General features: G+C 39.9%; 2 protein-coding genes and 1 long non-coding RNA gene across 6 annotated transcripts in view; 2 read left to right on the top strand and 1 right to left on the bottom strand.

Moving 5' to 3' along the window:
* The window catches only part of ADAMTS8 (ADAM metallopeptidase with thrombospondin type 1 motif 8), a 41,779-nt gene extending 20,935 nt beyond the window's left edge, over positions 1-20,844 (top strand). The window contains exons 2-9 of the mRNA XM_034421978.3: positions 6,382-6,621; positions 7,525-7,657; positions 11,549-11,716; positions 12,807-13,105; positions 15,144-15,327; positions 16,087-16,259; positions 17,881-18,056; positions 19,455-20,844. Coding sequence (XP_034277869.2) covers positions 6,382-6,621; positions 7,525-7,657; positions 11,549-11,716; positions 12,807-13,105; positions 15,144-15,327; positions 16,087-16,259; positions 17,881-18,056; positions 19,455-20,205 — 2,124 coding nt within the window. The 3' untranslated portion in view covers positions 20,206-20,844. The remainder of the gene's footprint in view (positions 1-6,381; positions 6,622-7,524; positions 7,658-11,548; positions 11,717-12,806; positions 13,106-15,143; positions 15,328-16,086; positions 16,260-17,880; positions 18,057-19,454) is intronic.
* Positions 20,845-31,267: 10,423 nt separating this feature from the next.
* Positions 31,268-43,513, bottom strand: LOC117668217 (uncharacterized). Its single transcript, XR_004592216.3, has 3 exons — positions 43,398-43,513; positions 41,049-41,290; positions 31,268-32,239 (listed from the first exon to the last, which is right to left on the bottom strand). It is a non-coding gene; the product is annotated as an uncharacterized LOC117668217 (long non-coding RNA).
* On the top strand, positions 40,141-70,589 carry ZBTB44 (zinc finger and BTB domain containing 44). Of its 4 annotated transcripts, XM_087875675.1 has the most exons (8): positions 40,166-40,340; positions 40,973-41,028; positions 45,832-45,958; positions 53,578-54,635; positions 60,257-60,341; positions 61,966-62,129; positions 63,186-63,486; positions 65,375-67,166. In XM_087875675.1, coding segments are annotated over exons 3-8 (1,893 nt in total). In that variant the 5' UTR covers positions 40,166-40,340; positions 40,973-41,028; positions 45,832-45,956; the 3' UTR covers positions 65,658-67,166. The 4 variants fall into 4 exon arrangements, with proteins under 4 accessions (XP_034277866.1, XP_087731801.1, XP_034277867.1 ...); XM_034421975.3 differs by lacking the exon at positions 45,832-45,958 and having other exon boundaries at positions 40,141-40,340; XM_034421976.3 differs by lacking the exons at positions 40,166-40,340; positions 40,973-41,028; positions 45,832-45,958 and adding an exon at positions 42,866-43,468 and having other exon boundaries at positions 65,375-70,589.
* The last annotated feature ends 1,500 nt before the right edge of the window (positions 70,590-72,089 follow it).

Here is a 72,089-nt window from a genome sequence, read left to right as displayed (position 1 = left end):
ATCAACTTTATTTTCCAGAAAGACTGACCATGATTTCACAGGGATTCATAGAAAATGATGGGAAGAATTCTCCACCTGTCTTTTTGGTTTTGTTTTTAAGGCAACTGAACTTGGTGGTGGGAAAAGCATTCTGGGCAAGCCAAAACATGACATGGGAAGTAGCTTTATGAGTTTGTCATCTAATAATTGGACTTTTTTTCTTTTTACTTTTACGACTGATGGTGCTCATCGTTTTAATGAGAACCACAATTGTTCTCAAAATTGGTCCCCAAAGAGTCTTTATTTGGGTACAGGTGCTAAATTTAGCTGTTGGTGTGAAACACCATCTGGTTTGGATCTATATTTTTCTTTCCTCAAATACACCAGGGATGCATGCTTTCTTCTCTCTTTCTCTCTCTCTCTCTCTCTAAAACATCTCATGTGGTTTGGGTAACGGCTGCCATAAACCAAGAATGATTAGAACGCAATGTTACATTCTAATAACATTACTGATGAGCTGTGGTGGAGCAATGGTTAGAGTACAGTACCGCAAGATACTTCTGCTGCCTGCCAGCTGCCTGCAATTTGGCAGTTCGAATCTCACCAGGCTCAAGGTTGACTCATCCTTCCATCCTTCTGAGGTCGATAAAATGAGGACCCAGATTGTTGGGGGCCAGAGGCTGACTATGTAAACCGCTTAGATAGAGCTGTGAAGCGATATATAAGTCTAAGTGCTATTGGTATTGCTACAATGACATTGATAAAGGTAACTTATGACCATTCCTTGCTCTTATAAGAGCTGTGGTGGCGCAGTGGTTAGAATGCAGTATTGCAGGCTAATTCTGCTGACTGCCAGCAGTTCAATTCTCAGCAGCTCAAGATGGACTCAGCCTTCCATCCTTCCAAGGTCAGTAAAATGAGGACTCAGATTGTTGGGGGCAATATGCTGACTCTGTAAACAGCTTAGAGAGGGCTGTAAAGCACTGTGAAGCAGTATATAGTCTAAGTGCTACTGCTATTACGAGCAGGCCTTGTACAAATCTAGACTTGAATCGAAGCCTTACTTGGTGAGAACATCTTTCAATTCTCTAGAAGCCTATGGCTCAACCTTTAAGTCCATTGTGCATCTCTATAATCATAAGTTTATTTGTCAAGCATATATAAGATAACAGGTAAAAGTATAAACATAATTTGAATACATGAAAAGAGTAAGTAAAAAGGAATAGTAGGACAGGGATGGAAGGCACGCTGGTGCACTTATGCACATCCCTTATAGACCTCTTAGGAATGGGGCGAGGTCAACAGTAGATAATTTAAGGTTAAAGTTTTGGGGGTTTGGGGAAGAAACTACAGAGTCAGGTAGTGCATTCCAGGCATTGACCACTCGGTTGCTGAAGTCGTATTTTCTGCAATCAAGTTTGGAACGGTTTACCTTGAGTTTGTATCTATTATTTGCTCGTGTATTGTTGTGGTTGAAGCTGAAGTAGTCATTGACAGGAAGGACATTGTGGCAGATGATTTTATGTACTATGCTTAGGTCAGACTCTATAGCTGTTGAGTACAGAAGGAAGGGAGACAGTGAGAGGAGAGGAGTGGCTTTTGTGGGGCCAGCCTAAGGGAGAGAAGGGGAGAGGAGAGGACAGGAGAGGTTTCTGTGGGGCCAGCCTGAGGAAGAGAAGGGGAGAGGAGAGGCTGATTGTAACTACTCATTAATTTTCAAACTCGTGTCAATTTATCAAGCCCAATCACATAGTTTCATAGCAGAGCATGGGTATTCAGCTAGTTATATATATAATTACAACTCACTTTCAGCAAACAAAGGAATATTAGTTCATCTAAAAGAAGAAAAGCATTGTTTGGTTAATCTACCAGATGGGCTATTTGGCTTTGATAGGGTAAAGGTTGAACAATTAGCAGGGAGATTTTTTTTTTCTAGTTGCCCTTAAATCTCACTTGTGCAGCTTAATTTAAGAAATGATGACGTGTCCGAGGCACCCAAAATTGCAATTGTGCCAGAGAATAAAGTGGCTGCTTGCTGTTTTCTCAATATTTTTATCTGTTGTGTAACCGACTGCATTTTTGTCTCATGAGTTAGTGCCAAGCCAAGCTGGAATTCTGACTCACTGATAAGATGTTAACATCAGCCTTATACATAGCTGAAGTGTCTGACCTATGAAGTCATCTCACTTCCATCTTCTTCACCCAAACAGAAGGTTCAGTGATGTAAAACCCTTGAGAGCTCACGCAAATATCCTGGGCAAAAATGTGTTCCATTCACAAGTACATCAGGTCATGTGACTCCTACACACTGTGCTCGATTCAGTGCTTTTTTTATAGTGTCCTCTGTAAGAGGCTTTGCTGCAGTTCTCACAAATAAGCCGTCCGAAGTCCGTTGCTGATTTGATTTGGTAGATCGGTCCTCTGGAGGCCTACAATATCCAGGATTTGCTCAACTCTAAGCAAGGATACATGGGACTGTATCCTGTATCCTGCTGTGGCTCAGTGGCTAAGACGCTGAGCTTGTCGATCGAAAGGTCAGCAGTTCGGCGGTTCGAATCCCTAGTGCTGTTTAACAGGGTGAGCTCCCGTTACTTGTCCCAGCTTCTGCCAACCTAGCAGTTCGAAAGCATGTAAAAAATGCAAGTAGAAAAATGGGGACCATCTTTGGTGGGAAGGTATCAGCGCTCCGTGTGCCTTTGGCGTTTAGTCATGTCGGCCACATGACCATGGAGACGTCTTCGGACAGCATTGGTTTTTTGGCTTTGAAGCAGAGATGAGCACCGCCCCCTAGAGTCTAGCATATATGTGCTTAGGGCAGGGGTCTGCAATCTTAAACACTCAAAGAGCCATTTGGACCCATTTCCCACAGAAAAAAAACACCTGGAACCACAAAACCCTTCCTGTGCCTGACTATTTCTTGAGCAGCCACAAAACTTGCATATGTAGTTGAATTAAACATTGTGTTTTCTTCTGAAATTTTTCTTTTCTTGGATTTATCTATGGTTGGCCTACCGGGGGTTGAAAAGCTCATTAAATCGCGTGCCGGCAGGTGTTGCACATTGGCAGTTGTGACACATATTTTGAGTGTCAGGGAGCCGCAGCAGTGGGGTGAAAGAGCCACATGCAGCTCCAGAGCCGCAGGTTGCTGACCCCTGTGCTAGGGGAACCTTTACCTTTTACCTTAAGCAAGGATACAGATTAACAGAGTTGGAAGGGACCTTGGAGTTCAACACACACACACCCGCCCAAGCAGGAGACCCTACACCATTTCTGACAGATAGCAGTCCAGTCTCTTCTTGAAAGCTTGCAGTAATGAAGCTCCCACAACTTCTGAAGGCAACTTCCATCAGTTGATTGCTCTCACTGTCAGAAAATGTCTCCTTATTTCCAGGTTGAATCTCTCCTTGTTCAGTTTCCATCCATTGTTCCTTGTCTGGCCTTCAGGTGCCTTGGAAAATAGCTTGATCCCTTCTTCTCTGTGGCAGCCCCTCAAATATTGGAACATGTATCATGTCTCCCCTGGTCCTTCCTCTTCACTAGACCAGCCACGCCCAGTTCCTGCAACCTTCTTCATATGTTTTAGCCTTCAGTCCCCTAATCATCCTGGTTGCTCTTCTCTGCACTCTTTCTAGAGTCTCAACAACTTTTTTATAGCGTGGTGGCCAAAACTGGATGCAGGATTCTAAGTGTGATCTTATTATTGTAGTACAGTGGACTAAAGCACTGTTATTAACATCTGCTGCTTGCAATTACTGCAAGTTCAAATCTCTCCAGGCTCAGGGTTGACTCAGCCTTCCATCCTTTCAAAGATAGGTAAAATGAGGACCCAGATTGTGGGGGCAATAAGCTGACTTTGTATAAATATACAAAAGTATGAAGGCTATTGCTTAACGCATTGTAAGCCGCCCTGAGTCTCCGGAGAAGGGCGGCATATAAATTAAAGCAAAAAAATAAATAAATTATTGGGTTATTATTGGATTATTATTGGTGCTCTGCAGTACAACTATAAAACCTGCAGTGGCTGGAATTAGCATGGGTTAATCCAATTTACTGATAAGGGGGCCACTTTCTGTAACAGTATGTGTGCATGAGTAAGAATGTTCAATTGCTATCAGCAAGAATTGTTGGAACTCTTTAGAAAGAAGATTATATTTCATAATTATACTCTGGCTGCAAAGGGATTGTTAAAACAAAACAAAATATGAACATGGGTCAACATCAGAGGTGAAATGCTCCCGGTTCAGACCGGATCGCCTGATCCAGTAGCAATGGAGGCGGGTGGTTCGGAGAACCAGTAGCAAAAATCCCTGCCCCGCCCTCCCCCATGCCCAGCTGAGCCGCGCAATCATCAGAGGCTTTTTATTTTTATTTTTAAAAGCATTTTTTCTACAACCTCTTTGGCCAAAAAAATGCTTTTAAAAGTTTTAAAAAAAAAGCCTCTGATGATCGCGCGGCTCAGCTGGGATCATCAGAGGCTTTTAAAAGCATTTTTTCTACAATCTCTTTGGCCGAAGAGGTTATAGAAAAGATGTTTTTAAAGGGAAAAAAAAGCCTCTGCCGATCAGGCAAGTCATCTGGGATCGTCAGAGGCTTTTAAAAAGAAAAAGAAAAGCCTCTGCCGATCAGGCAAGTCAGCTGGGATCATCAGAGACTTTAAAAAAAAAAGAAAAGCCTCTGCCGATCAGGCAAGTCAGCTGGGATCGTCAGAGGCTTTTAAAAAGAAAAAGAAAAGCCTCTGCCAATCAGGCAAGTCATCTGGGATCGCCAGAGGCTTTAAAAGCATTTTTGTTACAACCTCTTCAGCCGAAGAGGTTGCAGAAAAAATGGTTTAAAAAGTAAAAAAAAAAAAAATTGGCCACGCCCACTCAGTCATATTACACACACCCCACCAAGCCACGCCCACAGAACCGGTAGTAACAAATTTTACATTTCACCACTGGTCAACCTGGGTATTATAACTCAACAGTGTGACATTTGCTTCACTCGTAGTTCACCGGAGTCCAATTTCCTAACATTATTTGTTTGGCTTGTTGTTAATGATCGTTCTTTCTATCACTTCTGCTTGAGCTTGGTGCTATGTAATAGGTTTCTAAGCTGCAATACAAACAGCTTTGTTTGTGAGATGTCGAGGGCATGGCAGGGTTTTGTGTGTGTGTACTACCAACATTGCCTGGGAAATGAAGCTAGGGAGATTTTTTTTTTTTCTCAGTGTAGTGAAACTGATTTAGGGATTATAGCCTTAATTAAATGAGATTTCATCCTGATTGCCTTATGAAATTAATTAGAGAGCAGGCAACTGGCCAAGTCGTCAACCCAGCGATATCAGTTTCTCCTCTGTTTTGTTTTGCAGCCTTGGTGGTTATGAAAGGATAGATTGGTTCTCTATCCAAAGAAACACTTAAATGTTGTTGTGTTGGCAGCAAATTGTGCTGAAAACGAGCCCTGAGGCAACCAGAATTTAGCAAGAAAAATGTATATGCTTTTATCGCCTCCTAGTATTCCCACAGCCTGGCTACGTGGCTCAAGTGGCTAAGACACTGAGCTTGTCGATCAGAAAGGTCGGCAGTTCGGAGGTTCGAATCCCTAGTACAGGTCTCCTTCATGAGCAGGGCAGTGGTGGGTTCCTCCCGGTTCGGCCCGATTCGGCCGAGCCGGTAGCAGTGACGATATGACATCACCAAACCGGTTCTCTTTGTTCGGGAGCTGGCCCACCCGCCCACCCCACCCCCGTGTTATTCTTACCTTTTATTTGGCCCCACCCACAATCTATTGCTCCCTCCCGAGTCCCAGTTGATTGGCTAGAAGGAAAAAAACTGTTTAAACTCTTGCCACGGGGCTTCAAAGGGCCGCCCTACAGCTGATCAGTGTTAAAAGGTAGTGTGGTGGTAGACCAGTGCCTCCCAAAACAAATGGGTAGACCGGTGCCTCCCAAAACAAATGAGTAGACCGGTATAGCTCTGCAAGCAATTAAAAGCCTGGTAGACCAGTACCTCTGCTAAATCCTAAAGAATTGTCACGTGACCATAAAGCCACACCCACAGAACCGGTAGTAAAAAATTTAGAACCCACCCCTGGAGCAGGGGGTTGGACTAGATGACCTCCAAGGTCCCTTCCACCTCTGTTACTGTTACTGTTAATTAGGAGATGTTTGTCACGAGATCTGCACCGAGCAGTTACTCTACTGCAGTGATTCTCAATCTTGGCCACTGGAAGATAGGTGGACTTCATCTCCCAGAATTCCCCAGCCAGCAGGTCTGGTGATTTCTAAGCACTGCAATGTGTCACGTAGAGTGCAAAAGGAATTCCAGTGTAAAAGTTCTTGAAGGAAATAATAACCTTATAGGTGTGTTTTTTTTAGAAATACCACTTGTTTTATTCCCATGTCTTTGGTGGGTTTTTCAGAATCATATCCTCACCTTGATGTCTGTGGCTGCTCAAATCTACAAGCACCCCAGCCTGAAGAATTCTATCAACCTGGTGGTGGTGAAGGTGTTGGTAGTGGAAGATGAAAACGCTGGACCAGAAGTATCTGACAATGGCGGTCTGATGCTGAGGAACTTCTGTAATTGGCAACAGTTCTTCAACCCTCTAAGTGACCGTCATCCAGAACACTATGACACTGCAATCCTGCTGACAAGACAGGTATTTAAGTGAAGGTTGGCTGATTTCTTCTGAGGGATATCTTGAAGATGATCTAATAGAAGAATGGAGGACCGAGGAAGGAAGGGAAGGGAAATTAGAGGAGGAGAGAAGGTAAGATGGGGGGGTGGGGGGAGAGAGGAGGAGAAGGAGAAGGGAAGGGGAAGATCTAGCTATTCCAACGAATGGGCTGATTCTGATTCTTGGGTTTTATTATTTTTTATTATTGATTATTATTGATTTTAATCAGGTTTTAGCGGGATTTTATTATGGCATGTTTTGTTTTTTTTTAAAATCTGTGTTCGCCGCCCTGAGTCCCTCGGGAGAAGGGCAGCATATAAATACTTGTTAAATAAAGTAATTAATTAATTAAAATAAAATAAAATAAGTAGAGAAGAGAAGAAGAGGATGGGGAAAGAAAGTAGGAAGGGATAGGGAAGAGGGAGAGGGTAGGGTTGAGGAGAAAGATTGCTGTACAATTAAAAAAAAAGATGAACTGGAAGAAAGGCAACTCTGAACAAACAAATATAAATATATTAAGATAAAGAATGAATTGTTTAAGAATAAAAGAGAATAAATATGAATAAACAGTAAAGTTAGAATCTAGGGGCAAATGAAGATGGTGTTTATGTATGCAAGAATAGAAATATTGAGATATGTTTTAAAAAAAAAGAAAAGGGGGAAGATGATTTTGGCAAGAATTGTATTTGAATCTGATTAATTGTATAAGATAAGAAATGGCCAACACTCTGTTCAAAAAAAAAAAGATGTGGGTGAATGTGGGAGAGGAGGAAAAAAAACCAATAAAACTTGTTTTAAAAAAAGAAGAAGAAGAAGAAGAATGGAGGACCATTCCTTTGTAACTCAACATTCATATCATTTCCATCTTACCTTTTTCAATCGCAGGATTTCTGCGGACGTCAAACCTGCAGAACCCTTGGAGTCGCTGAGACCGGAACCATGTGTGATCCAAACAAAAGCTGCTCTGTGATAGAAGATGAGGGTCTCCAAGCAGCTTACACCTTGGCCCATGAACTAGGTAGCTACTATGCCTAGCTTGATGGGTAGTCCGTCATCGTAGCAAAATCGGCATCTGCCTTGTAGAAAGGCTACCCCTACATATTGTAGGATGCCTTCTCAAGATTTATTTATTTATTTATTTATTTATTTATTTATTTATTTATTTATTTATTTATTTATTGAATTTCTATACTGCCCTTCTCCCGAAGGACTCAGGGCGGTGAACAGATTAAGATTTCATATACATATAATATTTTATATATATATATAAACAATAAATAATAGATTGAGCCAACTTGGTGTATCTGCTAAGATCTTGGCATAGAATTTAGGTGTTTATGCTAGCCCTGCTTGTTGAAACAGAAAGGTCTTCAGGGCACGTTAGAAAGTGCGAAGATCTGGGATTATTTGTATTCCAGGGGGTATTTTGTTCCAAAGAGTAGGTGCCCCCACAGAGAAGGCTCTCTCCCTTGGAACTACTAGACAAAATTGTTTTAATGATGATACTATGAGTAGGCCTACTCTGTGAGAGCGTATTGGTTGGTGGGAGGTTATCGGTTGCAGCAGGTGGTCTCGTAAGTACTCAGGTCCTAAGCCATGGAGCACTTTAAAGGTAAGAACCAACACCTTGAAGCGCACTCGGAAGGCCACCGGAAGCCAGTGCAGCTCGTGTAAAAGAGGTGTTACATGTGAGCGCCATGTTGCTCCCATAATTACTCGCAGGCCGCATTCTGGACCCAGTTGGAGCTTCTGGGTGCACTTCAAGGGGAGCCCCATGTAGGGAGCATTGCAGTAGTCAAGTCGGGAAATGACGAGGGCTTGAGTGACTGTGCGTAATGAGTCCAGTCTAGAAAGGGACGCAATTAGCGAATCAGGCGAACCTGATAGAAAGTTCCTCTGGCCACGGCTGTTATATGATCTTCTAAAGACAGTCGTGCATCCAGATTGGCCGTTAAAGAAAGGATGATAGGTGGGCTTGTTGATAGTCTCTGAGCTAGCTGGTTTTCTTGCAGACATTTCATTACTCAACTAGGTAGCATCATCAATTGTGAGAGAAAAGTTATTTCTCAATTGCTGTGCCTATTAACGGCCTTTGGCATGGACAGGTAAATAAGCCAATCAGAAAGCAGCTAATAGGTTTGAATCTCCCGGGTTTTTATATTCCCTCCCCTAACTGGCACAGTTGACAGTATAAAAGGAGATTCTTGACAGAAAACCGATCTCTTCTGTTAGAAAACTGTGGGTAGTTTGGAAGTCAGTTAGAAGGGTAGTTCTGATGGTTTACAAGATTAATTCTTCTGAGGAAGAATAGCTAGAACTAACATCGCTTAGAACGATTATATATATATGTATGTATGTATGTATGTATGTATGTATGTATGTATGTATGTATGTATTACTGTTTTAGCCAGGGTTTTTCCTACGTAAAACAAGATGTTTGTATAGCCATAGTTAAGTGACATCCCAAATCACTATTTTCTAGGCTTTATCAGACATTTAAACAGTATTATGTTGTCTGCTGCAAGACTTAAGGGAGACTAGAATAGATCTATTTCTGCCTTATTTGGCTTCATCGGCTAGCCACACCCTCATTTTATGACTCCTCCCTGTAACGGTCAAATATTTATTTTGTTCATTTTTTGACCATTACAGGGAGGAGTCATAAAATGAGGGTGTGGCTAGCCGATGAAGCCAAATAAGGCAGAAATTGATCTATTCTAGTCTCCCTTAAGTCTTGCAGTAGACAACATAATGCTGCTTAAATGCCTGATAAAGCCTAGAAAATAGTGATTTGGGATGTCACTTAACTATGACTATACAAACATTTTGATTTACGTAAGAAAAACCCTGGCTAAAACAGTAATACACATATAGACCTACGAAAAAATGAACAATATATATATATATATATATCTCTGACAGGATATTTAAGTATTTGAATAGATATTGTTTTATTTTTATGTAAATAAAAACATTTATTGTTAACTGCTTCAGAGGCTCATTTGTTAAAGTAGATCTTAATAGAAATAAAGGTTGACGGTACATTGATTTATTTCCTCCATCGACATCAATGCATTGATCAATGCATCTATCATCATTTAGAAGAGAATATTTGTAGCTCAGGGCTGAACTGTGAAGTCCTTGGTGCTCTCTGAGCATGGTGGTTTTCTTGCAGACATTTCATTATCCAACTAGGTAACATCAATGCAGCTACATTCCTGAGCTACAAATATTCTCTTCTAAAAGAGGATAGGTTAAATGGCTTTCTATGATGAAAGGTAGAGAAGAACCCATCAGCACCAACATGACATAATATTCCAAGAAGGAATACCTGAGAATATATAAATAGAGTTAAGATTTGTGTACTGTTGGAACGACGTTGAAGTGTACAACTATCATGGACGTATTTTTGTTACAGATGTATTTGTATTAGTATTTTAATATTTTAAATTTTAATGAAGGGTTTTTTTGAAAATTATATCTTTTATTATAATGGCAGTTTGATGCCAGAAAGATATGAATGCCTGTTTCAGGTGCCCATTCTTGCTAATTTAGAGAAGTACCTTATTAGTATTTGAATCCTGCAACAGAAATAGATGTTGAGTGAGACCTTAGAAAGAGTGCAGAGAAGAGCAACAAAGATGATAAGGGGTCTGGAGGTTAAACTGTATGAGGAATGATTGAGGGAACTATATATGTCTAGTCTAATGAAGAGAAGGGCTAAGGGCAGGGGTGGTATTCAAAAATTTTAGCAACTGGTTCTCTGCCGGTTGCTGGGTGGGCATGGCCATGGTGGGCGTGGCCTACTCAGCCTCCTACACCATGGCAGGGGGGCGTTTTCGCCCTCCCCAAACTCTGGAGGCTTCCCTCGAGCCTCTGGGAGGGCGAAAATGGCCTCCCCCAGGCTCCGGATGTCCTCCAGAGACCGGAAACGGGCCCATTTTTGGACTTCCAAAACTTCTCGAAGTCCTGTTTTTCGGCCTCCGGAGGCCTCCGGAGGCCCTCTGGAGGCTGGAAATGGGCCTGTTTCCAGACTTTGGGAACTTCTGGGATGCCTGTTTTTCACCCTCCCAGAGCTTCCGTGCGGGCGCTGCATTTACTTGGCATCCAAAATGGGTCGAATGAAGACTCCTGGGAGGGGCAGGGTAGCCGGGGCCAGCCAGTCCTTGCAACTACCGGTTTGGTGAATCAGATGTAAAATTAGCATCCAATTCGCCCGAACTGGTCCGAACCGGCTGAATCCCACCCCTGGCTAAGGGTGATAAAATAGCAGACTTACAGTATTTGAAGGGTTATCACAGAAAAGAGGGAGTCAACCTATTATCAAGAGATCCAACCTAGAACTAAGGAGAAATGTCCTAACAGTGAGAACAATTAATCAGTGGAATGGTGTGCCTTCAGAAGTTATGTGTGCTCCTTCTCTTTCAAGAAGAGATTGGACAGCCATTTGTCTGGAATGGTACAGGGTCTCCTGCTTGAGCAAGGGGTTGGACTAGAAGACCTCCAAGGTCCTTTCCAACCCTATTATTCTATACTCTAAAAGTTCAGGTTCCCCTGGCACATATGTGCTAGTCGTTCCCGACTCTAGGGGACGATGCTCATCTCCGTTTCAAAGCTGAACATCCAGCGCTGTCCAAAGACCTCTCCGTGGTCATGTGGCCGGCATGACGAAACGCCAAAGGCGCACAGAACGCTGTTACCTTCCCACTAAAGGTGGTCCCTATTTTTCTACTTGCATTTTTTACGTGCTTTCGAACTGCTTGGTTGGCAGAAGCTGGGAGGAGTAACGGGAGCTCACCCCATTACACGGCACTAGGGATTCGAACCGATGAACTGCCGACTTTTCGCTCGACAAGCTCAGCGTCTTAGCCACCGAGCCACCTAACCATCCATTTTTCTTTCTTTGCAGGGCACGTGCTCAGCATGCCTCATGATGACTCCAACAGCTGCAAAAGGCTCTTTGGGACATTAGGAAAACATCACATGATGGCTCCATTGTTTATTCATCTAAACAAGACCCTGCCTTGGTCCCCCTGCAGTGCCATGTATATCACAGAATTCCTGGATGGAGGACACGGTACATATCCTCATATATGTATATAATCATGCTGAGCTTGTTTGACAATATTTGTTGAATAAGTTTCAACCCTTGCAAACAGGATCAGGTTCATGTTTCAAAACGCCGTTTTGGGACCCAAATCTGATGCATGCCAAGCTGGACTGAATTTTTGTAAGTCAGTTTTGTATGAGCAAAGGGGAGCATCGCTTTAATAAATGAAACGAAATGAAATATGTTTTTGGAGAAATAGCACTGATCAAAAACTTAGTCATGTGTTACCTTCGTTTCAAAGAACACTTTACAGATTTCACCGTATTTAATGCAAATTGATGCCAATTCAATGTTCATTTCATTAGAACAATTCAATGTTTATTTCAAAGAACACTTTACAGATAAAAGTCTATCTTTTAAACATTCTAAGCTTCAATGCAACTTACTTGTCAAAACATGGGTACTCAAACAAGGGTACCGATGTGCAGAACGTTTGCAAACTTAATTCATAAAGTCTTAAAAATAAAAATAAAAAGGTCTGGATCTTTATTATGGTTTTGCTCACCTGATAAGATATATCTACCTCAGATTGAAGACTCCTTGAGATAAATGAGTGGATGGGTGGATGGATGCAGGGGTGAAATCCAGTAGGTTCTGACAGGTTCTGGAGAACCGGTAGCGGAAATTTTCAGTAGTTTGGAGAACTGGCAAATACCACCTCTGGCTGGCCCCAAAGTGGGGTGGGAATGGAGATTTTGCAATATCATTCCCCCAGGAGTGGGGAGGGAATGGGGATTTTGCAGTATCCTTCCCCTGGAGTGGGGTGGGAACGGAGATTTTGCAGTTCCTTCCCCTGCCACGTCCACCAGGCCATGCCCACCAAGCCATGCCCACAGAACCGTAAAAAAAAATGAATTTCACCAATGGATGGATGGATGGATGGATGGATGGATGGATTTATCTGCTTATTTGTTTGTTTGTTTTAGAGTAGAAAGATTAAGACAATAGCTACGGCCAATTTCTGCTTTATGGACTTCTTTAAGAGCCTCGTGGAAATTTGGCTGTAAGGATGATACATTCTTTGAGACAGTCTTTGTACTTTTTCCTCTTTCACCAGGTAACTGTCTGCTTGATGAACCAGCCCAACCTATTGCCCTCCCGACTGACCTTCCAGGCCAAATACCATTGTATAACCTAGACCAGCAGTGTCAGCAAATATTTGGCAAAGAGTTCCAACACTGTCCAAATGCCACACAGGAAGACGTCTGCTCCCAGCTTTGGTGCAAGTTGGAAACTGGAGAGCAACTTTGCCACACCAAAAATGGCAGCTTGCCCTGGGCTGATGGGACACCCTGTGGTCCAGGGAAAATATGTTTGGAGAGCCACTGCGTGGCACAAGATACGGTGATGCCCAAGGTAATCTTGGAGTGAGATATAATGTAGACCACCTATCTCTAATAAGGTAGAAATAGCACATGAAGAACATCGATAGTATTTATTTGGTTGGGACTGGGTTGAATAGAAGCATCTATAATGGAGTCAAATCAGACATGAAGAACCAGCAAAGAGAAGATGTTCAAAACTTTCAAAGCTCTGTGTGATAAATGAGAGAATGTAAACATGAGAGGACAGAGAAAAAACATACCTACCTTTTTCCCCGAAAATAAGACACCCCCTGATAATAAGCCCAACTGGGCTTTTGAATGCATGAGCTAAAATAAGCCTCCCCCAAAAAATAAGACCTCCCTGAAAATATTTAAACGCAGAGCTAGAAATCAGGTAAGATGGCAAGAGGAGCCCCGTCTTGCTCCACACGCCCCAAAATAATGTTGAGCGGTCTGAGAAAGACCTCCTCGAAAATAAGGCCAAGCACTTATTTTGGGGTTCAAAAAATATAAGACAGGGTCTTATTTTCGAGGAAACACAGTATTACTCTCTGGCTGACTGATTAGGATTAGAATGGTCTTCCAGTTGCTACAAAGATCTTTTTCTTTCTTTCCTTTGTTTATATCTGACCTTTATTATTTTTGTTATAACTCAAGACTGCGAACATACCTAATAATCCTTCCTCCTCCTATTTTCCCCACAACAGTAACCAAGTGAGGTGACTTGGGCTGAGAGAGAAGGACTGGCCCCAAAGTCATCCAGTTGGCTTTCATGCCTAAGGCAGGACTAGAACTCACAATGTCCTAGCGATTGGCCCAAAGTCATCCGGTTGGCTTTCATACCTAAGGCGGGACTAGAACTCACAATGTCCTAGTGATTGGTTCAAAGTCATCTGGTTGGCTTTCATGACTAAGGCAGGACTAGAACTCACAGTCTCTTGGTTTCTAGCCAAGTACCTTCAACCCTAGACCAAACTGGCTCTTCATCCAAAGCAGAGAATAGATGTTGAGACTCTAGAAAGAGTGCAGAGAAGAGCAACAAAGATGATTAGTAGACTGGAGGCTAAAACATACGAAGAATGGTTGCAGGAACTGGGTCAGTAGTGGGATTCAGCCAGTTTGCACCACTTCGGGAGAACTGGTTGTTAACTTTCTGAGCATTTTGGTGACCTGGATGTTCGAAAAAATCATTAGGGCAGGGAACCGGTTGTTAAATTATTTGAATCCCACCACTGGGTATATCTAATTTCATGAAAAGAAGGACTAGGGGAGACATGATAGCAGTGTTCCGATATCTCAGGGGCTGCCCCAAAGAAGAGGGAGTCAAGCTATTCTCCAAAGCACCTGAGGGCAGAACAAGAAGCAATGGGTGGAAACTAATCAAGGAGAGAAGCAACCTAGAACTTTCCTGACAGTTAGAATAATTAATCAGTGGAACAACTTTTTTTTTTTTTAATTTGATTTATATGCCGCCCTTCTCTGGAGACTCAGGGCGGCTTACAATGCGTTAAGCAATAGCCTTCATACTTTTGTATATTTATACAAAGTCAGCTTATTGTCCCCACAAACTGGGTCCTCATTTCACCTACCTTAGAAAGGATGGAAGGCTGAGTCAACCTTGAGCCTTGGAGAGATTCGAACCAGCAGAAATTGCAGGCAGCTGTGTTAATGACAGGGTGCACTAAACCACTGTACTATCAAGGCTCTTGCCTCCAGAAGTTGTGAGTGCTCCAACACTGGAAGTTTTTAAGAAGATGTTGGACAACCATTTGTCTGAAGTGGTGCAGGGTTTCCTGCCTAAGCAGGGGGTTGGACTAGAAGACCTTCAAGGTGCCTTCCAACTCTGTTATTCTATTCTATCTCTTGGGGACCTTTCATCTCCTTCTAGGTACCAGAGATGTGTCCTTCTCTCTCTTTTTCTAAGACAACCACTACAATAGTTGGAGCAAAGCAGAGCATCTTACCGCTCCTTCACCAGAGGGCAGAGGGGATCAGGGTGTTTTCCCGGTTGCTTTAATATTTTCCTGGGAGAGTCTCTAAGCCATAATCCAACCATTTGTGTCTTGCAGCTTGCTGTGGATGGAAACTGGGGTCCCTGGAGCATGTGGGGGCCGTGTTCCAGGACATGCGGTGGAGGGGTGCATTTCTCTTACAGAGACTGTGACAACCCCGTGCCCAAAAATGGGGGCAAATACTGTGAGGGGCAAAGAGTGCAATATGAGTCTTGCAACATTGAGGAATGCTCCCCAACAGGTAATTGACTCTTTTATAGCAACGTTTGCTATCAAGTGTTATTAGACATTTGTACTGAAATGGCTTGTGCAGAAATTAATCAATAACCCGGTAGCTGGATATATGCTAGGGTAGTCTTCATTTTTAATCCCCTCAGTTTGGCACCCAGGGTGACGATGCCTCCCTTAAGGTTCTACAGGTTTCACAGCAATTTACAGCATCCCACAGTCGGTTTTGCCGAAAATCTGAATTTATTGCCAGTTTTCTATAATTCTGTTAGAAACTCGGTGGCGCAATGGTTAGAGTGCAGTACTGCAGGCTGCCTGCAATTTAGCAGTTCAAACCCCACCAGGCTCAAGGTTGACTCAGCCTTCCATCCTTCTGAGGTGGGTAAAATGAGAACCCAGATTGTTGGGGGGCAATAGGCTGACTCTGTAAACCGCTATGCAGTATGGCATAGCTGCTCACTCAACAGAGCTCAGGTAGGATATGAGTTAAGGCAGGCTGCATATCTACACAATAGAATTAGTTGCTTTGGAGCTGAAATATCAGATAGCTGTATTCCCAGGTAAATGCAAATTACGTTTGGTGAAAGTGAAGTTAGGATAGACCCAACAGATGTTGTAGGCTGTCAGTCAGGTTCCTGCACCACTTTCAGGTCAGAGAAGGTAGAGATGAAAAGTTTTGCAAATTACTGGCCTGAAAACGAAACGTTGAAAATGAGATTTTATGTTGTGCGTGTATCTGCGTTCACGTGAGCTCCTTTCATTTCCATTGTAGACAAAAGCTTTCGAGAGCACCAATGTGAGAAATATGACAGATACAACTTAACCGACTTGAATGGGAATTTGCTAGAATGGGTTCCCATGTATGCCGGAGTGTCTCCTCGAGATCGTTGCAAGTTAGTCTGCCGGGCTAAAAGAGGGAACGAGTTCAAAGTCTTTGAAACCAAAGTAAGAATTCTTTTTATGTGTCCACTATTTATACAGATTTCAAAACCTCTTGCCTTGGGAGAAAAATCTATATACCGTATTTTCCGAAGTATAAGACGCACCTTTTTCCCCCCTAAAAGGGGGTGAAAATTTAGGTGCGCCTTATACACCGAATGTAGCCCCACCCACCCACTGGCCCCACCCTTTGGCCTCTGCCTCCCAGCAATTTACCTCCTTGCAGCAAGCAGCAAGAAGAAACAGCCCATTTCAGCTTCAGCACATCCTAACTAGCACAAGTTGATTGTTCTTTGGATTGGCCTCCCGACGCTCAGCTGTTTCAGGCTGCAGGAATTGCCATTGCCTATTGCTGCATGGCAGGGGTGGGTTCTACTTACCTTTACTACCGGTTCGCAAAAGGATTGAGCATGCACAGATTGCTTCTGATGACGTCAGGGTAAGTGGGCGGAGCCTCCCACCAGTTTTACTACCAGTTCTATAGAACCGGTCCAAACCGGGGGCAACCCACCAACTGCTGCACAGGCCTCTGCTGCTTGCTGCAAAGAGGTATATTGCTGGGAGCAGATTTTTTTTTCTTGTGCTAATCAAGCTATGCTGAAAGCGAAAATGAAAGTAAAGCAGGCTGTTTGCCGTTTGCTGCAATGAGGCAAAATTGCTGGGAGGCAGAGGCAGATTTCTTTTTCTTGTTTTCCTCACCAAAAAAGGTAGGTGCATCTTATATTCCGGAGCGTCTTATACTCCAAAAAATACGGTATATAGCTGGAGGCATAGATGAAAACTCTCATCCATCAGAATTATTACATCCGTCTGCCACATTTGCAAATGTGCAGAAGAATCTGAACGTATCCACACATGCCTAAACCCACATGTTTGAGAATTCTGTAGCACAAGATGTACGAAGTTATTTATAGGATCATTCAAGCCTATAATGCACTATTGTTGATACAATATTTAAAAAAAACGCTTTTCAAAAGCATGCAGTTTATGAGCAGCAATAACCAAAAGAATGAATATGTTTGAAATGTAAATGAAAATATACATCAATTGATGGAAAAGTGGAAGCATAAAGAAACTGTTATTAGCAAAACAAGAACTGACCACAATTGAAACCAATAGCTTTGCAATATTCTCCATGTTTCTAAAGAGATATCCGTAAGAAATATATTTAAAGGAAAGGAATGTCTTTCCAGCCATTAGAAATGCACTAAAGAGTGATAAGGGACGCTGTGGCTCAGTGGCTAAGACGCTGAGCTTGTCGATTGAAAGGTTGGCAGTTCAGCAGTTCGAATCCCTAGTGCCGCGTAACGGGGTGAGCTCCCGTTACTTGTCCCAGCTTCTGCCAACCTAGCAGTTCAAAAAGAAATGCAAGTAGAAAAATAGGGACCACCTTTGGTGGGAAGGGAACAGCGTTCTGTGCGCCTTTGGTGTTTAGTCATACCGGCCACATGACCACGGAGATGTCTTCGGACAGCGCTGGATCTTCGGCTTTGAAACGGAGATGAGCACCGCCCCCTAGAGTCAGGAACGACTAGCACATATGTGCGAGGGGAACCTTTACCTTTACGTTAAAGAGTGATAATGGATAGATCGACTTCATTTTATTCTTCCTTTCTTTTTATATCAGGTGGTTGACGGGACGACCTGCGCACCTGAAACACTCTCTGTCTGTGTGCATGGACAATGCATCAAGGCTGGTTGTGATCATATTATTGGGTCTTCGAAGAAACTAGACAAATGTGGAGTTTGTGGTGGGGACTGCTCAACTTGTAGAAAAATATCTGGCTCACTCAACAAATCCAAGTAAGGAAACCCCACAAACGTTTTGCAAAGCTTGGTGCCCTGTTAGAGCTGAGTTATAGTTTTATGAACACACACGCAAAAATCCAAAAATCTTCCAGTGACTATTGGGATTAGAATCCAGAAATCCTTCCCACAGCAGAAAGTGAGCTTCTCCAAATTGTGTTTGCACTTTCAATGCTAATATGAAAAAGGTGGGGGGAAAATAAATAACCAGGATTAATCATCCATATTTAGAGTGGCCTAGAGGTTCAGACGCTCGCCTCATACTCAGGAGGTTGAGAGTTCAATCCTAGGCAGCGGCAGATGTTTCTGTATCAGGGCGCAAGGAAAAAAATATCTGCTGTGAAGTCCACATAGGCATCAGGAAGGGCATCCGGCCAGTAAATGCTCAGCTTCATTCAGTCGCCCCGACTCCACCCCAATAAAAGGGATTACAGGGTCGTAAAAAGAAAAGAAAAATCAGAGTATCCATGTTTAATTAACTGTATTTTATATGTAATTGATGTCCATTTTGCATTTTGTTTTGGCCCCACCATTTGTATTTCCTGAATATTTTAGGACCAGTCACCCTCAATGCAAAAAAAAAAAAAAAGCACTTGAATAACACAGCAGAATATGATGAATAAGAATGGTTTCATTTTACCCCATTGAGACCTCTGGTATTTAATGGTGTAGTGCATTTTCGTTACTGTTCCTTAATTCCTGCACATGATTAGAGTCTTTGGAGATCCAAAGGTCAGTTACAAGCCTTTTAGCTTCTTGCAATAGCCAAGAGAAAATACAGGAGCAGGATGCTTCTAGTTATGGAGTGATACATGTTGTTCTTCAGCAGACTTTTGTTCACACTGTTGTTTAACTGAAGATAACCAGGGGTGGGCTGCTGGGGGTTCTCAGGGGTTCGGGAGAACCTCTAGCTAAGATTCTGTGCAGTTCGGAGAAACCCCAAATCCCTCTCCTGGCTGGCCCCGCCCACTGCATCCCTCCCCTCCCAGGAGTCCCCACACGGCCCCTTTTGAATGAAGGTAAGTGCAGGGCGTACGCAGACGCTCAGAGAGGGCGAAAAATGGGCCTACCGGAAGTTCAGGAAGGCCAGAAATGAGCCCATTTTCAGTTTCCAGAGGGCCTCCAGAGCCTGAGGAGGCCGTTTTCACCCTTCTGGAAGCTCAAGAAAAGCCTCCAGAGCCTGGGGAGGGCAAAAACACCCCCCCACCACCACCATGGTGCAGGAGGCCAACTAGGCCATGGCCACCATGGCCATGTCCACCCAGCAACCGGGCAGAGAAGCCCTTGCTAAAATTTTTGAAGCCCACCCCTAAGCGATACATGTTGTTCTTCAGCAGACTGTTGTTCACATCGTTGTTTAGCTGACAATAACACCCATTTCTTTCATCTCTGTAGGTTTGGCTACAACGACATTGTCACCATTCCAGCCGGAGCGACCAACATTGATATCAAGCAACACAGCCGACGAGGAGTAAGGCATGACGGAAATTATTTAGCTCTGCGGACCCTGGATGGCAAATACCTGCTGAATGGAAACTTCACCATCTCCGCTATGGAACAAGACATTTTTGTGAAGGGGACTGTCCTGAGGTACAGCGGCTCCCTGACCACCCTGGAACGCCTCCAGAGTTACCAGCAGCTCCCTGAATCCATTGTCGTCCAGGTGTTGACCGTTTCCAGCGAGATGTTCCTCCCTAAGGCATTCCCCCCTCCCAAGGTGAAATATACCTTTTTTATCCCCAAGGACCTCCAATTCAGCAAGCAGAAGGTCAAGGAGAAAAGCCTGGCCAACATGATCAAGCCCTTGTTGACCTCGCAATGGGTTCTGGGAGACTGGTCAGAGTGCTCCAAGTCCTGCAGCTCGGGTTGGCAAAGACGAACCGTAGAATGTCTGGATGTGGAAGGGCAGCCTTCATCTACCTGTGACAAGGCCCTCAAGCCCGAGGACATCAAACCGTGCAGTGGCCTTCCTTGCCCAATCTGGCAGATGGGACCGTGGTCCCCCTGTTCCCAAACATGTGGAGAAGGAATGCGGACACGAAGCGCCTTGTGCATTGACTACCTAGGCAAGCCCGTTGCCTTCGAGAAATGCAATTTGTTGCAGACCCCAGCAGCCACTATGGTCTGTGTCCTCCAGCAGTGCTGAAGTGAACTGAAGGCCGGCATGCGATCTCAGAAGCCTCTGTAACCTAGTCTAACTACTAACCTAACTCCAACTAGGCTTGGCGTGTCCAAGCAAGGGAGTAGTTTTAAGGCCAACGGGCACTAACTGACTTGAAGAGGTCTTATTTCATATCCCTGTTTGAAATATTAGAAGGCATGGGTTACCACCACTAACCCCCACCCTCCTCTCTCTCTTTCTCTGTTGTGCTTTGTTTTCCTCCAAATTGACATCTACCTCAGTGGGGGGGGGAAAATAAGAATTTTTGATAAATCATTTGACATTTTGGAGAGAGAAAAATAATGTCTGCAGGTCAATACTTGGTAACTAAGGGAAGTTCGTGTCCTAAGTCATCCCGGCAGGTGAGACGAAACTCACCTCCGCTTTCACCCAGTGTCTTTTGTGGGTTGGATTTTACGAGACGTTATTGAAGATGCTGCTGTTCTTGCGATGCAGAGTTAATCCCCCATGAACACAGTTGTGTGCGTCCTTCAGTTAGCAAAAGAGCTGCAAGCCTTTGGGGAGGGCAGGCATACAAATTTCTGTCTTTGATATTGGCAAGCGGTAAGTCAGTCCTTGGTTTAGTGGACGCAAATGAAGATCGGGGTTCATAGTTTGGACAAATCGGTCCCAGGGAGTTTGATTGGGATGATAAGCAGGCTTATGCAATGTTTCTTCAAATGCAGGTAGTCCTCGATTTACGGCCACGATTGGGCCCAAAATTCCTGTTGCTGCGCGAGACATTTGTTAACTGAGCTTTGTTCCATTGTACAACCTTTCTTGCCACTGTTGTTAGGTGAATCCCGCCTCCCCACTGACTTTGCTTGTCAGAAAGTCAGAAAAGGTGATTACATAACCCATTGATACTACAGTCATCCTAAATACGAATTAGTTAATCAAGTGTCTGAATTTTAATCCCATGACCATGGGGATGCTGCAATGGTTGTAAGTCGCTTTTTTCAGTTCGTTTAGTGACAATTTTGAATTGTCACTAAACGAACCGTTGTAAGTTGAGGGCTATCTGTATTATCATAAGAGTTTGAGAACTGCAATGGGTCGTCGGCTGACTTCCTCTGCAATTGACCATGAAATCTTTATCAATGGTTATCAATCTTTTTTATATGTCTTCCTGTTAAATGAGATGTTATTCTACAGCAGTATCTCCATATTACCATTCACTCCTCATCTTAGCATTGGGGATTCAAAATAATAGATGTAATCAGGGGTGAAATCCAGCAGGTTCTGACAGGTTCTGGAGAACCGGTAGTGGAAATTTTGAGCAGTTCGGAGAACCGGTAGCGGAAATTTTAAATAGTTCGGAGAACCGGCAAATACCACCTCTGGCTGGCCCCAGAGTGGGGTGGGAATGAAGATTTTGCAATATCCTTCTCCCAGGAGTGGGGAGGGAATGGGGATTTTGCAGTATCCTTCCCCTGGAGTGGGGTGGGAATGGAGATTTTGCAGTGTCTTCCCCTGTCACGCCCCACCAAGCAACACCCACCAAGCCACATCATGCCCACCAAGCCACACCCACAAAACCGGGTGTAAAAAAATTTGGATTTCACCACTGGATGTAATCCAGGGGTGTCAAACTCAAGGCCCAGGGGCCAGATGTGGCCTGTGGGATTCTTAGATCTGGGCCGCAGGGCTGCCCTGGAAACAGTGAAGGACTGGCTGTGGTGCCTCTGCCAGTGAAAACAGAGCTAGGGAGGGCCACAGACGGTTGCAGGAGGGCCGCAGATAGTTGCAACGTCGCAGCCGAAAACGGAGCTCGGGAGGCCATTTTTGCTGGCAGAGCGCTTGTGCCACCACAGGCGCCCCCAACACAAGTGTCTTTGAGCTGGCCACGCCCACCCTAGCCACACCCACCCTGGGGCCCCCAAGGTCAAACAACACTGATGCGGCCCTCAGTGTTTGACACCCCTGATGTAATCCATGCTTCCCTTTATGGTCATATATCATTCATTATTTTGGAAGCTTAGGTAGCAATATGAATGCCAGCACTGTAGGAAAAATAACTAAAAAGATATGGGTAGAATATGCCTCCAGATCCATTCTAATATTAGGGGTGAGTGCATGATTAATATTTCTCCTTCCTTCAATTTTTTTGGAGGCCGGGCACAATCTTAGAATCGCAAAAAAAATGCACTAAAGAAGGATTTTTATTGTACTTTCCTAAGATTATTTGGTAACGTCATGAAGAAGTGTCCCTCGCAGGTAAAAAATTCATCTTTGAAGCTGTAATTTGCAGATAAAAACATGAGGTCATCAAACAAATGCTGTGAATATCAGCCAAGGCACGTTAATCCAAATTTACTAGGGCACTGTGATCCACTGCATAATGCAAAGAAAAATATTTCAGTAGTCTCTTGACTCTTGGCTTAGGTTAATCATGGTTTAGCATTTTCTCATCCAGAGAAATTCTTCATTATTTCTAGTCTATCCTGTGTTTGTTCACCTTACGCACTTTTCAAAAGGACCATTTAAAAAAAAACCTTTTTATCAGATTCCTTATTATTTGTAAATAGATATCCCAGTTTTAATATGACTCAAATGGATGTGTCAGTATTGAAATTTATATCTCTAACATCTCGGGATTTTTGTCTTCGGTCTAATTTTCAGACTAAAGCAAATCAAGGCTCAGATACAGTACACGAAACAGGATATTGGTGCTTAATTAACACATTACCATTATTTTACAATGATGAGTAGCAAAGTTCTAGCTGCTTTTTTCCCCCCTGTTTTAGGCATTGTGCTCAAAATGATGTTAACAACCTCATACTAAAACATCTGGTCTATATACTCTTGAAAGAGAATGGTGGTCTTTATTCTCCTAAATTAGCCTTTAGCATTTTCCATGATCCATTCTAGAAGTCCTGAAAAATGAATTTCCTTTTTGTCCTTGCAAAATTCACTATGTCTCTTCATTTGCTGCATCTTTAATTCTCTAATTCTCAATTTTAACCATTTCAGCTTTCATCCTTTAATTCTGATTGGCTACACAGCCAATCAGTGTATAATCATTCTCATTCTGATTGGCTACAAAATTGCTAACGATTTTGAAATAATCTCGAATGGTTTTGAACTATCGAACAAGATTTTGTTCCCTGCATGAGCCTCTGTGTGACTTATTTAGGAAACAGCTCCATTTTCTCTTAGATAAGCAAGGAATTCGGCCTTTTTAAGAAGTGTCGTTCAAAAATAGCAACAGCAACATAGTTCTTTCCACTCTTAAATTATGCTGATGTCGTAAGGAATAGTTAAATGGAAGCCAGATATTTTGATGTTGAAAGGTAGCATGCCTCAGTTCTGGGACACAACAACATTCCGGTCAGAGAACATGGGTTTACAGTGGGCCTTGTTCCATAACTACAAAGTGGTAATATGACTAGGGACGCGGTGGCTCAGTGGCTCAGTGGCTAAGATTGTCCATTAGAAAGGTCGGCAGTTCAGCAGTTCGAATCCCTAGTGCCGCATAACGGGGTGAGCTCCCGTTACTTGTGCCAGCTTCTGCCAACCTAGCAGTTTGAAAGCATGTAAAAAAATGCAAGTAGAAAAATAGGGACCAATTTTGGTGGGAAGGTAACAGCGTTCCGTGCGCCTTTGGCATTTAGTCATGCCGGCCACATGACCATGGAGACATCTTCAGACAGCACTGGCTCTTCGGCTTTGAAACAGAGATGAGCACCGCCCCCTAGAGTCGGGAACGACTAGCACATATGTGCGAGGGGAACCTTTACCTTTAGCCTTTAATTTGTATTTATCTCTTCTGGACACATCTAAGTTCTACCTGGTGAAATGCAAAGATACAAAGATGCTTGCAGCAAGTTCTTCCATTTCTCTCTGTGTGCAAATGCAATATTTTCTTCTTTAAGACCACTACAGGTAGGTAAGATTGTTGGTAGTCTTCAACGTATGACCACAATTGACCCCCACCGTTATTTTGCCAAGTGAGAAATTTGTGTTGCCCCATTTTACAACTTTTCTTGCCACGTTTGTTAAGTGAATCACTCGCAGTTGTTAATGTTAGTCACCCGGTTGTTAAGTGAATCTGACTTCCCCCCGGACTTGGCTTGTCAGAAGGTTGCAAAAGGGGATCCCATGACCCCAGGGACACTCATCTGTCATAAACGTGAGTCAGTGGTCAGACATCCAAATGTAAATCAAGTGACCGTGAGGATGCTACGTCAGTCATAAGTCTGAAAAATGCTCATAAGTCACTTTTTTCAGTGCTGTTGTAGCTTTGAATGGTCACTAAACAAACTGTTGTAAGTTGAGGACTGCCTGTATATAGTAATAGAATGGGGGTAGGGGGAGAAACATGCATGTCCCAGCTATGTGTAGAAGAAGATAGGATGGAATCACTCTTAAGATTCTGCTGAATTTCTGTCTGCATTTGAACTCCCAACTCAGTCTAAGGAGGGACTCTGTCTGCCTTTAATTCAGTCCCTGTACATCCTCATTCATCTCCAGTGACATCACTATCCTGTCATTGTCTTCTCTTTGCTATCTGCTATAGAGCAGGCAGAGCTTCTTCCTGGGCTGAACTTCTTCCTTCCCAACTTGGGAGTCCTGCCAAAATCACGCAGAACTGCCAAGGCATATTTCTGATCCAGACAGTCTGGCCTTAAAGCAGACACCAAATCAGTGAACTTCTGCCTTTTTAAGCAAGCTGCCTTTGGTTTGCACTGGGGGCTGATGCTCCCTGATAGTGAGATCTATGTATCTCAGAAGAGATTTTCAAGAATACTAAGATTCTCTGCGTTGAGATACATTTAGAGTCAGGGAACAATTTATTCAAGAAAGATCTTTCTTTCTCTGCTTTGCTGAGGTTCCTTTGGTTTCCACCCAGTAACTGTTTGCATCTGACTGTACTGTATTTTTGAAACAAAACGTTAATACCATGCATCTTTTCCTTCCTTCCTTCCTTCCTTCCTTCCTTCCTTCCTTCCTTCCTTCCTTCCATTTTCTTTTTCTTTCTTCTTCCTTCTCCCCCCCTCTCTCTCCCTCCCTCTCCCTCTCTCTCTTTTCTTTCTTAAAATAACAATAATTTCTTGAAGATTTTAGAATATATTTGTTCCCATCTTACTGGGAAAGTACCATTTGAAGCAGAAGATGTTAACGTTCTCTGATGAATATATGCACTCTAGGGAAGGTGATGACCCTGTCTTTTCAAGCATCACGCTGCGCTTCTGCTGGCCTGTAATGCTATTTTCCAGTTTTCTGCTTGATCAGTTCAACATCAAGAATTAGATACATGTCCTATTAATTGATAGCGGAGGGTGGGACTGAAATGGATTTCATTCTGCTATCTTTAGCAACAGCAGTGGTGGGCTGCAAGCGCGCGCAGGCCTGACATGCTTGCGTGCAGCGTTCAAAATAGCGCAATTTGAAGCTCAGCTGCTTACCTTCTAAGGCAGCCCCGGTAAGTAGAACAGCGGAGATGCGAAAATCAGCTGTGCCGCGCGAATCAGCTGAGCCAGAAAGAAGGAAATATAGGACAGGATAGGGCGGGGCCAGGGTCAGCTGATCGTTGGAACTGCCGGTTCGCCTGAACTGGTCTGAACCAGCAGCAGCCCACCACTGGTTAACAGGTTCCTCAGAAAGAATATATTGGCTTTTGCATTCAAAATGTGAATTATGAACTAGCAAGTGGTAGGAATCTGGACCATAAAAGAACCAGATTGGAGTTTGTTATTTCCTCTATTTAAAAATATTGCTGCAGTTAATATATCGGGATTGTAAAGTGGATTTCCCAAAACCTAGCTTTGATGTGCTAGCTTATTATGTACAAAGTTTCTTTACATGGAAGGGAAAGAAGATTCAGTTTATCCCGAAGGTGCTTTTCCAAAGGCAACTGGACTTTCTTGGGGCTTTTCTTTTTTCCTTGAAAACATTTCGCTTCTCATCTAAGAAGCAACTTCAATTCAGAACGAAGAAGCGAAACTTTTTCAAGGAAAAATAACTTAAGAAAATCCAGTTGCTTTTTGCAAAAACATCTTTGGGACAACCATGACCTGGATGGTTATGAATCTCCATAAAACATCAAGCTTCAGCTTATTTTTCACAATGCTCAGCATATATTTTCAAGGCTGCTGGGCAACTTCTCGACAGAAAGTTGAAAGCAAATGGAAGGCAGCAGCGCTCTGTTACAAATTTAATTTCGAATGTTTGTGCTGAAAATCATGAAGTATCTGGGCAACTAGCAAGGTGCAAGTTATAGAATATTTGGGAAATGGGAATATCATGACATTGCTTGGATGTTTCCTTTGGGACTGATATTGTGCAAAAGAAGCACTGGAAATTCAAGAAGGGTGGGTCAAAGGCAACAGCGATGCTGTTTCTGAAAATAGCAACTTTTAAACAATCATGTATATTTAACGGAGAGTCTTCAGCTCTTGACTGTTTGACCCGAGAGCAAAGAATGAAGCTTAGTTCCCTTGTGCGAAGCCAAGCGGTGATGTTTCCACATAGGGCCTGCCTTTAAGAAAAGGACCTGACCCTTGGCCAACTTTCTTTTTTATTATTATTATTGTTTTATCGTAAACAGTAAAATACAAAACAGAAAAACAAACACAAAACAAAAGCACACGTTCAACCCTAAGAACAACAAAAGGAAAAAAGAGTGTGCCAAAAAAAGAGGAAAAAGTGATCAAATTAATTTAACATTTAATATACAGTATATACAGGGAGGAAAATGTACTGCTTTTTCCTTTTTTTCATATATATATATGAAGAAAGAAGAAAAAGTAGTCAACAGGTTATGCTAAACATTACACTAATTCTCAGATCCCTCGGTTAACCATCTGTTATTATATTTAGCATGTAGAAAGGGGTTTCCAGTCTCTTATAAAGCTGTCCAGTCCATTAGCTTCATTTTATCATATGTGGTGGTCTTGCAAATATATACGGTTGCTGTGATTATCTTTCTTCCCTCTGTTCGTAACTATCGTCTTTTGGAATATGTCTGACACTTTGTCCGGACAGTTCCTGAAGGCTGTCTCAGAAAAATGGCTTATTGTCACGAATCTATGCTACATTAGGTATAGAAATGAACAATTTCTCAAGTTTCAGTGCTGCTAATGTAATCTGTTGTTAGGTTTTCCCTTTTACATGAAAATACAGTATATACTAATCAGTGAGAGCTGCTGCTTTTGAAACACGATGTAATACATTCTTCTGACTACAGAACTGTTTTAACGATTCGGTTAAAAGAAAAATGCATACAAATCTGTAAAATGGGATCTGCATGGGATGGTGGATCCCAAATTGGTAAGCTGCTGTGACCTTCCTGCAGAAGACATGGATCACTGTGGCTTACCAATTGGGATCCACAATGCTTGCAGGTTTTTATTAGCTTTAATAGAAAGAAACAGGATGCGGTGGCTCAGTGGCTGAGATGCTGAGTTTGTCGATCGAAAGTTCAGCAGTTCAGCGGTTCCAATCCCTAGTGCCGCGTAATGGGATGAGCTCCCGTTACTTGTCCCAGATTCTGCCAACCTAGCAGTTCGAAAGCACGTAAAAAATGCAAGTAGAAAAATAGGGACCACCTTTGGTGGGAAGGTAACAGCGTTCCGTGCACCTTTGGCGTTGAGTTATGCTGGCCACATGACCATGGAGACGTCTTCGGACAGCGCTGGCTCTTCAGCTTTGAAATGGAGATGAGCACCGCCCCCTAGAGTCAGGAACAACTAGCACATATGTGCGAGGAGAACCTTTACCTTTACTAATAGAAAGAAAAGTCTTGCCTCGTATCCATATTGATAGGCTCGCTCGTTATTGGATCACACAGTCAAGACTAGAGAAATGGCTCTTGATTTCCTAAGTAGTTATTTCTCTTGGGCTCCAACATTGAAGAAATGACAGTGGGTTATAAATGATGTCACAAACTCCCTGGATCCTTTTTTCCCCTACATCTAGAAATCTCTGGTGCATCCCTAAAGAATTGTCATATACTACAAAGGACTATATGTTGTGTTCATTCTCAGGTCACCTGTCATCTGTTGGGATGACCCATCCCAAAGCAAGTTGTTCAGAATGTACCCAACACTGTCCTCTTGTGGTTGTGTATCGCAATGGAAAAAAAACAACCGTAGCAATTTGCAATCTCTCTGAAGTGGATTTTTTTTTTTTTTGAATTTGCTTATTTTCATTGGTCAAAGAGCAAATAAAAGGGGAACTTATCAGTAATAACATCACTTCACAGAACCCAGTCTTTTCATGACTAAAGCCCGGATAGTCAAAATACCAACTTCTATATTCCAAAAATCAGCCTGGGATATTAGAAAGATCTTTAGCAAGCCTAAATAATATTGGAATCTGGGCAACACTGCATGTACAGTCTCACAAATGGTGATTCTACGCATATCACCTAAAGAAGAGCAAATAGAACATTTCAGTTAAATTCCCAGTTTTAAAAAGTACATGCCTGCATGAATCAATCAATCCCATTTTAAGAACACAAGTAAGGGAATTATATCACACTAAGATTGGATTTACTCATCAGACTAACATGAGGTTCATGATTGGAATGGCGCACAAATACAAATGTGAAATTGTGATTTGCTTTTGAATTAGTGTGTTGTGAAAAACCCAGCCACCTGTGTTCTTATTGCACAAATCATGATTTAATAAACCCTGGTTTAGAATAATGTATACACCAGTTCAACGTGTACTTTGGTATCGGTCTCCAAATAAAGGCAAACGTTGCTTTCTAAGTCTTGTTGATCCAAATCCATAGGCTTCTTAATGGGAAGATGCAAAAGATGGATCTACACTTCCAACCATGAGCAAATCAATAGAGGATGTGCTGAGTTTTAGAATTTGGAAAGAGTGCTGGGAACCCTTTAACACAATCTAGTCCTCATAACATTGGGTCTCAGAACTCCCAGAGGAAGAAAAAAAATGAATATCTGAGTTGAAGCAAAATCAGAATCTCCTTAGATGAAACATCTGGGACTTTAAGCTTGGCTGTGATGACTGTACCAATTTGTTAGGTTTTTTCACACGCCCCGCCTTCAATAAAGCAATCAAATCCAGACTGAAAAAACCCCAGTGAACCATGAAAGATGCAGAAAACTCTTCACTCTTAATCTCCATAATTTTGCAGTGCAAGATTGGATGGCCCATTCTAAAACCGTCTACCGTATTTTTCGGAGTATAAGATGCACTTTTTCCCCCCCTAAAAGAGAGTGGAAATGTTGGTGCGTCTTATACACCGAATACAGCCATTTTTGGCCTCCTGAAGCCCTGCCCCGCTCGTCCCATTTTTGTGAAAAAGGGGCCTTTTTTCGCAAAAACAGGGTGCACAGAGGATTTGGGAGGCCTGCAGAGTGCTCCTGGGGGGGCAAAAGCTTTTTTTTCTCTTACTTACCTCTTCGAAATCTTGGTGCGTCTTATACACCGGTGTGTCTTATAGTCCGAAAAATATGGTAATATCTTTCCACAATTCAAATTCTGTACTGACTGCCATCATCCTTCCTGGCTGGGTCTGTATCATACTTACCTTAGCTGCATTTTAAAACACTTGTCTGACTTAGCTATTCTTTTCAAAAAGATATGTAGCATTTATGGTAATGTATGTAAAATAAAGTTACATGTTAAGATTGAGATGTATATAGTTTCCCTTCAGTGAAGGATTGTTAGCACTGTACTGAGCCTCATTTGAAAGATATTTATTTGTGTACAGTAACTGTTTGGGTAAGTGAGAGCGAAGGGGTGGTTATTACAAAAGGCTTGCCATCTCTTGAAACTTTCCCAACTGCATTTTGTTTGAAGGGGAAAGGAAGATGAGAAGTTTCACTCCCTTTTCCTAATGGTGTAGTTGTATAACTAATGTATCAGCACAATTTGACACGCAAAACTAAAAACCTCGTTCGAGTCAAGACGGCAAAAAATTGATTTCTAATTGTATTTAATTTTCTTTTATAAATAACAAAAATCCACCTTACTTCCCCTTTCTTTTCCTTTCCTTTAATCTTTAGAAACAGATAGCTGGATTGTAATACTAGCCTTTAGCTGTAAATAAAATACTTCCTCAATTAAAACCTTCGTTTTGTTTCCCTTGTCTTTTTTTTTTTTTGTGGTTGAAATGAGTTCCAAATATCTGTAGCTATAGAAAAAATAAATTTACATATGCACACAGGTGGGATTCATATAATTTACCTACCAGTTCATCCAGCACCCAAAATGTGAGCATGTATGCACACGCTCGCTTCGCTTGCACACACCACCTCCGTGCATTCGCCTGACCTTCCACACATGTGCTTTGCTCACGTGTGCGCCTTCCGTGCATGCAGCCTGGCCTCAAAAAGTGCCTATATAGGACAGCATAGAGCCTAGGTGCAATTTCCGCTACCAGTTCCCCCAAACCGGTCTGAACCAGTTGAATACCACCTCCGATATGCACCTTTTTTGATTAAGGTAGAACTAGATGATCCGAGCGTGGTAGGGTGACAGCTGGTACATCAAGTTGTAATCAACTTCTCATCTCAAGTAGAACAATCAAACTATCAAACCTGGTTCCTTGAGCCTTCATTTGGGAAGGCAATAACAAAATGTACATATGACTGAGACTGACATATTCTACGTCTTGGTAGGGCTGGAATTTTTCTCGGTTTTTTCTTTTTTTGGAAAAAAATGTTAACTAGTTAACATTTTTAATATTAACATTGATAGTTAAGACTATTTCAGGGCTTATGTAGCAACGTTTAGGTATTCTCTCAAAAAAACAGAAACACGCACTTCAAATTTTAGAAAAAAAACTATGGAAAGGATTTCAAGATCTTCAAAGAAATATTTAAGAGCCACTTGCAACCCTGGGATGGGAGAACATTGCTCAATCCTGCTCCCTATCAACACTTGTGTCACACTCCAATTAGAAGTGGGGAAAGTTCATTTCCTTCCTTTCCAGATTACAGCTGACCATAGCAAGCCCTACCAAGAGACAGAATTTAGAAGGATAACATTTATTTTCAGATTCCAGGAACTATGCCTTATTTTGTCAGTATGAACATTTCAGTTGATGTAATAAGTCTCTTTCTATTAATGGCCTTTGAAGCAAATTAAGTTTATTTTCAAGATACAATATAATTGTTGATCTATATAAATCCTGAACCAAAGTACATTGAATGTTAGATACCACACTGAAGTATCTAACATTCAATGTGAAGATGGTAAACATCTAAGTAATATATGCACAATACAAAAAAAAAAAATCACATTTGTTCTTGAAAATTGGCTGTGTGTCTTCTTGAGAATTATTAAATAGCCAAGGAACTGCAACAATTTAAAGAAAAAAAAATCTGAGCAGACACTATTCCAAACCAGAATAAGGCCATCTGAGTAGAGGAGGTTGATGTGCTGAGCTGACTTCAATCAATCAGAATAGAGCCAGAAGGGACCTTGGAGGTCTTCTAGTCCAGGCCCCTGCTCAAGCAGGAGACCTTCTACCATTTCCGACAAGTGACTGTCCAGTCTCTTCTTAAAAACCTCCAGTGATGGAGCACCCACAACTATTGAAAGCAAGCTGTTCCACTGGTTAATTGTCCTCACTGTTAGGAAGTTTCTCCTCAATTCCAGGTTGCTTCTCTCCTTGACTAGTTTCCATCCATTGCTTCTTGTGTCCTGCCCTCTGATACTTTGGAGAATAACTTGACCCCCTCCTCTTTGTGGCAGCCCCTCAAATACTGGAAGACTGCTATCATGTCCCTCCCTAGTCCTTCTTTTCTCTAGACTAGCCAAAACCCAAATCCTGCAACCGTTCTTCATATGTTTTAGTCTTCAGGCCTTTAATCATCTCAGTAGCTCTTCTTTGCACTTTTTCCAAAGTCTCAACATCTTTTTTTGTAACGTAGTGATCAAAACTGGATGCAGTGCTCCAGGTGTGGTCTTACTAAGACTTTATAAAGCGGAACTAATACTTCATGTGATTTTGATTCTATGTTTGCTCATACTTTTTGGACTTTATCTTCCATCATCCTCAGTTAAGCGTTCTAATGAAGGATTTGGAATGTGTAACCTAAAACAAAAAAGGACATCAGATTAATCGCTCGTTCTAATTTCTGCTAATAATAAAGTGGTTGATTTTAAAGCCTTAAGTTCCTATTTCCATAGAGCTACAAAGCAATTGGGGCAGTTGCTTAATTTAACCTGTCTCACTCTACTGTTCTGAGCGTAACAATGAAAATAACATGGTGAGGAGCACAGACATTCTTGTCCTAGAAACGCTTCCTGAGGTATCATTGTAATATGTAAAATAATCATAAAAAACTATAGCACAATTCATGCGCACATATTCCCTTATAAACACTGCAAATGGCCAGAATCTCTGTATACTGTAAGTTTCTTTTCCCCTCACATCTACAGGGGATTTACTCGCATCTTGAAAATAAATCTGCAACATTACAGTGTGACAGAACATAGAACTATAATGGCATATCGCCTATGAGAAATGAACAATTCATTTTTGTATTCATCACGATAGACATACATAAATCAAGCAGGCACAAAATTCTGGTCCAAGATGAACCTTCTGAAGAATGATGGCAGAGCCTCTTAAGCTTAAATTGCAGAATAATGAAGAGTTATATTTCAATGGAAATCATAAAAAGATGCAGTCTTTGCATAGTACTCCTGTTAAGGCAGGCTGTTCATTATAGTAGAGAGGGCATTAGAAAAAGCTGAATCCGCACATGTAGTAATTATTTTCTTGGCCAAGGATGATTCACAGTTGAACAAGATGCTGAAGCTCCAACTTAAGACTAGAGTTTCATCATCCACATGAACAGATTTTTTAAAAAAACTGTTGGATTGCAGAATGAATGCCAAAGTTTGAAAGATAATTAAGAAGCATTATCAGAGCAGGGGTGGTGCATTCTGATATGACAACATTAACAACTGTGCCAGAAAGAAGTCATGAATTCCAGGCTTACAGCAGGGACAGCAGCCAGTATACTGCGTTCCCAGCAATGAAGATACATGTGGAAACATTTTCCAAAAAGTCATGTGTGAATCTATCTTGCAGAGGAACAAAGATCCTGCATAGGACTTTGTTATATAAAAGATTAAAGACATTTATGTTGATGTTTTTGAACTACTCTGAGTTGCAGTCGTTTTATTAGATGTCGTGTAAAATAAGCAAATCGTAATTTTTTTCACTTGTTGAACGCATCATCATTGTGCATGCAGAGGAAAATAAAGGAAGAACATCTGAGTCCCAAGAAACCTATAAAGTACAACTTTAAAATAAAAGAGACCATATAAATGAAAAAGATTGTCTAGAGACATAAAAATGTAGAGGTGATTTTGTCCCTTCCTAAGGGGTTGGTATTTATATTAACCATGCACAACAGAATGGAGAAGTTGGAGGAAACAGAAGAGAAGATGTCCAGGCATAATATTAACTTCCCTGTTCCAGTGAAACTGGCATTCTAGCACATCACATCTGCCACCACAGGCCATGATTACATGCACACCAAATGAAATTGAGAACACTAGTAAAATGAGTCCAGCTGTTTCAAACTCTTAACTGGAGATTCACACTTTTCATGCCTCCTATATTTAAGAACCTCTTTACAAAATGAGAACTGGCAAAAGGTTAGATGGTCTATACATTTTATTTCTGAAATATTCGTGGATGGATGTTGCCTAAGGTATTGTCTAGGTAAAGGTGTTCAATAGAGAAGGATCAAAAGTGAGGTGGTAAGGACTATACCACTTCATGTTATAACATGAAGTGGTATAGTCCTTACTACCTCAAATTCTTCTGTTTCGTCCATCTGCAGATACTCACATAAGTCCTCTATATTCATTCTTTCTTGAATCCGTTACTGGTATTGCCCTTAACTGGATAGTCTGCTGTGTGTGTGTGTGTGTGTGTGTGTGTGTGTGTGCGTGTGTGTGTGTTTCTCTCACAAACACAAGAACAGACAAATGTGCAATCAGAAGGTGCTTCCTATGGCCTTTTTCAGAAACATTTAAATGATAATTTGATATGTGACCTGAAAGACTCTTTGGGCAGAAATGCTGATGAGGAAAGAGTTGTTTTAAGATAGACTTTTAAGAAAAAACGAGACTCTACAGTTTGGAAGATTGGAAGGGCCAGCAAAAAGTAAATAGAGGGGGGGGGAAGGGAAATACTTTTAGACAAAAGGGATGATTCCTGTTATTGTCCTCCGGAAACCTGCTTTGAAGAAATGAAAGCTCCACACACCCAAAATCAAAAATACATCCCAGGCTTAGAAACCTTGGTATCAGGAAGGGCAAACCTTGCCATGAATGGAAACCATGTGGGTGGGGAAGAGAGTGAGGAGGATGCACGGATCCAATCCATCACTGATGTAACTTCTCAGCAGTCATCGTGAAAAAATTAGTCATCTCTTTCAGACGACACTATCAAAAGGCAGACACACCATGACAGTTATTGTGGAGCCAAGAGATAGAAATGGGCGCCCACCATGCACAGACAGACAGGAAGCGTGAGATTTTGCAGCTAAGAATTCCTCAGGCCGGGGTGGGTGAGTAACTTTGACAGGAATTGTTGACCGAATACTCTCTCCCAAAACTTTTTTTTTTTAAAGGATATTTCTGGGAGACGTGCTACAAAATTTTTCCTTGCAAATTGAAGCCCAGAGTACTTTCAGGAAGCCATTGTGAAGTATTACAAGCTGTGAAAAGTGATATAAAAACATTCTGATAAGCCATGGTGGCCTCCAGGCAGTGGTTGCAAAGTGGTTGCCAACAGATGTTCTCGCAATCCCTTTGAGAGCAACAACTTCTGATAAAGGCTCAGAGAGAGAGAGAGAGAAAGATAAGAAACCATCGGCACAGATTCTCATTAAATCGAGTGAAGTGCAAAGCTGAAAACTGTCTTATGCAGCCACATGGCCGAAGGCAACACTGATGTATGGTAGCTCTTCAAATTGAATTAATATATAATGATGCCACAAACATCTGCATATATGAGCATTCACTAATGGCCAGGAGCAGCCCAGCATTATACAGGCAGAGGCATCTGATTCAGGCTGTACCTGCTGGGGGGGGGGGGGGAAAGGTTGTAGTTCTCTCAGCTATCTTGACCAAGGATGACTTGAAGCACTCTCAGATGCCTGCTTGTCTTTCCCAATATCCTTCCTCAAGTATTTCAGATACACCGAATCTGAAATAACACACATACATACAGACAACCATCAGTGCTGACCCACACTCAGCAGGCACTGAATATATTGCTGAATATTCAAGACAAAGCACGCACTGGGTCACACATTGGCATTGGCATTTGAGAAGGAGCAGGATGGCACCAGGGAGAACCCTAAGGAAGGAATAGCAAGTGTTTGGAGAACAGAACTTTATGGAATGTGCAATTTGGTCTGCATTGTATCACTTGAAAATTAATCTACTCTTGACTTAAAACCAGAAACATTTTTGTTGGGGATTTTACCTGAAACCTATAGTAAAGGGAATGCATATTTAATTATACATGTATTAACCGCAGCTAGAATTGTATTTGCACAAAACTGGAAAAACAGAGAGATCCCTATTGAAGAGAATGGGATTAGGAAAATATTAGAATGTGCAGAAATGAATAGATTAATGCTTGTTATAAAGGAGAAAGAACAAACTGAATATTATATGACATGGGAGTTATTTTATGAATGGTTGGAAAATAAAAATAAATTAGAAATAAATGGTGATCAGTGAAATATAGAAAACATGTTAAGATAGAGAAGTAAACAATATGATGATTCTTACTAATATGATTATTAAGATTATTATATTTAATATTATTATATTCTTATTAGAAGATATGTTAAGAGGGAGAAATGAATAGATGTATTATACTTATTATTATTATTATAAGATTAGAGAATCAATGAATACTGTTGTAAATTTTGATTGTTATTGCAGACATATTTGTACCCAAATAACACACTGTTTAATGGAAGATGCAATGTTTAAGTTAAAAAGGAAAATAAAAAAAATTAATCAACCCTCTTCAGGGGTACTGAAGATCATTGTCCCATTGCTGGTACAGAAGTAAGGGTTAATTCAAGAGAAGAAAACCTTTATTTTGAACTCATAAAGCAGAAAAGAGTTGAGTCTGAGTCTTGCCCAGCTTCACAACAGGTATAAATATAAATATACCCTTACACAGCTTTGCAATACCTAACCTTTTATCCTTTATGTGCACAAATAATCAAAAGAATTTTTTTGCAACTCTGTGCAATGTCCTCTTTCACTGCTGCGTAGTAACCACAGTTGATAAAATGGGTCTTTGATGAAATGATAAAAAAGATGGCACTGTAGCTAAAGAAGCAAGGAATCAAAAACCCAGCTGGCATGGATAGCCAGAGCTCTAGTGCAATCAATGGTTGTATCTGATCAGGCCAGCTGCTAGGAAATCTTCATTTGAAGAGTTCAGGCAATGTTAATTCGAAATGCCACCTTCTGCTGCTGTGGGGAAAAAAGACTATGTTGTTTTTTTATAACAGCAAATAAGCGAAGGCTTCTATTGAGAGGCTTTCATAATTAAAAGATCTTGGAGGCAAAGATGACAAGCTTAGCTAAAACGTATGTAACACAGCTGCGGTGTTTACTTGCAATGAATAGGCAAGGGTTGCACAACTATTAGTTTCAGCAACTATAGAGTGATATATAACTCTCTGAGAAAGGAGTACCACAGGAAATGTGACTCTTTAATCATCTACTGTGGGGAGGGGAGAGGGATACAATGCAAATGCTGGAATTGCATACAAAAAAGATTGATAGGTGATTACAGTTGCACTAAGTATATTTTTATAAGTTATGACTAGAGAGAGATGGGCAAAATTAAAAATGGGTGTAAGGTTGAATAAACATATTTACTCTGTCTTCAAAAAAAAAAAAGACTGCTAATTTACTAAATAAGGAAATGGAGAAAATTAACCAGTCCAGAGATAAAACTAGCAGGCTTTGGTTAGGGTCAAGTCTCTGTTCAAGATACCAAAGGTACAACAACTGGCAATCAATTCCAATGGCCCCAATGCCGAAGATATATGGTAAAAAATAAACAATATGGAGAACCAATATAACCAGCAGTGAGAAAGAAAGCAAGAACTTAGTCTAAAGAGTAAGCTATTAGACCAAGATGTTATTAGACTTAATGGCAATAATTTTGGGTTTAGCTGACAGAATACTCAAGAGAGAAAGAAACTATAAGAGTAGATGCGCATTTCTTATAAGGCAGTGATGGCTAACCTTTTTGCCGTCGCGTGCCAAAAAGTGGGGGGAGCGTGGGGGGGTTGCGCGTGGGTGTACCCACACCCATAATTCAATGCACCCCACCCCCCCATGCTCCCCACACTTTTGGCACATGATGGCACAGAGGGCCAGGTAGGCCTGTTTTTCACCCTCCCCAGGCTCCTGAGGCTTTCTAGGAGCCTGGGGAAGGTGAAAAAGGCCTTCCCTACCCCCCCAGAGGCCCTCTGGAGGCAGGAAACAGCCAGTTTCCCAACTTCCAGTGGGACTGGAAGGCCCAAAAATCAGCTGGCTGGCGTGCACATGCACACTGGAGCTGAGCTAGGGCAACGCTCGCATGCCCACAGATATGGGGGCCGTGTGCCACCTGTGGCATGCGTGCCATAGGTTTGCCATCACGGTTATAAGGGATACATGCAGGAAAAAACTCAGCATGGTTGTATGAAGTCAACCATTGTAAGAAAGGATACGTTAAATTCTACTAATAGTGATAGTTGTAAAGTCTACCCTGTTTTTTTGCACAGTACTTAAGAATTCTTTCACAACAAAGCAGTAAACTTCCTCAAATTTTGACTGCAATATGTTCTCAGACACCATTCTTCTAAATTGGCTCCCACTAAAAGATCATTCAGTACATCTGTCTAAGAGGAAATGGGGCATGTAAATAATTACATAGAACATTCATTGCAGCTAACAACTGTATCTTTCTCCTGGATCTATATAAAATGGAATCCACACATACTCATTTATTGACTTCACCCTTAAGCAAGTGCCAAACTCTGAGCAAATGAAATAGTACTGGATGAGAATACAGAACTAGGAATTCAAGTCCAGAAACGTAGCAGAGATGAGTGGGACAGTTCACAGAACTGGCTGATCCTTCTCAACTGTATTGAATCAATGAGCCAATGAAACTGACTTGGAAGCATTCAAGCTGTCACAACGAGCTGAATTAATCCAGCTGCAGGCCTAATACACATGTCCATACGCAAACAAAACCAGCTTGTTAATATTTTTAGTGGAGTGTTTTGAAACCTCTTTGACGTTAATACACTCATCTACAAAGTGGTTTCAAATGAGGGAAATGCTAGATTCGACATAAAATTCAGACTTTTGAGATGTGAAAATTGCATAATTTAGACTTCACCTTGCAGTTCTGCTGTCCTGTTTGAATTTTCGGGATGGGGGTAAAGGAAGCTAGAATAATTGCAGCAAAAAGCAGAGCCGTTACTGCTGCAGCTCTAAGATAACAGAACAGAGATGAGCAAATCAATCACCCTTATATATGAGGGGTCCTTGGTGATCTCTGAGCTTGCTTGGTTTTTTTGCAAATGTTCATTACTCAACTAGGTAACATCATCAGTGCTAGTTACTGGCACTGATGTTACCTAGTTGGGTAATGAAACGTCTGAAAGAAAACGAGCAAGCTCAGAGATCACCAAGGGCCCCTCATGTCAACCCTGAGCTACAAATCTTCTTTATTAGCACCCTTGGATATTTCTGAAGGAAGTAACTTCAGACGGCCTTACAAACCATGAAGAATGCTCTGAAATATAGTTCAACATCTAAAAAGCAAAATATCCCTTCTTCTCACTATAGCATTTAGCAGAATGTTGACAAACACACATCTTTCTTACCCAGAAAACAAGTGCAGGGCATAGCAGCTATAGGGAATTTTTTTTACAGATTTTGGGATTGCTAACTTGCGGGGTCCTGGATGCTATCTGAGCTGGCTTGTTTTCTTGCAGACATTTTATTACCCAAACTAGGTAACATCATCAGTGCTAGTTTTATCAATTGCTAATTTGCTTTTTGATTATTTCACTTGTAGTCTAAAGATGTATTCTTTAGCTGCAAAGTTCCACAATCTTATCCATAACCAAATGGAGAGATGCTGACACATGTATTAAAAGCATTTCTACTCAGTTGAATAGAACTTATTTTTGCTTAAGTATCATTAGAACTGCATATGAACACTCTGCACTCTTATTGATAAATTGCTTTTACTCCACTTGACTGAGATAGTTTTGGAGCTGACATTTTGAAGAGTTGGCTCTTTAATCATCTGTTCTCTATCTTAATGAAAGAACAGTTAAAAAACAACATACAATATAAGCAAATTTCTTTCTTTTTCTTTCTATATAAAAGAACATACACTATTTATATTTGCTGTGAAGTTCCAGTTATTTTGTTCAAGCTTTTCTTTGGATGACAGTCTCCGTCTCCCATCAAAGAATAGCTATATTTGGAATAAATACATCTGGGACAGAAGACAAAATTGATGTATCAGTATATTAGCAACTGCAACGATCATTGAACCTAATTTTAGATTTGTATGTTATGATGATGGGAGAAAAGACTGCTTAGTACAAATAATTAAAATTATCATTCTAAAATTTGTTTCAGGCAGTTATACGGGAAAAGGCAATTGTGATTGATTTTAAAAAGCAAAATTTGCATAAAAGATCATGAATAAAATCCCAGGATGGCAAACTAGATTAAGAAATAAGGGGGTGGGGGGAATCCTAAAATACAGTAAAAAGACAGTTTAACAACAATGCCAAGAAAAGAACATCATGGATATCACCAGATGAATTCTAATCAAAGAAGATTTTAAGTATAGAATGAAGGGGGTACAATAATTCTGAGACTACTGTCATAATACGGCTGCATTCTGAAGGAATTTAATCAAAAGCAGGACAGTTGGGATAGTTAAAAGGCAGTAACTGACAGAGTAACTGCCTCTTCTGAATGTCTTAGTATATTACAAACTCTAGCAAAATGATTTTATAGAGAATAGAAATTATAGAGAGAAAACATAACATTAAAAGAGCAGGAACTACTTTGAATCACAAGGAGGGGGAAACTCTTAAACCAAAATTTTGGTAAGTCATATACCAATTTATCTTTCCACAGTGACTATAGTACAATTTCACATTTTTCTGCCTGAAAAAAATGTAATTAGCAGGATAGATGATTTCCAGCAAAATTATGGAAATCTTTGAAGTGAAATGTTCCTATTCAGCAGTAATAGAAGGCTGGGATTCATTCTTCCAGCAGAAGCAAACCTCAGAATTATGAGCATGTGATGGAATATATAAATACATAGTTGTAAATAAAATGAGTATGTGCTACTTTTTAAAGACCTGTATGCACAAGAAATACTAATAGAAAGGCTTACAAAATCTCCCCTTCAAACTTAAAGCAACTCAAACGGCTTTCTCACTTTCTTTTAGTTGAAAATTGCCTTGAATGCATTAGTATAAAAACCGAATCTATGAGGGTATACTTTAAATCAATTAATGAACCCTATTAATAACCAGATTTGAGGTGGAGTACCCACAACTGCAAAAATCCTGGAGGCTGCTCAATGGTACTACTAAATGACGACTCTTTGTTTCATCTCTTTGTTGCTCATGGCCATCACTCAAGTTAACCTGATCACCCTCATTCCTCCAGCAAAACAGTGGATTAAATGAGGTCAAATAAAACAGCAATTATTTCTATTGTATTTCAGAGGTCTCCCATGGCTCAAATGCTCCCAAGGCTTCATAAAGGGGACCAAAAGAACTGGTAGGTTATATAGGACTCACTTCTCGTTTATTATTGAAAATGTAATCTTGTTGCTGGATTAGCAGCTAATCTGGGTGTGTTAACTTCATGGTAGCTTCAGTTTCAGTTTTCAGATTTGGAGGAAGGAGTGTCTCAGCCAAGCCCAGGGGAACTGAGGATTTTGGAAGGCATTAAGTGGAAAGCATCCCCAGGATTGGTTTCATCAAGTATCCAACGCAAATTATAGAATCTGGATGCTTTTCTCTCTCTCTTCTTGAGACACCTAGAAACAATTATATCATAAAACACCACTTTATTATCTATGTGATATGCCTATGCAATGTACAGGTAGTTCTCGATGTACAATGATTCATTTAGTGACCGTTCAAAGTTACAATGGCACCAAAAAAGTGACATATGACCATTTTTCCCATTTACAACCATTGCAGCATCTTCGTGGTCAAGTATCATAATTCAGTTGCTTGGCAACTGGTTCCTATTTATGAACGTCGCGGTGTCCAAGGGTCAGGTGATCCTGTTTTGCGACCTTCTGACAGTCAATGGGGAAGCCAGATTCACTTAACAACCAGATTGCTAATTTATCACACTGCAGTGATTCTCTTAACAACTGATGCACAGAGGGTCGTAAAATGGGACAAAACTCACATAATAAATGTCTCATGTAACAACAAAAATGTTGAGCTCAATTGTGGTCTTGTCGAGGGCTACCTGTACATACTAATTTCTTATTAATGTATGTATGCTTATATCTATTTACACACAGAGGTATGCACACTTACATATACCTGTATGTGTAAATAGATATTTCATATACATACGGTATTTTAGGGAACCCCAGGAAGGTTTTCCTATGCATAGGAAAACCTTCCTGGGGTTCCCTAAAATATGTATATGAAATATATCTATTTATGATAACAAGAGGGTACCAAGACAAATGTATAGTGTTAGAACAAAAATATAGATGCTATTATAGATAAATGTACATTTAAGAGATGAATAAATATACAGAAATAAGGGGAAAAGTATTAATATTATATCATATTATGTTTAAATAACGAACAAAGCTTAAGAACTATGTTTATATGAGTAATAATATTACTGTAAAGTGACGGGAGATGCTTGGAACCAGTGATGTCATATCTATGTCCAATGTTTTTTTAATTTTGTATTATTAATAAAAAAAAACTTATATATATAAATATATATATGTGTGTATTATTGTTTTAGCCTGGGGTTCCCTAAAATATGCATATGAAATATACATATATAAATATGTATATGAAATAAAGACATATGCAAATATAAATATACAAATACATATTTTCTGTATTTGAATTTATTAGTTTAGCCAACTTCAAGACTCTGGACACCAAACCGAACTAGAAAATCATGTGGGTTATGTCTGTTTGTGTGAAACACCTCCTGGGCGCTTTCCCAGGTCTAGAATTAATGTATTGGGGGATTTGGGGTTTGTGTCTTTCATTGTTTTTAACTATGTTTTGGGTTGTAATAGCCACCCAGTCTGTGGAGAGGCCAAATTTTGAGGGGGAAAAAATACATAAATGTGCTGTCTACGCGCTGCCTTATACCTAATGTATTCTAATACACCCTTAAAAGGAAGGAAAAACTCCTTTATTTCTTTTTTTATTATTATTTTCTCTCAGACCACCACCTGCTTCACTTCAGGGATTTAAAACTCCTCAGAGGGAGAGGGGCGAAAACAACCACAGCGGGTTCCCCCTCCTCCTCCTCCTCCTCCCGCCCTCACCCCTGAAGCGCGCCCCCGCTTCAGCGGGGCAGACGAGAGAGAGCGCGCGCGCCTCTCCTCGACTGGAGAGGGGCACAAGCTCCGCCCCCTCGGGCGCAACGCTGACGGCCTCTCCTCTTTCCCCCCCTCTTTTTTTTTCCCCCCTCTCGCGCCGATTCCCTCCCTTTTTCTGTTCAACCCGCCGCCGCCGCCCGCGTTGCATTATGGGACACAAACAAAGTGCTCGGCTCGTCGGCTCCGCGTGAAAAAGGCGAGGGCGGGGGGAGGAGGAGATCCCGAACGCTTGGGCCCCGCGCGCGCGAAGCCCTCCAGCGGGCCCCGCGCCGCCACCGTCCTTCTCCTTTCCTCGCCCTCCCCCTCTCTGCCTTCGGCCAGGCCGCGAGAGCGCCTGCGTGGCGGCGCGCGGGACTCCTTCTCCCTCCTTCGCGGGGGGCCCTCCTTTCCTCACCCTCCTCCTCCCCCCTCCCCTCAGCCAGAAGAAGCCGCGTCGGGGGCGGCGGCGGCCATGGCCCTGCGGGGGCCGAGCTGAAGAACCGGGACGGGGCCCGGGAAGGAAGGGAGAAGCTGGGCCTTGCGCTTGTTGACCGACCGACCGACCTACCTAACCCCCCCCTTGCCACTCCCGCTCTCGGCCCGCCGGGCGCGGGGAAAGGAGGGCCCCGCCAAGAGCAGGTAATGGAGGCTGAGGGGAAAGAGGGAGGAGGGGAGAGGGATCCTAGGCCCCGCCCCCTTGGCCCCGCCCCTTCCCGGAGCATCCCGGCCTCCCCCCCTTGGCGCTCCGTCTGCGCGGATGCCCGAGATTCTCCCAGGGCACGACGGGGTGTGTGGAGGAGAGCTTCTCTTAACACCCACCCACATTTCCCCCCACCTGGGATTGGTCAGGTGCGGGTTTTGCAACATTGTTGCCATTAATTAATGATTCATTAACTATGGAGGGGGGGGTGTCCTGTAGGAAGCCCCCAAAGCGAAGGGTGTGTGTGTGGGGGGGTGTTGCAGGAACTTTCAAGGTTAGGAAAGGCCTGGATGGCCTCTGTGCTACCCCCCCCGCCCCCCAAGATGGAGGTTAAGCTGCCCAAGTTAGGTCTCCCCAGCCTGGGATGCTTTCCAATGATGCCTTTCAATGTTGATATAGGGATGCATGATAGGCATGGTGTCCTTGATTGCAGGTTAGAAAAGCTGCCCCTTTAAGGGTTATGTCCCGGCAGGATTTTCTTGGTTTGGCACGGGGGATTTGTATAAACGAAGGGACAAACTTATATTTTTTCCATGTCCTTGGGAATCTTTCAGATACACTCCTTTAACAGGTTTGTCGTTTATTTTTGCCAGGAAAATATGGTTCAGTGTACAGGTAGAAGATGCCGTGGGTGCCATTAAAAAGAGTCTGTCCTTACATGTTGTTTTGGCATAATTTGATTTCTCCCTTCCCCAAACCTGTGGTTTTGGTCAGCCCGTGTGTCTTGCTCAGCCCTTCATTTTTGGTCACCTAATTTACTGGTCAAGAATGTTCATTAATTTGCTTGGTTTTCTGTCCCAGCCCTGTTTTCTGATGCCACATTGTGTATGTGGGGTTGTTATGGTCCCCTTGGTTGATTTTTGTTATGCTGACATGAGTCACCCTTGTTGGTCCAGCATGCAAGCCTTGTTCATTTTCAGTGATGGTGGATCCTTAACCTGCTTAAATTTATGGGGCTCTTTTTTAGGTTAAAAGAGCTACCATCTCCCTCTTTCCAAAATGCCTTGTGGTTCGGAATAGTCTCTGTGTTATTGCAAAATAAAAACAGCAGGTACAATCAAATGCTGTGTTTGAAGATGCACTAACCAGTAAAAAGTGAAAAATAATGAAATAATTACTTGTCCCTATCAGAAGGCATCAGTTTATCAATGTACTTCACTCTAGCTGAGAGGTTTGTCCAATAGTTTTGTTCTAATAGAGAAGGGTATAAATGAATATACTTATTTTCATGCCAATGAACAAAACAAGAAAAAAGATCTGTTGTCTACTGGCATTTTGTTTTGTGACATTGATTCAGCATTCACAATCGGATAACCTGGAGTGGTAGAGCATCAGCAGAGAGAGCACTGTACACATGATTACACTAGCTTCCCTTCTGATGAAATTTACCATGGCCAGAAATCACCATGACAGGCATTTTGTCAATAGAAAACCCACTTTGGCTGATGTCAAAAACCTAAGCAGGGTCAGACCTGATTAGTACTTCAGTGAGAGACTTTCAGGTCCAAGCATTTTCAGCTGGACTGGGAAGTTGAGAAAGCATTGCTGGAGAAGAGAACCACTTCTTCATCGTTTCCAAGGAAACTACTTGGACATCTCCATGCAGAATCATGCTTGGCTGTCCTTTCAACTCTCTTATGGAAGTTAATTTGTGAGGGCACTCACAATAGTCTGAGTATACCCATCAGCCAAAAAAAGATATTTTTCCCATGCTAAAGCAAACAAACTATGCCACAACTTATTGCGTAAAAATCAAGCTCATACCCAGCATTAGAGCATATCACTCTTTGCTTAAAATCTGACTACAAATATTTTTACTATAGTCTCAGAATAATGATTTTTTTCCTACGAAAAGGCAACAGGTTAATAGTGCACTTCATTCTAGCAAAAGGGTTTGTCCGGTAGATCTGTTCTAATAGACAAGATATAAATGTGTATGATTATTTGCATGCCTGCTGAAGAAAATAAGAAAAAAAAATGTCTACTGTACTGTTAGTGTTTTGTTTCGTAGGCATTGGTTCAGTATTCACAGCCAGAAATATCAAGTGTTTTAACATTATTGTCGATTGAGGCTTATTTATTAGATGTGTATTCTGCTGAATCTGTTGGACTCATAGTGGCTACTACATTCACAGCAAAAAGATTTTAAAAAACTTGTTTATGCCGATAGAGTCATGGATATGTTAATCACAGCATATTGATCCCTTGTTTGTGATACTCCTGGATCACTTGTTGCTTAACATAATATTGTCAAAAGGAACACCCACATTAAAACTGTTTATTTACTTTGTCTTTTTTCAAGGATGCATCAGATGTGGCCTAAAATATATGTCATTTTTTGAGACAGAAGACAATTAAAGCAAACTGAGTATCATATGATTTGGCTAAAAGGGAGGGAAATTGTTTTCTCTTTAAAAGTACAATCCTATGTAAGTAAAGACACATTTTTAAGTAATAAAATTAGCTGAGAATTCAGTGAGTGATTGATTCTAACTTCTAGCTGAAAGACCAAGGGCTGTATGGTTTAGAAGATAGAATATGTTAGGCAGGTGGAAATTTAATTGACTTTCGGTAGATTGAAAGTTTATATCCCTGCTTTCTTTTTCTTGCCATATGGTTTTTAACTTGACTTTCAAGCTTGCAAAATTTACTCAGTGTTGGATTTGATAAAAGTAGTAACTGTGTCAAAATTGACAATATTTGATTTAGTCTTTTATCCCTCTGTAGATTAGAATAATCCGATGAGTAATATAGCATGGAATACTTTTGAAGGAATAGTTTTCTTTTTATGAGTGATTTAATTTATGGTAATGCATCTTATGACAAAAATATTTGAAAGTCTCCATTCATGTTTGGTTTACTCTGCAAGCTAAATGCTTTTCTTCTTTACAAGAGAAGAATGTTACTCTTACTCCAAGAAAGAAAAAAGCTATGTTTTTGGCCTCACCACCTCTTCATAAAGTAGATTTGACTAAAATATTGTTACTAGACAAAATTATGTCTAATAATCATAATTATTTTAAGGATTTCAATAGTGTCTCTCTTCGAGCCAAAATCCTACTGGTTTAAAAAATATGTTAAGTACAGGGAAGAAGAATTAAGTTAAGTTTAAACAGAGGAAGCTATAAACCAGGAAACCCTTACTTTAAATCTCACTTTTCCTATATTCTCCCTAGGTGGCCATAAGCAAGCCACACACTCGACCTCAAAATCCTTTCTGTAATAGAGGGACTATATTGACTACCTTTCGAGCAGCCTTAGCCTTAAAGGCCTGTTATGAGGGTCTGCCATTTCTGTGCATGACTTACCCCCACCCAAGACATTAAAAGGCAGTTGTTAACAGGGCCTCCTTGAGAAGTGTGAGCAGATTTTCTGGCAGCTGCTATGAAAGTACTCTATGGCTGATCATAGAGTTCTTTGAGAATGGCTGTTAAAACAGAATGTACTGTTAAGCCTATTTTGAGATGGATTTATCATGGAGTCTTAATGTTTGGAGCATCTTTTTAACATTTTAACACCAACAGCAGTACAGAAGTAAAAGTAGCCTGGGACAAATGGTTAAGCTTATTTCTCTCCACTCCTTAGCCGTCACACAAACATGTATAATCCTTTACATGTGATTGTACAAAGTTTAGAATGCATGTGGGCAACTCTAACTCTAGTTGTCCACATTAACGTCAAAGGATTGTTATAAAAGATACAATTAGATCATGTGCATGAAGTTATTTGAACACTTGAATGCATAATACAGAAATATTATTTTAAACCACTTGTATAATAATACAAAAGGAAACGCAGTGGCTCAGTGGCTAAGACGCTGAGCTTGTCGATTGAAAGGTTGGCAGTTCAGCGGTTTGAATCCCTAGTGCTGCGTAACAGGGTGAGCTCCCATGACTTGTCCCAGTTTCTGCCAACCTAGCAGTTTGCAAGCATGTAAAAAATGCAAGTAGAAAAATAGGGACCACTTTTGGTGGGAAGGTAACAGCGTTCTGTGCACCTCTGGTGTTTAGTCATGCTAGCCACATGACCACGGAGACTTCTTCAGACAGCGCTGGCTCTTTGGCTTTGAAACAGAGATGAGCACCACCCTCTAGAATCGGGAACAACTAGCACATATGTGCCAGGGGATCCTTTACCTTTACCTATAATAGTACAAATGAAGTTCGAATAGCAGTTAAGTTGTTGGGTTGTTATAAAGCTCTACCTTGTTCATAGTATATATTTAAAGTTATTCTAGATGTCCTTAGCAAGAATTCAAGAGATTAATTGATGATTTAATTAAATAGGTGGTAGTTAGATTTGCATTAAGTACTTGATTTAATTGGTTTACTGCCTATTAACTAATATCTGACTGCTAGTGAAATCCAGTGGTGTTTAGTGCTCCAAAGTTTTGCACAGTGACAATAAAACTGTTTTTATTTTCAGAAAAAGAAAATAAATGACACAAGAACGCATTTCTATCTATTTCTACAGAAAGGTTTTGTCCGTATATGAACAGTGCAGAAAGGTAGAAAGGCAACTGAACTAAACTGAAATAAAGAATTACCTCTATCAGATAAGCTTCTTGCCTAGGCCAGGCAATTACCACGGCAAATAGTTATTTAATAGTGCAGCTACTGATCTCTGCTAGAAATAACGAACTTTTCCTGAACATTTTTATTTATAATTATGATTTAATTTACTGAAGTTGTAGCAAATTGCTTGTTACCAATCTTGATATAAATGTGCAGACTTTCTTGGTAATGTATGGCAAATTTCAGTTGATAGATTACCTATTGTTACCTTCAAATAAAACTAACCCCAATTGACTTTTAAAACACCTGGAATTTGTCACATTTAAAGTTTCATTTCTGATGGTTATCATTTTTACCTTTTTTCTTTCCATTTTTCCCCCTTCCTTAGAGGCCACATACTTAAAGGTGACTAGTTTTTTTTTAAATCAGATTACACAGCAACAGCAATAAGGAATTAAGAGAATTTCTGCTTTTTATAAAGTACCAGATTTCTAGGCATTCTGGCCGTTGTGAACTATATCTAGCAAAATTGACATGAAGTAGCTATTATGTTTGTTTTACCCTCATACCAGTGACTCATAAAGAGTATTCAGTAATTTACCTGTTCACAAATACATATAAATATAGAAGTTTTCTACATACTTCGAGGTAGTGTGACCCTAGTAAAGTTTGTTGTGGATGCGTGGGAATATATTACATTTTGGCATGACCAAGAGTATCTGTGTTGGGTTTTTTTAATGTTTGTATTCTTTTTTTTTTTACTGTTATTGACCTGTCCAGGCTTATATTAAACAAGATGGGCAGCTTTATAAATCTTTTTTAAAAAAAAATAATTTCAGGATATGGGCATTTTGATTTTTTAATTTGATTTATATGCCGCCCTTCTCTGGAGACTCAGGGCGGCTTACAATGCGTTAAGCAATAGCCTTCATACTTTTGTATATTTATACAAAGTCAGTTTATTGCCCCCACAAACTGGGTCCTCATTTCACCTACCTTAGAAAGGATGGAAGGCTGAGTCAACCTTGAGCCTTGGAGAGATTCGAACCAGCAGTAAATTGCAGGCAGCTGTGTTAATAACAGGGTGCTTAAACCCCTGTACTATCAAGGCTCTTCCAATTATTGAAAAGTTATTTATTAATTAATGTCATCCACTAATTTTCATTGGGATAAAATACAAGGATTTCTGAATCCATACTGTTTTGTGTTTACAGATTTGACTAGAAAATTTATAAAAATTATGGGCAGTTATAATTTGATTTCTCTTCAGAGAGATAAGTCAAATTTTTATTTCGATCATAGAGCTGCTAAAGAGATAGTTACTGTATAGAATCTGTTTATTTTAATGGTAAACCATAGTTTCTCAATCATAATTTCTTGCATCGGTAATAATAAGTTGCTCCATGGCTTAGGACCTGGGTACTTACGAGATTGCCTTCTGCCACTGATAGCCTCCCACCGGCCAATATGCTCCCACAGAGAGGGACTCCTCAGGGTGCCATCGGTCAAACAATGCCGACTGGGGGGCACCTGCCTTCTGGAATGAATTGCCCCCGGAGATACGTATGATCCCTGACCAACGCACCTTTTGCCGAGCCCTCAAGACGCTATTATTTCATCAAGCTGGGCTGGTCTAAATACTAAATTTTAACAGGTTGTTTCTGTTTTTAACATGTGGCGGCCAGATTGTTTAATATGTTTTTTAAACTGTTTTTTAACTTTTATATATTTGTTGGTTTTATTTTTTGGCTGTGCACCACCCTGAGTCCTTCGGGAGAAGGGCGGTATAAAAATATAATAAATAATAATAAAATAATAATAATAGATTGGCTCAAATATAAGCTAACAGAAAATGTTATCCATATATGTGAAGCCCTAAGAAGTTTCACAATTACCTTACCATCCTGTTAATTTGGGCTGGAATTTGTTGAGATTCTAGTGCAGGCAGAATACAGAATTTTAGTGCCAGTTTCTAGATGTATGTGAAGTAAAACAGGAAGATCTCAGCATTAATGAAGTAACCTTTAAAATTCAGAAATGGCTTGTATGTTGGTTTGCATAGCTTTGAGATAAACACCTTACAAAAGCATTTTCTAAGTAGCTTCAATAAATAGCAACCGTTGATTAGCACCATGTATTTTCTATAGAGTAGAGCAAAGAAGAAAGATTGGCTACTGCTATAGGGAACACATAAGCACAGAACCTAGATAAATCTGCTTAAGTAATCATTATCTTCATGTATTGATCTTATCTCTTCCCCTCCCCCAGCAGCAGTGATATATCGCTTTTGAACTTACAGCATTTTCAAAAGAGTTGAATTTGTGCTGGCCTAACAGTGTTAATCCTGAACAGCAAGCAATTTTTTTGTTTGAGATGAACTATCTAAAAACATTTAATATACGGTTCCATTCAGACAATTAATTCATTGTAAAGTTAAACCAGTGTAGAAAGGGCGAGAGCAAGTACCAAATGCTTGTCTTGTTTAAACTTGAACAAGATTCCTGAAAGTCAGTTCCTTTTACAGAAGTAACTGATGTCAGTAGAAGCTGATGGATTAGCAAAAGCACACACACCTTGAATGTTTTAGCAGAACAATATTATAACAATTAAATTTAGCCAGGCTGGAGGATGATAGATATGGATTGATATGGGAGAAGAATAGTTCAAGTCAAAAATTTAAAAGGGGCAATATTAATGGTTAGAAAGTTACTATCCTCGCTGCAGTTATGTGAATAATCAAAGAAGTAACTTACTTGATGTGTGCTTTTCCTGGCAGTTCAGTATATGTGCAGATAAATGCAGTTATTATTGTTTGAAATAAGTATTGGATGATAGTTATACAATATTTGGCAAATGTTACAGTAACTGTCAATTGGAAGTCAAGCACAGGCTCCTATAAATTTGCAACATAGTAAACCATCATCAAATGTGATACTTTTAAATCAAAATGTAGCTTTGATTATAGTTTAATATGTTATTTTTTCCACTAAAATAGTAATCATGTCTTATACTATAATGTGAATTCAATTACTGTGACATAACAGGACAATCTAATATTATTATTTTTTTCAGAGAGCTTTTATTCTTATGCTGTCCTTTGTAAAACACCATCCCTATACTATTGGTTCAGAAGAATTATTCTTTTGATCCAGATTAAAATGTTTATTTATCTGGCCTTTTAGATGTTTGATTTTTCTTTTTTTTCTTTTTGCCTTTTAATTTGTTTTAAGTTTGTAATTCTAGTTTATTGTACTACAGGATTATTTTACTATTTTTAACATTGTTTCTGTTCTAAAATTCTTTAAAATATATGTATATACCCAGACTTTAGCATAGTTCTATAACTTTATTAAAATAAACAATAGCTATTCAAAACTCAATCCAAAGAATTTATTTTGTTGATTTTTATTAGGAAATAGTGCATTAAAAATACAGTGTTATGCATTAGAATGGATCAGGACAGCCACATTGGATCTGTATTTAATTTAAGAGAATCAGCATAGATCAATAATGTAATAGTTAAATTGTTGGACTTGCACTGAGAAGATTCAGATTCTAGTTCATCCTCATCTAAAGAAGGTCACTAATGACTTTGGGCAACCATTCTCTCATGATTTTTGTTTGGGGGGAGAGAAACAAGACAGTGCACTGCGTACACAACCTTAAGCAAAGGCAGGATGTAGCAAAAATCTGCCTACAGTTACTCTTAATTCAAGTAATCTCACTGGCTCTTGGGTCAGCATTCTCAATGGAATCTGTCTCAGTAGAATGTTATGAGGAAAAACGGGGAGGTACAGTTGTGTTATATATATCACCTTGAGTTCCTAAATGAAAGGCAGGATTATGTAAATAAATATGCCTGGGATTTGCCTGCTAGACTTGCTGAACTCAATGGGTATCATTTGGTATGTGCTGTGTATGTGATTATAGCCTGCCTTTTATACTTTACTGTGTACTGTTTTGAGTATCCCAAAACATGTGTACTGTTTTGAGTATTATATTTGCGTATACACAGGCACATTAAATCCACCTGACTTCAGTGGGTTGTATACTATGCAGACATGTAACATATATAATCAACCCCCACCCCAAGACTTATCTAGGATTATATAGCTTTGAAAACATGAGCAGTCATACCTACACATTATCTTTCAGATAAGATCATCTTAAGAAAGTGACCTTAAATGCCCACTTTAGTATAAGGAGAAAGTTCTATATATAGAAATCCATGAGTATTACTGAAAGCAGCAGCGGTATCAGATAGAGCAATTACATTCTTAAGAACACTTGAAAATATTATTGACTCACCTCATGTGATTTTATTATGTCAAAAAGATTACTGCAAATACGTTTGACACAGTGTCTTAATCTTCTGAAAGAGTATTTTTTTTCATAGTTTCAATCATGTTTGACTACTTATTTAATAGGCAATGAACTCTGACAGGATTAATTATTCTTGAGTCTATGTTATCTTGAATTCTAATCTACATGATTAATTAAGGATCTGAAGCAGTGGACTTACAAAGTCTGAGCTTCTTACGTGTGTTACAGGGAATCCAAGATTTAGCATAAAGCCTTTGTTTACTATCACTGTCCAGAATAATATATATCAGTATTTAACTATTACAACTCGTTTCAAATAATTATATATTGTATTTTTCTAAACTTTCCTGCAAGCACAGTTGTACACTATTAATGATTATTGGATCATAATTTTGTCAAAATTCCTATTGCAGCAGAATAACCAGTAATTTACCAATTATCAAGAATAATCTGACTACAGAAAATGTAAAATTTTATTTCATGTTCCTGTAAAAATCATAGAATATGCAAACCATATTTAAAGCTAGCAATGCTGGACTAGGTTTGATTACAATATTTGCGCTACTTGCAATCTCTTGAAGATTTACTTAGATAAGTTTTACCATTGTTTAAACTAACTCCAGTTTGGCCTTGTTCAAAGAGTATATCAAGCAATGATTCTGACATAGCATCAAGGAAAGACAGGAAAGGAACATTCACATCTGTGGTTAAGCAGATTTTTGTTAATAAGAACAATTCATACAGCCTTTATTTTCCGTTGACACATACATTTCAGTCTTTTAATGTCTTTTTTGAAATAATTGACAAGTAATATATTTTCACCAAGCTAGCAAACACAGAAACATTGTTTAACTAGTATTCTCTTAAGCACATTATATGCTGCCCTTCTCCAGAGACTCAGGGCAGCTTACAATGCATTAAGCAATAGCCTTCATACTTTTGTATATTTTATACAAAGTCAGCTTACTGCCCCCACAATCTGGGTCCTCAATTTACCTACTTTAGAAAGGATGGAAGGCTGAGTCAACCTTGAGCCTGGTGAGATTTGAACTTGCAGTAATTGCAGGCAGATGATGTTAATAACAGTGCTTTAGTCTGCCGTGCAACCAGGGCTCATATTAATGACATGTTTTATGATAAATGCCCAGAGTTTTAGCCTTTTTACGTAATTACATAACTGAAAAATCTTTCCCCCTTTTTTTCTTTTCTAGGTCCATTTTGAATATTTGTCGCAGCAAGTATACAAGTAAAATGGGTGTCAAAACATTTACCCACAGTTCCCCAGCTCACAGCCAGGAGATGCTTGGGAAGCTGAACATGCTACGTAATGATGGACATTTCTGTGACATCACCATTCGTGTCCAAGATAAAATCTTCAGAGCACACAAGGTAGTCCTGGCGGCGTGCAGTGACTTCTTCCGTTCCAAATTGGTTGGCCAGGCAGAAGATGATAGCCAGAGTGTACTTGACTTGCATCACGTGACCGTGACTGGCTTTTTGCCTCTTCTGGAATACGCCTACACAGCAACATTGTCTATTAACACTGAAAACATTATTGACGTCTTGGCTGCTGCTAGCTATATGCAAATGTTCAGCGTGGCTAGCACCTGTTCTGAGTTTATGAAGTCAAGTATTTTATGGAACACCCCCAATAGTCAGCAAGAAAAGGTGCTAGATACAGGCCAGGAAAACAGCACAAACTGCAATTTTACATCACGGGATGGCAGTCTTTCCCCAGTTTCCTCGGAATGCAGCGTGGTAGAAAGAACCATTCCTGTCTGCAGAGAATCGCGGCGGAAGCGTAAAAGTTATATTGTAATGTCCCCAGAAAGTCCACTTAAATGTAGCACCCAGACAAACTCCCCACAAGTTTTGACTACTTCAGCTTCCTTCGCAGAGAGTAGAAGTCACCCTGTAGACTCTTCCTTAGCTTTTCCTTGGACTTTCCCTTTTGGAATTGACCGAAGACTCCAGTCAGAAAAAGTGAAACAAGTAGAAAATTCTCGGACTCTAGAAGTGCCTGGTCCATCTGAAGCATCTAGAAGAATTTCCGATTATATGACGTGTGAGAGCACAAAAACCACCTCACCCCTGGTGATTGAAGAAGATGTGCGTGTAAAAGTGGAAAGGTTGAGTGATGAAGAAGTACACGAGGAAGTATCTCAGCCTGTTAGTGCATCCCAAAGTTCTTTGAGTGACCAGCAGACAGTCCCTGGAAGTGAACAGGTTCAGGAGGATCTTTTGATCAGTCCGCAGTCATCTTCTATAGGTAGAATCACTTAAATCTATGTATGTTTCATTGTTTCCTTAGAGCTTGAGTTTGTTTTTGTTCATTCTGAGTTTACAAGTGGTTTGCAAGAAATACCAGTACCGTATCTTGTAAAAGTTGTATAAAGATGACCGTTTCCACTGTATTTCAAACAAAATGATTTGTCAAATCCATTGCAATTTTAAATTTTATTTGCCGTGCACAGAAATAATTGCTTTTGATTTGTGATATATTAAACTTTTTTCACAAGCCATTTTAGATACTTTCTGTAGAAAACGGTTAAAAGTATTTAAACCAGACCAATCTACACTAGATGTTCTATTGAGTCAGCGGGCCTTATTTCCTGGCGAGTTATTACACTTTGCACAGCAAGGCAAGAGAAGAGTTGTTCCTTCTGTTTTGAAACTTCCAAGAAAACACCTAAATCAAAGAAGTTCAGTTTCATTGCTACTTTGAGGAAGCAGGAAATAGTTGTTGTGGGAATGCCACAGTATAATTATATATTGTTTTTTGCAGCATATTTTGAATAGCTGTTAACAATGAATATTGGCCATGTTCAAGTTAAATTGTTTTGTCTTTTTTTTTTTTTTTGAGTGAGCAGTTGTGAATTTTTGAATGAAAGAAAAACAAAGATGAATGTTTTTTACAGTATCATTAGATACCGTATATCTAAATTACCAGAAATGTGAAAGTGTGGTTTGTCAATTAATAAGAAAGGCAAAAATTATTTTTCTGCAGCCCTTGGAAAAAAGCTAGTTTACCAGACTAATGTAATCCAATCCATACTATTCAGCACATGGAAACGGGAATTCAGGAAATAAATTTCCAGTGATTCATTATTGGAGCAGTGTAACATAGACTTAATTGTGTGAAATAAGGACAAGGCCTTTTTAATGACTTATCAAGGAAACAAATGGCTAAATTCAGTTGCTAAGAGGGAAAGTGTAGTCCTAAAGTTTAAGAAAAACTCCTCCCGCTTAGTGGAACACTAAGGTTTCTAAGCAAAAGGCCGGTCTCAGCTTCATTCTTAATTTCTACAGGTGTCTATGGTTTTGGAATGGATCTTTTAAGCAATTTTAGAAAACAAAATGGTAGTTATCTGCTTCCCAGTTTTGTGGGTGTGCCTGTTTGGAAAGATGACAAATATAAAATGGAGACACATGAGTTATCCTGGCATGGGATGAGACTAGAAGGGGATGAAGGTAGCATCCTTGGTATGTAAATCAGGGCTTGTAATATCTACCAGGGCAGCTATTGTAGCCATTCTTAACTAGTTAGATTAGATCATCCACAGCATTTCTCAAAATATCAAATGAACCTACCAGGCCAGAAATATTGAGCACCATGTCTTGTATAATGATTACTTACTTCACTGCATCTTCATTTAGAGGAATATTACAGTATTTTTTTTAAGTATGATAGTCATTTCTAGAGTAGAAAAGGTGAGAAGATGCAAATCGAAATCAATTAAAGAGCAAATTTCTTTTGTTCCTAATTAAAAACACCAATTTCCATCATTACTTTGTGATTTACAATAAATCAGAAAGTGTTTGCCAAATAATTAAAACAATTTAGATAGAATATAATGCACAATATTTTAATGAAGCACGTTTATAAAACCAAAACAATTTTTGGTGATTTCTGTTTTGTTTTATTTATACGTAACACAAGTAATAATTTATAAATAATAAATACTTGATTTATTAAATCATTTAAGTATTCACAGTAAGTAATCCTTCAAACTCAGCACTGGGCATCACTTTTTAAAAAAAAAAAGTTGGCATAATTAAGTAGAATTTCTTGTTGGATGATTAAAAGCACAATAAACAGCTTCTTGAAGTTTTTTTCTTTTAAACCTCAGTGCATTAATAAACTATACAAAGGAGGAAATCAACTGCAGAAATCTATCTATGGAGCTCAATCATAGCTTTTTAAATGAAGTTAATTTGTTAAGCAAAAGCTTGGAACAATGTTCTCACAGTAAACAAAAACCCTCCAAAATGCTTTTTATCAACAGAAACATTTTTTGATTTGTAAACAGTCAAAGATTATTTAATACACTGATATTGTTGAATATAGTTTATAAACACTTTGTATGGTAAAACTAATACTTTGGGATACCAAAGTAAGGAAATCAGGCATGTATTTCAAATGTGTTTACCCAAATATCATTCCTTATCAAAAGACCATCTCACTAAACATCTCAAACCTGCCATGTTTATTACTATTTTTTTTAAAAAAATCCATATAGTAAGTGGACCATTGGTGTTGATTAAAAATCCAAGACATTTGGCATTTTTATGTTATATAGGTAGCATGGTGAACAAAATGTCACTGTGCATCTTTCCTGATCAGTTCGGCAGAATGTGTGCAAAAATAATGCAGGCTTTGGCCATTGCATAGGGATGCCAAGTGAATTTTTTCATTTGCATGAAGATCAAAGGACGCAATGGGGTTCCAGCTGCAAAACTATCAATACAGAGCTGGGACAAACAACATGTTTGATTTTCATGCTCCTTTGTTCATTTGCATTATTCTGTCTGAAGATGCAGGAACTTAAAAGTGGTATGAGTGTTGACAGTTTCCTGGGACATCAAATAGTTTTAGACAAGTTGCTGGTTGCATCAAAAGAAAGTTCATTGATGAAAAGGACTCCTTTGTAAGCAGTAGTTTAGTCCAAAAAGTAGCTGCAGTAAAAATTTAGCAGCCCCAGTTTGTTTTTTTTCCCCACTTCTGATCCTTTTAGGGATGCTCTTCCATGGGGATTGGTTTATTTCAATTTTTTGTAGGACGTTTGAGTCTTTTTTTTTTATTGATGCATAAAAATGTTTCAAATGCTACATTTATTAGAGAAGAAAAGAGTGATTGGGCTTGCTTTGCTCCACTGTATGGATACATGAACAGAAAAAAGATCACCCATCAGCTTGTCACTCAATGCGTTGGGAATTTAGCCATCACTAGGATGCATTTTATCTTCATTATATTACATGAAATGGAATACCTTTACCAATATAACTTCTAGATTGTTATTTGTTTGGATGTTTTAATTTCTCCACCAGCATTTAGCAGGTTAGACCTGTTGACTTATATAGTCAACAGGTCCAACTCAGGTTTTATGATTTGAAAGTACATCTCCATCCCCATTCTCTTGCAGCATATTTTGCTGGCATCTCATTTACACATAATTAAAGGTCATATGATAAGACTTTATAAATACTGTTTTGAGTGCAACTGGAGATATACACATACCGTCTAGTTGTTTTCAATCAGTTTTGACAGTACCCTTAATATTTAAATTATAATATGCCAACATATGCCTTATGCTATAAGGCTTTTGATTCATGTAGCAACATTTAGATGAACTTCAGAAAAACTAAGCAAAGTCAAACCATGAATGAATCATGAAGTCCATGAATTGAACCACCAGAAAATTCAAGGCTATACAGAGAGGTTTTTAAAAAATTTGGAGGAGAGTATTGTTGGTAACAGAAATTAAATGGTCTTGATTGTGTAGTGATCAGGATTCAAGTTTGGCTCAAGGAAGCCTTTTCTTCTTCTTCTTTTTAAATCTAAAATAATCTGCTATAACCAGCAGTAGCTTCTGGCACAAGGATCCTTCCAATTGTGTGCCTTTGACAATCCTTTAAATGAAGGCGCCTGGAACTGGAACCCACAATCATGTTTTGGAGATACTTGTTTCATTACTGGACAATTGTCCTTTCTTTCCCTCATTGTTTTCTAAAGCAGTCAGATACTGATGGAGAACAACAGCATATTACAGTTAAACAGAAGTCAGTGCCTTAAATTGATGCTGGTTTCTTTTTCGTAGATTTCAAACACTAAAAACAATATTTCCAGCCCTAATGATTTTTCAGTGTCATACTGGAAACCTATACCCACAGAATTCTGTAAATATCCAGGTCGCCACAGCTTTCAATTTTTGAACACAGTTAAACACAAGTTACTTTAGCAATTCCAAACAATGTAAGTAGCCTCATATTGATCGTGATCGTACTGACTCAGAAATAAATTCCAATGAATTAAATGGGACTTCTAGTTCTGTTTGTAGCCATGAGTTAATAACAAATCAGTCAAGTCCTGATTCCTTAGAAATAGCAGCAGAGCTGTCTCTCCTAAAAAACTGGATGTATGTGGTTTAAGGTATCACACACTCAGAATCCAAAATAGGAATCTGCTTTGAAATTTTGTTTCCAGTAAATGACATGTCCAGTAAAAAGACCTCCTAGGCTGTCCTGGTAGTCCTCGACATACAACGGATTGCTTAGTGACCGTTCAAAGTTAACGACACTGAAAAATGTGACTTACGACCGTTTTTCACAGTTACCACCATTGCAACATCCCAGTGGTCACATGATCGGAATTCAGATGCTTGGCAACTGGTTCGTATTTATGATTGTTGCTGTGTTCCAAGATCATGTGATCCCTTTTTGCAATCTTCTGACAAAGCAAAGTCATTGGGGCAGCCAGATTCACTTAATTGGGTTACTCACTGATCAACTGCAGCCATTCACTTAACAACTGTGGCAAGACAGGTCGTAAAATGGGGCAAAACACATTTAACAAATGTCTCATTTAACAACAGAAATTTTGGACTCAATTGTGGTCATAGGTCGAGGACTACCTGTACTATATTGAGGGAGTAATAATCTCACCACATTTAACAAATCTTCCTCCATCACCTTTTCACCATTCCCGATGATATAGTTTTGAAATGGCTTCAGTACAGATGAGTAGAAACACAATACTAACGAATGATGCACGTTTAACTGACAGCAAATCCTCGTGTTTTCCATTAATTTTGCTTTAGACACACACTACTTCAGTTAGGACTCTGGGATGTATTGAGCTATAAACAACACAAATCTGGCACCAATACTGGGGAAAAGTTATGAAGAATGTGAGCTTTGCAATTACTTGTTTCTGCCTCTGTGCACTGTACTGTTTAGCCCAGGGGTCTGCAACCTTAAACACTCAAAGAACCATTTGGACCCGTTTCCCACAGAAAAGAAAACACCAGGAGCCACAAAACCCTTCCCATGCCTGACTATTTCTTGAGCAGCCACAAAACTAGTATATGTAGTTGAATTAAGTGTTCTGTTTTCCTTCTGAAACTTTTCTTGGATTTATCCATGGTTGGCCTACCGGGGTTGAAAAGCTCAATAAATCACATGCCGGCGGGTGTCGCACATTGCCGGTTGTGACGCATATTTTGAATGACGAGCCACAGCAGAGGGGTGAAAGTGCCACATGCGGCTCCAGAGCCGCAGGTTGCTGACCCCTGGTTTAGCCTGTTTTACATCCTTCCCTGGGCATTGTTTAAACAATAAGCTGGCTTTTTAATCACAGTCCTGCCACCACTTAATGTGTATCTAAGTGTTCTTCCAACTGAAAAATATCCTGAATCCAAATAGGCCAAATTGATTAAAGTTTGCTCTTTATAAATTATGCAGATTGCTCTACATCATTATCCTATTGGGTTATAATGGAATTCTTAAATTTGGCAGCAAGATAACTTGTGAAGAGGATGTGGAAAAAAAAAACATTACTATGGTTCCATTAAACTGTAACTTAATGTGTATGGTTTATTTAACTGCCTCTAGGTTCAATAGATGAAGGTGTCACTGAAGGATTACCAACACTCCAGAGTACTTCTGGTGGGAATATCCATGTGGAAGATGATGACCGGTACGTATAAATATAGTACACAAAGCATTCTGCAGAACAGCCTTCTTCATTTTGTCTCTTAGGGTTCCTAGAATTTCCAGCCAGTAGAGTAGTTGGCCATGCTACCAAGCGTTGCAATCCCATGACATATGGACAGTGTTGGGCTGGAAGAAAGTGATGTATAACACCTGAACTAGATCCTTATAGATAGATTGCTGTGTTGAGTCATCTAAGATGGTGACAAGCATGACAGATCTCCTTTGAATTCAACCATCCCTAGAAAAATGCATGATTTTCTAAACAAGTGGAATTCAGAGCCAGCGGCCAGTCATGAGATCAAAGACACGAGGTTCATGAACACAAGTTCCAGTGTTCACTATCCACACTGCCTGTCACCAGGCTATTTTTTTACATTCCTAAGCAGAACAAGGAATTCTCAAGCTGGAATACTACTTAGACATAAGAGTTTTTTAGGTGACCTTAAGGTGGTCACTGTTTCTGACAACCTAGCTTCCAAAAAAAAGATAATATTTGTAGCTCAGAGTTGAACTGGGGGGTCCTTGATGGTCTCTGAGTTTGGTTCTTTTCTTACAGGCATTGAAGAAAACGAAGTCTCGAGAACATCAAGCACCCCACAATCTAACTTCCTTTTCATATACATGTTCGGTTTTTACGCATACACCATGGTGTGCAATACCACAAATATATAGTTGCAGAGTGGTTAAAGTGGGAATTAGCAGAACAGAGTAAATCTGGGCTTGTATGTAGTCCACATTAGGGACATACTTTCAATCAAGTACATACCCACTTTTTTAAAATACAAGTGAATATCTACCAAAAAGATTCAGAGGTAGATTAAGTTTAACATGTTAAAAGATTTGATGTGGCCAATGAGTGGTTTTTTTAAAAAAAGCAAAAGCATAACACTTGTGCAGGATCTGGATTGTTTAAACAGCATTATCTGGAATAGATATGACTGTATAGCATTATGTGCCCACAAAAGATTTCTGACCTTTCCAAATGTACACCAGTTTAATATCATTCAAGTATCAGCTGTTGAAATGATTATTATAACCAGTATTTTATACCAGGTTCACTGTAATGGTATTTTCATCGCAACTCTTTATTTTCATACACTGACCCATCTCTTTCCTCAAGACTTCCACTTTGTTTAAAATTTTCAATCAGTCAGAATTCAGTCATTTAATATGGTTTAGTAAAGTTCGTTTTTGTTGTATTGTTATCTGTTCGCAAAAAGGAGAAGTCACAACTTACTGATGTTGGCCTTCGTACACATTAAGTTCTTCCCAAGAAGTTAGGATGTCATAGGTATCGATGTAGTGTGTGAGTCCAAGCAGTGTGGCCTTTTGCAAGTAACAGATGGAAAATTTGTCAGTGCACAGATTTTCTAAATGCCATCCAAGATTTCTTGGTAGGTCATCCAGTGTAACCACTGGAACCACCGTGGCTGCCATAATCTTTCAACTTCCTTTTTCAGAACTTGATATTGGTAATCTCCAATTCTTTGTCTTTGATCCTAACGTCATCATTATTGTCTTTTTGAAATATATGTATGTTGTATTTTGTACACCTGACTTTTTTCCTCTTGATCTGCTACTAAAAGAGTTCTTATTTGCTTCTTCAGACTGGAGAATGTCCAATACCCTTACCAGCTCTATATTGCTCCTACAACCAGTAGCACAGAGAGACCTAGCCCAAATGGTCCCGACAGACCTTTTCAATGTCCAACTTGTGGTGTTCGATTCACCCGAATTCAGAACTTAAAACAGCACATGCTCATCCACTCAGGTAAGAATATCTCTTGGTCTACTTCCCAAAGGTATAGTTTAAACAGGAACCTATAGAGGTAGTCCTCATTTAGCAACTGCCTCGTTCAGTGGCAGTTCACAGATCTAGCTTCACGGCTCTGTAAAGTCAGACTGTAAGCACAGTTACACTTTCACTTCGTTGCACTTTCACCTCTTTGGTTAACGACCGGGTTGCCGGTCCCAATTGTGGTTGTTAAATAAGGATTACTTGAATGTTTTGAAGCAACGTATGGCTCCTTACTGCAAGAATGCAATAAAATAGAAGAAAAAAATCAGCTTTGATTTCTGGAAAGCAGAATGTTGCACATGAATTTTTTTCTAGATATAAAAACATGGTAACAAATACAGCAGACCTGGTTTCAACCTTTGTGTGTTTCTCTTATTCTGTTGAATCCTGGCTTCATGCAATATAGGAAGGATGTTTTACATAAATATAAGATTTTCTCCTCTTTAAAAATTATAAAGGAGATATATTTTAATACAGATGAGTTAATAATTGTTCCAGATAAATATGCCATATCTCCCCTGATAGGCCTCTGTATGTTCCTCAGATTTATGCTTCATTCTTTTATTTTTAATCATTAACAAACTTTTAATGTATTTCTTGACTTTGCTTCATACATCACTCCATTTGTGACAACTCTGGGTGGTTTACAAACCCCTGACCCAAGTCGGAATAAAATCTTTAAAAAACCCATTAAACCACAAATTACAACCAATACGATGCACCACTGCTGGGCTTAACATGTTTTCGTCTATTCTTGAGCTGAACAGATGAGCTTTCTCGTTTGTAATAAGAGAACAGTGGTCTGAATAGACTTTGTCTTACTTGATACTCAGTTCAAAGTTTTAAATACTTAGTTTTGGGGAAGTGGCATCCACTGCATGAAAGTTTTGACCGAATTATCCTCTTGTTTTTAGAAGTTTACACACCGCCTCGGTGTAAATAGGCTGACTTGTTGCCAATTAGAAAAGGCTGGAATGTTATTCCCGATGCTTTTCAGTGGTGAAGATTTTCTGTTCCTTCTTCCCGCAGGCATTAAACCATTTCAGTGCGACCGCTGTGGGAAAAAGTTCACCCGGGCTTACTCGCTAAAGATGCATCGCCTGAAGCACGAAGGTAAACGCTGTTTCCGGTGCCAGATATGTAGTGCCACTTTCACTTCCTTCGGGGAATATAAACACCACATGCGGGTTTCCCGGCACATTATCCGCAAGCCTCGGATTTACGAGTGCAAAACATGTGGCGCCATGTTCACCAACTCTGGAAATTTAATCGTTCATCTGAGGAGTCTGAACCATGAAGCGTCAGAGCTAGCAAACTACTTCCAGAGCAGGTGAGGTGCACAAAAAGAAAAAGAAACTGTTAGGGCAACGTACCTTTTTTTTTTTTTTTAATTTCTCCCTAAACCCTCTTTTGTATAGGTAGTCCTCGACTTAACAACCATTCACTTAGCGACCAAAGTTACAACAGCATTGAAAAAAGTGACTTACGGTTGATCCTCGTACTTAGGACCGTTGCAGCATCCCCAGGGTCACATCGCCAAATTTGGGCACTCGCTTGACATTCAGCATGTGGTCGTACCATCCTGGGGGTGGGGGGTATCACATGAGCTCCATTTCCAACCAAAGTCAATGGGGGGGGAGCCAGATTTGCTTAACGACCGTGTGATTCATTTAACAGCTGCAGTGGTTTGCGTAACGAACATGGGGGAAAAGGTCATAAAATCCGGCGTGACTCAATAAACAGCCGCCTTGCTCTTAGCAAAGGAAATGCTGGCCCCAATTGTGATTGTAAGTCAAGGACTACCTGTACTATTTCACCGCAACCTGTAGTATCCTTTTCTGTCAGGTTGCCAGGTTTATTGCAGTCCCGGGCAGAACTCAAGTCTTATCCATCATGGCACCCTTAAGTTGTGCTGGTTTCCATTTTGTGTAATCTGCAGCCAACTCGGTTAAGGACATTTGGTCAGAAACTAAAATGAACCCAGCACATTTAGAGTATACCATGTTACATTGTGGCCCTGCCTTGTGTCAGTGTTTTGAACATTTATCTGACAGTGTAGATACGGATTTCAAATAATCAAACGAATAAGCTGCTTTTAGATTGCTGTGCATTAATACCTTATTTTCCTATCCAGGTGGGGGGGGGGGGGAAATAGCTTTCCTGGCAATAATCTTCCTTTCTTGCTTTTCTTTTCTCAATTGCTCTATAATAACTGCATCCAAAAGCAGTGAAGCAGCCAGAGTATGGTTTGAAAAGCCTACTTATCCTTAAATCCTACTTGATGAAGGAGAACGAAATGCAGCTAAACTGAAGTAGGCAGTCAGACCAGTTTAGAAAGAAAGAGCACCACCAACATTGACCTTCATAGATGTTGGATCCTTTGGAAGCAGAACCTTAAAATTGCTTTATTTTACCTGGACTAAGCTCAGTGGAACCGAAAAGCCAACCAATCATAGAAACGTTTCCTTTGCCCGTTTTAAATTTATCAGCTTTGTGTTAAACTGCCACCCAACCTTAAATTTATTCTTTTGTGAAGGAGGCTTTTAGTTGGTTAGTCCAGAAGCTTTAAAATTGTTTATATCCATGTTTCCCTGAAAATAAGACCCTGCCTTATATCGTCCACTGACTCACCCCACTTGCACGCCTCGCCCCCAGCCTCCTTTTCACTGTCAGTTGCCTTTAGGAACTTCTTCCTCCAGCAAAGTCAGCAAGGCTTTCCTGAAGGCCTCTGTAGCTGATAACAGAGCTCTGGATCGATCCGGAACTCTGTTATCGGCTATAGGGGCCTTCAGGAAAGCCTTGCCAGATGCAGAAGAAATGGGACGAGGTGTGCAAGGCCTGGCTGCAGCTATCCGAAGGTAAGTAATAGGGCAGCTCCACCCACCCCCTCATCCCCAGCCTAGCTTAATTTTTACCTGTGCACCCTGGAGTGGGTGAGCCCTTAATTAGGGCTTATTTTGGGGGGGATAGGGCTTATATTGGGCGCACGTGTAAAAATCAAGCTAGGACTTTCTTTGGGGGTAGGCCGTATTTTCAGGAAAGCACGGTATATTCCACGTAAATCTAACAGGCATCACAATGCTAGGTTGTGCTCTTGTTTAAATCAGGCAGTTCTCATTTCTTGGCAAAGTAGATACCCTTCAGCTTAGCTGTAATGCTGCAGCTAGCATCAACCCGTATCTTGCTAACCTCTTCCCAACTTTTCACCCCCTTTTCAGTGACTTCCTAGTACCAGACTACTTAAACCAAGAACATGAAGAGACTCTTGGCCAGTACGAGCTAGGAGAGCATGGATTCGAAAGCAGCTCTTCTGTCCAAATGCCGGTTATTTCGCAGGTCTCATCGACGCAGAATTGCGAAAGCACTTTCCCATTGGGGCCTCTGGGTGGGCTGTTAGAAAAGGAAGAAGAACTGCCGGAGCAGCCAAAAACCATCTCAAGCGCCGAGGCCGGCCGAGAGGAGCTCCCGAAGGCCGGGCTCTCGTCTATCACTATCGAATAAGTCAAAAGTTTGGTTTCGGGTTGGTTTTTTGTTTTTGTTTTTTTGTCTTTTTGGAAAGTGCCTGTGTTTTGGTCTTGTACATTTTAATTTAATTTTCAGGAGGGGGGGCAGAGTGAATGTACCCCTTTCCATTTGATAAGCTATGCTGTTAAAAGCTCTAAACTGCAACAAATGTTACACTATTCTTCACCCCTTAAAACGGTCCCTTGTACGGAAGCATTTGAAAATGCAGAGGAAAGAGTTGGTCAGAATAAGACGGTTAAATTCGAAGAGCAGCCAAGCACACACCAAGTGTAAAATTAGGCCTAATAACTTTTGGCCTTGGTTTACCACCCTAATTTCGCAGTACCTCTCATTAAGGAAAAAGGTATTGATGGCTGTTGAAATTTGTTTTGACTACAGTATCCAGTTCAAGCAATTAAATAACTAGTGTCGTAGATGTTTGATTTTTGTTTTGTTTTTTTAGTTAGAAGGAATCACTTTTAGTCTTTCGGTTCTGTAGCAAGCACATTGTTAAAACCGGATGATTCATTGGCTTTGGCAAAACGGGTGGGGTGGAGTTATCCTCGCCTGTGCTGGCCAATGCCTTTTTAGAATCTTCTCATGCAAATGGCCTTATCCAAAAACTTCATTTTCAGAAGTCGAGCCGTCAAGAAATCCTGATTAACATTTAGCAAATTGGGATGCTAGGAAAGTATAATGAGAAGTGAGTTTACAAAAGTCAAAATGCGCATTGGCGCATTAATGTGCTCTTTTCAAGTTATGCCTGAATGTGTGTGCTATTTACTGCAATTTTATTAGCCTGTTGTTTTTTTTAAGTAAGACGAGCCATTTATTTTCCTTTAGAGGCCGAGTTTCAAATCAGTGAGAGTTGTTTACAAAAGACCTGTTTGCAATGATAAAATGTTCCTATTCTAAATTGTTTATATACCCTTGCCAAGCTGGTTTCATAAAAGCCATTACTCTGACTTCAAGCACAGGTCCAGCAAACAATCACCAAATTATTATTTTCCCCTAAAAGGATTCTAAAGGCAACAAAGGGCATTTACAGGCCAGCAATTTTGGTTTTGTTGCCAGCATCTTATTGGTAAGTCTAAAAACGATATGTAATATTTTATTCCCCTCTATTTGGGTTTGTTTAAACCATCTTTATTTTTTTTAAGGATGAGATTTATGAGGGGGACATAAATAATTTGAATTTCATGTTATCAGACAAAGAATATAATAGAACACAATAAATGGGGGAAATGTTTAAATAACTGTAAAAGCACTGATATTTACACAGTGGTGAATGACGTTTGTGGGAAGCTTTGGAAGTAATAGTTTCAAAGAATTTTTTTTTTTAATTAGCAAATCCACCAAATCCAATGAGACTATTTCTTGCACTTCTCTGCAACTTCTTAAAGGGCTTGATATAATTATTAACAAAGATTAAATTTAAAGTATTTTATGAGATAGGCATAGATTTTTCTTCCAATGAATTTTAATAAAAAAAATTAAGTCACTCTTCCAGATTGATAAAGAAAATGTTTTTAGTAAGGGGTATTTTCAGGTTGGAATGTTTCAAAATATTTATTAAGTAAAATAAAAATCATATCAGGAAAGAGGACATTGGCTACACTATACATACAGTGATTTTACTTATCTAGTAATTATTAAGCTATTTATTTTCTTCCATATATGTAGGATAAAGCTATTTAGTCACACATTTCATTGAGAGAGTCGTCTTAACATCTAAATTAAAATACACAGCTTTTTGGAGATCGGGGGAATCACACTAACATATTAACTGGGTTCCAAGCAAAATAGATGAATGTAAAATAAATACAATAAATATTAAGAAAGGGTTGCAAATGGTTACCTCAGATCTAAACAGCATAGGAAGCAAATCAGTTTAATATGATAGACTTTACAAATTGTCTAGCAAGTATTGTGAGGTTATCTAACCTTGATCCATAGAGACCTTTTTTGACCTACACAGTGCATTTTAGCCCCTACGAGATCAGTAATGGAGAGCAATTTGCTAGTGCAGGTTGTATATTTGGTACATGATGTATATTTAAAATACATTTCAAAAATTAGAGTGCTTTTTGAAAATAACACCAAAACAAGGTTGGCTTCCTGAAATGTAAAAGGTACATTTACAGAAAGGTAAAACATTTGTGTAATTCCTGTCCTACCATGTTGTATTATAGCACCCACAATAATTCCATATCCTGATATATTTTCAGGATTTTATAAAGCTCTGATCCAACTGGGGATTAGTTCACTTTTCTCTCGCCCTCAAAGTGAAACTCTTTCCTTACATAAGTATTTCCGATCTGCAGAGCTACTTGGAACAAAGTCATTTTTTTCAAGTTTTCCCCCTTTGACTCAATATGTGAAGAAGGTAGCCAGGATGACAGGCATGCTTTAGCGAGCAGCGGTCAAAGTGTAGCACGCAACAAGGAAAGTATTCAGAGTCTAAAAGGAGAGGGGTATCAAGTCTTCAGCAACGTACACGTTTAACTTGAAAATATAAACCCTGCTCTATGCACAGCCTATTTTAAGTAAGCAGTGTGGCAAACTGTTCCCGACTCACAGAGCACCCATGGGACTCTTGTTTAGGCCCTGAACGTTTGGATCCTGGCCAGCAGTGGCAGCAAATTACGTTCCTCTCCTTAGCAATTTACTATGGGTGGTTTTCCATCCCTTCCATTCCAATTTGAATTTTCAAGGAGAACTTTTGCATCCCGTCAAGATATCGCTACTGTCTTCCTTGTAGAGAACGATTCATGTAACAGCTTCCAAATGGCCCAGTAGTGAACTTAAAAAGCTCTCTAGATTTTCATGGAATAGAATTTGTCTTGATTTAAGCTTCCTTTTTTTCAAGATACTAAAGAGGGTTTTTTTTTCTATTTGAGGACAGTGCTTGTCAGTAACAGGTGATTACTAGTAAAGCAGGTTAGTATCCGTAATTTAGGCGACACGGTCCTTTAAAGTAGCTAGGATATATATATGCTTGACTATTCAGGTTATCCATCTGTAGTATGGTGCTCCCAGAGTCAAACGTATGCAATTCAAGCTTTTGTACCAATGAATTGGGAGAAAGGCTTATATTCCCATGGAAAGCATCTATTCCCAAATTCAGTTTGGAAAGAGAGATATATTATTTAGTCCTATTTTCTGACTTCTCCCATGGGACACAAAGAGGATAGAAAAGCATGTGCTCATGGCAGACAATTCCATATTTTCTTCAAGATGTTATGAAATATCCATTTTTGGATTGCAAATATTCTATCACCAGCTTCTTATAACTTTTTTTTAAAAAAATCAGTTAATCTCTTTCCTCAGACTGACCAATTTTATGCTCCCAGTTCTAATGCAAATACAACAGTTAATGTCTTTAAGAATAGTTCTAGTTTTGGCACTTATCATTTGTCTGGAAAGTGTAAATGTGAATCTTCTTTTTTTTTTTTTAAAGTAACCAGTGCCGGTGTAGCAAAATATATAAATATATATATTATATTTTATAAAACTATAGTCCCTAGGCCCCAGGTCCCCAAAGAGATTAAAATTGTATTTTTTTAATAATGCAAAATTTTGAATAATGGCGTTGGCCTGTTTGTTTGCTTTTCTTTTTTGGGGAGAGGGTTACTGATTTTTTTCTCACCAGCCTAAAGATGGCAGAGGGCTAAATCTGAATCCTGGCATCTTAAAGTCTACAGAACATGGCAACCAGGAGTATTTGGGTAGCATTAAATGCAAACAAACTTTTTTCCTTTCTTGCTTGCTGCTTTTCCGCAGACGACAAGGCTTATACTTTTCTGATTTTAATAAAGGCAAAATGAAATAGTGTTCAGTCACTGATCTCAGACCATGTTTTTAAAAAAATCCTGCTTAGGACCTATCATACTTTGCAAATTATCGTCTGCTGGCAAGTAGGCAGGCTGATCAATAGAATACAATTGGTATTGTTAAAAGATGCAATTATTTTTTAAAATGCAAAATGTGCCGTTTTTAAAGTTGGCTCTTTTTCTTTAAATTCTCCATATTGTATCAACATATTGCAGCTGCTTTTTCTGGAGTGTTTGGGGACCCTTGAAATGGATGGCACCGTTGTTTCATTTAATATATAATGCTGCATGTTGCTGGTTTATTCTAACTACAAGCCCTAGAGAGAGTATTTCCTGGCCCAGCATCTGCAGGCCTGTCTTGTCTCTGGGCTGTTAAAAAAACCGTAAAGGGAAGGAGATAAAGCTGTCGTTAGAAGACTGAATCCATTCTTAAAGGGCCATTCTAGCATGTGACTTTACCTACCTTCCCCTTTAACTGTGCCAGTCCTTGGTCACCAGTCACATCTCATTCAAAAAAAAATTTTCCCCCACTGTCTGTGCTGACCGTAGCTAAGCTTTTTAGCATGTTGATTGACTTAATGGGAAGAGAAATGTTTTGGGTTTTTTTTTAAATGTTGAAATACACTTTACATTTTATATACTATATCTGGCTATTAGTATTTTTAAGGAACCCATAGTTCTTGGTGGCTATATATATATATATATTTTTGTGACTTTTTGTAAACTAAAGTGCCGTTTCACTGTTACAATCATTTTTAGAGTTCTTGTAATCAATGTGAATATCATGGTTTTTTCAAGATTTGTTCTGAACCTGTAGTGTTTGCTTTTGTGATTCTCTGTGTAATGTATATATTATGTATAGTTACCTTGTACTGAAATATTAGCTTGTTTGATATAAGATGAATATGTATTGGGTACCTTTTTTGCTAGCCTGGTTGTTTAAACTTTAAAAAAAAAAGCCTTCAAAATTTTAAAAAAGCGATTGATCCCATTATAAGACAAAAATGGAGCAGAAAGAAAAGCTAGTTTTGAGTGTCTTTGGATAGAAACACAATGCTAAGATTTTTCATTAAAACATTAATGTTTTACGGAGTAAGTATTTCTGTCCTGCAGCATTATTTCTTCGTCATGTCACAGCTGATTTTCAGTAACAAAAAGAAGTGCCTAGACTTCCTATAAGGCTGGAACATTGTATGCCATTAAGGCCAGCCTGTCATTGTACTAAGCCAGTGTTTCAACTTTGTAATGTTGAATGAATGCAATCAGTCTCAACCTTGACAACTTTTAAGATGTGCAAATTTCACCTCCCAGAATTCCCCAGCCAGCATGTTGTTGCCAAGGTTGAGAAACACTGAACTCCTAGCTGAGCGAGTTTTCAGGGTGAATAGAAAGAGAAATTACATATATAAGGTAGACCTTAAAAAGCAAATATGTTTTCTGCTTCCTCTACAGACGGTTTGAAATGCTTCTGTATAGAGTTCTTGGAGTCAAGGACTCTGTTTGGATTGTCAAATTATCCAAATTAGCATCTCTTTAGGGTACCAGTCCCCTATACCTGTGGCCTATAGTCACATAGAGCCAGTTTGATGTACCCTGTTTTCCCCAAAATAAGACATCCCCTGATAATAACAAGCTTGGTGGCTCAGCAGATTGATAGCATTGTGATTAGCACGAGCTGCCTGCAATTACTGTAAATTCGAATCTCACCAGGCTCAAGGTTGACTCAGCCTTCCATCCTTTCTAAGGTAGGTGAAATGAGGACCCAGTTTGTGGGGGCAATAAGCTGACTTTGTATAAATATACAAAAGTATGAAGGCTATTGCTTAACGCACTGTAAGCCGCCCTGAGTCTCCGGAGAAGGGCGGCATATAAATCAAATTTTAAAAAAAAAGCCCAATCGGGCTTTTGAGTGCATGGCAATAAGGCCAAGCGCTTATTTCAGTGTTCAAAAAAAAATGTAAGACAGGGTCTTATTTTCAGGGAAACACAGTAGTGGCTGAAGCATTAAAGGCTAGAAGCACAGAGACTATGAGTTTTAGTCCCATTTTTGGCATGAAGCTAACTGGATGACTTTGGGCCAGTCACTTTTTCTTTGCCCTGGGAAGGAAGCAATGACAACCATTTCTGGAAAACCTTGCTCAGAAATCTCCAGGCAGTGGCCAGGAGTCAACATTGATTCAAAGGGAGGGGGATCAGTTATGAATTTGCTTGCTTCTGAGTAAACATACATGGAATTGGACAATGCAGCAATAGTTTTGTTCAGTCTCCTGTTTACTCTTTTTGAGTAGACGTATCTCAGAATTTATCCTAAATGTGAAGTAAAGTTTGTTTTATTTTTAAATTATTAGTTGAAAGCAAAAGCCAGTTTGGTCTAGTGGTTAAGGCATTGCTAGAAAGCCGGAAATTGGACATTCTACTCCCACTTTAGGCATGAAAGCCGGCTGGGTGACTTTGGGCCAGTCCCTCTCTCTCAGCCCAAGCCATCTCACAGGTTTGTTTATTGTGGGGAAAATAGGAGGAGAAAAGCATATGAAGCATGTTTTGTCACCTTGAGTTACTTATAAACAACAATAAAAGTGGGATGAAAATCAAACAA

This window comes from Pantherophis guttatus, chromosome 9 (assembly GCF_059756535.1).
Source record: "Pantherophis guttatus breed Tessera chromosome 9, ASM5975653v1, whole genome shotgun sequence".
NCBI lineage: Eukaryota > Metazoa > Chordata > Lepidosauria > Squamata > Colubridae > Pantherophis > Pantherophis guttatus.
Note: the sequence above shows the minus strand (reverse complement) of the source record. Positions and strands in the feature narration are given on the sequence as shown.

Bases quoted from the DNA above. Each gene is read 5' to 3' on its own strand.
- ZBTB44 (XM_034421975.3), top strand. From the start codon at position 40,982: ATGGCTCAAATGCTCCCAAGGCTTCATAAAGGGGACCAAAAGAACTG. The intron at 60,342-61,965 runs GTACGTATAAAT...TTGCTTCTTCAG, and splicing joins CATGTGGAAGATGATGACCG to ACTGGAGAATGTCCAATACC. The intron at 62,130-63,185 runs GTAAGAATATCT...TTCTTCCCGCAG, and splicing joins GCACATGCTCATCCACTCAG to GCATTAAACCATTTCAGTGC.